Raw genomic sequence first — 72,089 nt, forward strand, 5'->3', positions numbered from 1 at the left:
TGTTGAGAGTTACTTGTTATTTTCTATATGCCTTTAGGACATTTTTTTCGATATCGAAGAATCCTCTTTTCTTTCTCGCGGATACTGTAACCGTTAATATCCCTTGACGTTGGGGGAAATGCTTGTGACCGACAACATTAGTTATCCCGGAGCATTCACAGTTCGAATAGTGTTTCGTGTATCGAGGAAATGGAAGATCATCTTGCAGCAATTATTGGACTGCATGTATTCGACAAGCCTTGCAAGTTGTTTGTTGATTGTTGGTTGATGGCAGAACAAGAAGATATGTTTTATCGTAGTCTATGGACTCTCATGGGTTATGGAATCCATGAAGCAAAATATGTTTACCGATCTTTAATCTAAACCAGTGACACAAATAACTTCGTGGTAAATCCAGAAGCAAATATATATGTGTGGATGTTAGTATTGGGCCCGTACTATCATAAGCACATGATATATATTTGGGGCTGGAGGAACCACGAAGAAACCCGAGGACCTGGTGATCAATACTCAGAGTTAGAATGGATGTATGTTTGGTCGAGCTTTTTGTGTTGTCGTTCTCTTTTGTGCTCGTTTTGATGTACCTTAGAGTCTGTTAACTCCGACGTTAGATAGTAATGTGGTTGTAGGAAATCTAGCCTCAGTGTAGTAAGATGTTTGACATGTGTGAAATCTTTGTAGATGACCACATTTTTCTCTAACATTGTCTTCTTTTTGGAAATTAGTTGTTCGGTGTTGTTCTCAGTGTGGTTTGGTTTTCCGCCAACTGGACTGAAATTCCCTGAGTTGAAGAATATACGCGTATTTTTCTTGTCGAGAGAGGGTATTTCTTGCGAGAAAATTCTATTGTGTATTCTATCTCCTACAATTCTTATGATGATGGCACTCAATTCCTAGCACGGTGATGTGAGGTCTTCTTGACTCGTGCGATTGAGAGTTCAAGGAAGATGATAAGTCTCTTTGATACGGAGCTTGCAAATGAATGTAGCGATGTTTTTCATTGATGAGGTGTTGAGTGTATAAACACCACGTTAGTTAGAGATCTCTTTTGACCATACTCTTTGTATGGCTCCTAAGCCAAAGTATCTTTTAAATTGGTTCATTCGGTAATGAAGGAAATGGTGACGTAGATTCATGATTTGTTTGAGTGTGAATTATTCGACCAAATTCCTCATTTTATGGAGTGCTAGTCCAACTCGTTAAACAAAAGACGATGTACGCGGTTGGGAATCAATTGTCTAAGATTGTACGCGATCATGATGAAGGCAAATAGGAATCTACATCCTACTTTGGTTAGGGAGTGAGAAGGTGCACCGAGGGGAAGTGATTGTGTATGCTCCCCAGTGGACAAAGAGTGATACTGAAAGACTCTCCTTGGTTGAGAATTATTCATTTTGGAAATCGCAGCAAGTTAAGAGCCGAGTGACTTGATGATAGATGAGATGGTAGATACATGGTTAGAGAAAGACCAAGCAGCAAGGGATGAAATGAGTCAAGCTCATTAAGTTCTAATGGGAGGACAAGTGTAGGTCAGAAGTGACCTAGGTGGTTGAAGAAGACATGAAGGTTTGCCACCCTAAGTTGTTTGTACCAGTGACATAAAGATCCCGAGGACGGAATCATTTTAAGGAGGGTTGAATTGTAACGACCCAAATTTACTGCTGTCAGTGATGTCAACTCCTGTTAGACAAATATTTGCTTTCAGAGGATTATTTCGATTTTAAGGTTATAAAAATAAAATAAATTAAATAAAAACGACGTATAAATCTAATTAGTTAATTTATGGGAATATTTAGGGTGAAATAATTTAATTAGGTGATTATAACTCATGGAAGGATGTAAATCAAGTTGAGGGGGTTTAAGTGTCATAAAAAGAAACTTGTATTGTCAACTTTACTAGGGTTAGGGTTGAAAGGTGCTAAAAATCGAAATTTTAGGGGTTGGGAGGTGAAAATCGGACATAACCCCCCAAGGGATCGAATCGATTTTGGTCCCTCATCCGTTTCCCTCTCGTGCGAATTAAGAAGCGATCCCACACCTTCGGTTCCGAATTGGCGTCGACAGAGAGCGAACAAAAAAACAAACAATCCCGATTCTTGGCCATTCGTCCCAGCAAGCGTCGACTGGAAGAGGGAAGAAAAGAACAAGGGCAGAGGAAAGGAGCGGACGTCTTCAAGCAGGCCTCCATTTTGCTGTGGGACGTCGATCAACGTAGCAGGGGCTGTGGCTCCGATTTTCTTGTTTCAAACCAATGAATTGATCACTCATCTTGGTAATTCCTTGAATCTCTTTTCCAATATGTTCACATCTCAATTGGGTTGTAATTGATTTCGATTTTGGGGTTGAATTGCTCCTCAATTGACTAAAATTCTCTTCTTGTACATAATTTCAATCATAGTGTACTGTATGATTGATTTTCAATCACTGTGATGTTATCTTTGATTGATTTTTGCTAATGTTCCCTCATATACTGGAATTGGTATTCATGAATTGATTTCAAACTTGGAGACTAATTGAATTGCTTTGGGGTGAAACTTGTCCTTATTTATTTCAAGTTTTGAGGCTTATTTCCTGCATAGAGTTCATGTTTTGAACACTCTTTAAGATCCTCAAAACAGCCCCTAGAAGTTTTGATATGTAGGTAATTATGTTGTTGTTTGGACAAACCAAGATTGTCAAAAGACTAGCTTGGAAGTCCTCAAAATTCTTGGTGGTATTGTTTGTATTTTTTTTGGTCACCATGACTTGGAGGCTGAAACAACAAACTTGAAAACCACATAATGCGTGTCTAAAGTTCACTCAAAGTTCAACCCTACATGTATCTTGATTTGAACTAAAAGAAGTCTTTTTTATTGGTGTATGTAGATTTTTGGTGTTGATGCATTAGGGCATCTTACTTTCAATCATCTTTTAGTCAATTCTTTGGTCTTTTCATAAACCACTTAAATCATGTCTTAATATCTTCATTCAAGCTTTTGGTGTGATAAATCATGTGGCTTTAATCCTTTGTCCAAGGTCTTGAATCATATGGTGATTTTTGGCAATTATTGGAAATCTGCACAGCAACTTTTCCCCATCTTGCAAGGGTTGTAGCTGCTAATCTGAGCAGAATTGGCCGAGGCCCCTCTCTGGATAAAATATAGGAAATCGAGTGTAGTTATTAGGGAAAATTTGGACCCCATTTTGATGATTGTTTGGACCCCATTTATGACCAAAACACTGAACAATGGTCAAGCTGTGAAACTTAATATATATATATATATATATATATATATATATATATATATATATATATATATATATATATGTAACCCATTAAGAAAGTAAAGGTGTTAATGACACTTGGACCCCATTTTGATGATTGTTTGGTATGTGTAGTTATTAGGGAAAATTTGACAACATCAAGAAGGATCAAGACTTGAAATAAAAAAGGAGAACTCACTTCAAATACAAGGTGAGTCGACAATTTTTGTTGACTTTAGTGCATAAGTGAAAACCACATCTCATAGGTGGATTGTTGATGCAAATTAGGAATCATGCTAGGTTTATAGATGCTTGTGATAATTGTTGAAAATATGTTGGTTGCATCTTATGTGTGGTTATTCCTTGGTATCAGTTGCTATGGTGATATTCATGTTATGTGAACGCTATAAATTGCATGTGGATATGATGTTTCATGAATTGGTAGTTATAAGCTAATGTATGGTGACATCTTAATGAACTCCATTACATGATAATTACTCCTTTAAGTTGTATGAGTAACATGATTATTATGGTGGATGCATGCTTTTGCGGGGTATTACGGTGACATGGGTAGAACCTTGCAATTCTAATAGGTTGAAAAAGCTTAAGCCATAACGGTGATTAGTTACACGAACTTTTCTAGATAGTCGTGTGACATGTGGTTCGTGTGCACCTCGGTGTACGGGAACTGGAGTGGTGTTGGCTTTATGGTGTGGCCGGATCAAACATCACGTGGGAATCGGGAGGTGTATCGGTTGAATTGACACCGTTTGTATCAATCCTGAACGACACCGTAAAGTACTTGTACTTTGCAGGTCGGAGTAGCGAAAGTGGATGTCTTGGGGTTGGTGTATTTGGGTGGAAGTCATGAGCCACTTAGAGCACTAAACTGGCTGAGCACACGAGTGGTGAACGGGGTTAAGTTGTTGGGTAGAGACTCCCTAAGGAACCCCAAAGTAGTTAATCGGTTGAATTATAAATTACATATAATAAACGGTGAATTAAATTATATGTGATAATCGGTTGAGTTAAGTTGAAAACTATATGATTGAAATAAATTATGATATCATGTTATTTGTTTTTCTTGACTATGTTATTATCATGAGTTGCATGAATGACCCTTACGAGAATTGTGTGTTTTCTTTTTGGTTGTGTACAACTTGTCGGCTCACGAAGCGGTTGCTGACACTTGTTTCTTTGTTGAATGTCTTTCGATTGTTACAGGTAGCTTAGGAGCATGGCTTGGTGAGGTTGGGTTCCTTTTGGGTAGTTAGTTTTAATGAAGATGCCACTGGAGCACGTATGGTTTTTATTTTCCTTTGACTCCTTTTGTTTACATTTTAAATGGTTTGGAATTATGTTTCAATTTTTGAATTAACGTTGTGGTTTTGAAATTGAATTAAAAACTAATTCTTCCTCTAACGTATTCTGTTAAAGAAATGTTTTAAAAAGAAAAAAATATTATGGTGAAAATCACGACGTTACAAAATAAGAATACACTACTTTAGATGTTGAATTCAAATATGATTGGATGAATGGGATCATTGAAAAACTATGTTGATTTCTGCCATTCAAGGATCACATAGAAATCTTTGTGACTTCAAGAGTATACTTAATCTAGCTATCAGACTCTATGTCATGAAAGAACACCAAGCATATTCTCCAATACATTTAACTATACCTAGAGTAAAGTTAAGTATGGAGATGATAGTATTCACAAAATTCACACAAATTAAATTTTGACAGATCCATTAATAAAGTCTTTCATTTGAGCTAAGTATGAATGATCACACTTCAGCTATAAGACTTTATTATTCTAGAAATGGGTTTTTGATTTGGATTTGGTATTTGGATATTGGAACATTTAGTTATCACATTAATACTTGTTGTGTTCTATATTAACATATTTAATCCATAAATAACATTATTATTCTAAAAGTTCATAGTCGGTTATAATTGTTGGATTAGGTGTCTAAGCCCATAACTATAATTGGTATGTACTTGACCCGATAGTAGCATGGTCCTTTTGGGTTGCCTTCACCATATCAATTAGATAGGATGAGTTTTGGAGAAAGAGGTTAATTAATGGTTTATTAATATATTATAAGAATAATATATTAATTGAGAAATCATAATATTTAATTAGTATTGATCAGAAATTAATTTGGAACTAAGTTAGTGATCAAAAGAGACTTATTAAAAGAACGGGGACTGATTATCTAAATCAGTAATAGTTGTAGTTTGGGTTAATGGATCCTATTAGTATAGGGGGACGAAAATCTATGGGAAGCCCATAGAGTTTTCGTCCAAGGCATACCATATGGGGGTCCATGTGTTGCTTAGGTCCTAAGCAAGGAAATTAGGGTTTCCAGTTGAAAACCCTAGCAACCTCAACTATAAAAGGAACCCCTCAGCCTCATGAAACCGGCCACTGCTTCCTTAGAAGAAACCCTAGCCGATTTCTGCCTCTCCTTCTCCACATTCTTTGCTTGTGGTTTTTGTGATTCCATTAGAGGTGCAACGCTTGAGGCACTAAGCTCTTGAAGGTCAATATCAAGGAAATGATTGGTTGTTACTACTAGTTAACAAGAAATGTATTCTTCTAACCCTAGTTTATTTGTTAAACCTGAAAATTGTATGCTAGTTTAGGGTTCTTGCTTTCTATGATTGATTTGCATGTATAACTTGAGAAAAACCTATATCCAAAGCAATTAGGGTTGCATGTGCTCCATAGGAATGTTGTAATGCTCAAAACCCATCAATAATTTTGGGAGCAATTATGAATTAAGACTATAATGAATTGGATTGGTTGACTCTCACTAGATGAAAGTAGGCAAGTGGTTGTAACCAAGTTTCATAGGTACTTGTCAGAGAACTAGTATTGAACTGACCCGCATCAAGATCATCTCATGGATCGCTATCGTGAATGATACTTGATTAAAAGGTACTATCTTTGTATCCTTAACACCTGAGATACATAGTGGGACTTAAGTGTAGGGAGTACTATGCTTTGAAATGGTCAAATGTTGTTCCTTAACCGGGCAATTATAAAAGCCTTTTTCAGGTATGGTGTGAACTATGCCAGAGGCTTATGTAGTCAAGATGGTATTTGTTCCTCTTATGTGTTGAGAGTTAGACATCTAAGGCGCCTTACCAAAAGTTGAACAACTAATGAGATTGATCGCGATCCGAATCTCATGTTCAACATGATGTCTGTAGCAAATGGATAATTGATAAACTTACCTTATACACAAATTATAGCTTTGAGCTTTTTGGAAATTGGGCGTTGATAGAATGGCACAAACAGTCGTATGGTCTTAGGGGCAGTGAAATGTTGCTAGACGTTCACCACTGTCTATATTAGTCTAATATGAGTCTTGCGCAAGTGGGAGATTGAAAGATGTAGTATGCTCAAGAGTGATATTAAAGTGATATTGTTAAATAACATATGATACTAATGGGTCACACTAACAACAACTTGATACAATTGATTATTTATTAGAAATTGATTTTTATAAATATTCAATAAAACTCTTATAATTAAATTGGAAATTATTTATTTCATGGAAATAATAAATTCCATTAGCAAGTAACTTAATATATATCATATGGTATGATTTATAAGTCATGTACAAACTTTTGGACTAGTTGAATCCTTTTGTCTTTTTCCTAAAAGACAATGTTTATATTTTATGAAAGAGTTTATAAAAGTTTGACTTTCTTTCTTCTTCTTTATGCAATTTTCGAGTTATGCATAAAAAGAAGAAGTGTATGACTTGTATAATCATGCTTTAAAGGCATGGGAGACATGCTTATGACAATGGGGACAAGTTTGCTTAAAGTGCTAAGGACTAATGGTTAATACCTTCACTTCTTGCATATAAATATGAGACTTGCATTTGGCTAGAAGGCTTATCCCTCACTTCTTGAAAGTGACCGAAATCTCTCTTATCTCTCTCACTCTTCTCTACCATAAGTGTTAGAAGGTTAGAAGTTACTTGTATTAACTCTCTTGAAGTTTATACTTTGGTTATGAACTTCAAGCTTAAGGGTTTAAGAGTTTTGGACTAGCATCTACATCAAGTTGAGTCATTGTTGGTGTCTCAAAGGTTCCACATTCTTCATCAACTTCCAAGCCTCCCAAGATGACCCAAATAATTACAAAGGTTGTTATTTCTTCACCTCTTCTTTGGTTGGTGTTTTAATCTTTCTATAACTTGGAAGAAGATCCTTGGTGGGTATAAAGTGTTTATGTTATTTCAAAATTTAAAGTCTTCCGTTGCCATATTTTTCTAGTTTATGAAACTATTTTTGAACTAAAACCCAACACTCGTCGAGTCCATGCAGTGTCCAAAAGATTCGGGAAAACCCTAACCAAATCGTCGAGTTGGCTATGCAACTCGTCGAGTTCTTTCAGCCCTTTTCTCATTCAGACGCTTTTAAGCGAAACCAAGGCTCCAAACTGTAGATCTAGCCTCATAGGGTGTACTTACCACGTAAAGGTGCCAACTTTACGTGCATGCAACGCCTCAAGAGCCTAAAACACCCAAAACTAGTCTTAGGAAGAGGTTTAGGGCATGGAGAGGGGCCAAAGCTTGATAATTCGAGAATTTTATGTCCATGAGGGCCGAGAGGAGTCCAGATCTGAACTTCTCACTTCAAAACCTGCTCAATACCAGAAATGCCTTAAAAATAAGCTAGAAATGACCCTAAACTCTTAAATGGAGAGATCTAACAAGAAAATGATCAAGGTAACGACTTTTTACCTCCAAATGAATGCCAAAACGAAGTAGATGCTGGATCTACAAGCTCCTTCTCGTTCCAAGCTTCTCAATCTTCAAGTCTCTTCAAGAAATGCACCAAACACACACTCTTTAGCTTCACACACACTCAAAATATAAGGTTAGCTCGATTAGGGTTTCTTTCTGGATGTGAAGGTGGTAAGGGAGGCTGGAGGGAGGACTTAAGTTCCTTTAAATAGGGTGAAAACCCTAAAAATTAGAGTTTTCAAGCACAGCCTCAACTCGTCGAGTTGGGTCCTCCAACTCGTTGAGTAGGTCCTAAAGATCACGCGGCTTGATCAGTTTCTACATGACGAGTTGGGGCAGCCAACTCATCGAGTAGGTCTCAAAATATGAATATAAAGCTTTAAATTTTGTGCCTGGGAGTCGGAATGTTACAATTCTCCCCCACTTGAACTAGACTTCATCCTCGAAGTTTGTTGCGGGGAATAACTCCGGATAATGCTCATGCATCTCTGCCTCCGGCTCCCAAGTCGACTCGGATCCCTTCTGATGCTACCACTGTACCTACACTAAAGGTATCTCCTTGTTTCGTAGGACCTTCACTTTCCTCTACAGAACGGCCACTGGCCTCTCCACGTAATCCAGGCGTTCATCGACCTAAATAGCATCTAATGTCACCACCGCATCCTCGTCTAATACTCACTTCCACAACTGTGAAACATGCAAAGTGCTGTGAATCTGATTGAGCTCCTCCGGAAGGTCTAGTCTATAAGCCACCTTGCCAACCCTGGAAAAAATTCTGAATGGCCCGATGTATCGGGGACCCAATTTCCCCTTCTTCCTGAAGCGTATCACACCCTTCCAGGGTGAGACCTTCAGTAGTACCATGTCATCGACCTGAAACTCCAATTCAGATCGGCGTCGGTCGGCGTAACTCTTCTGCCGACTTTGAGTAGTCTGCAACCGTTGTCTGATTTGTTGTATCATCTCAGTAGTCTGCAGGACTACCTTGGTCCGACCCATCACCATATGACCAACCTCGCCCCAACATACTGGGGTACGACATCTCTGTCCATACAACATCTCATAAGGTGGAGCACCAATGCTAGAGTGAAATATGTTGTTGTAGGAAAACTCTGCAAGTGGTAGGTAGGAGTCCCAATTCCCACCGAAGTCAATAACGCAAGCCCGTAACTTATACTCGAGGGTCTGAATGGTCTTCTCGCTCTGGCCGTCTGTCTGCGGATGATAAGTTGTACTGAAATGCAACCGCGTGCCCAGTTCCTCGTGGAACTTCGGCCAGAAACGGGAGGTAAACCGAACATCATGGTCTGAAACTATAGAGACCGAAACCCCATGGTGAGCAACGATCTCGCAGATATACACATCGGCCAGCTTCTCGACTGATGAGCTCTCCCGAATGGGCAGAAAATGGGCATTCTTGGTCAATCGATCCACGATGACCCAAATAGCGTCGAAACCCTTTTCCGTTCTCGACAATTTGGTGATGAAGTCCATCGTGATCTGCTCCCATTTCCACATGGGAATCTCTAGAGGTTTCATCTTGCCATGCGGCCTCTAATGCTCGGCCTTGACCATCCTGCAGGTCAAGCGCCTCTCGACGTACCAGGCGATCTCTCTCTTCATGCACGACCACCAGTAACTCAAACTCAGATCTCGGTACATCTTGGTGGCCCCCGGGTGAATAGAGAAGCGAGACTTATGAGCCTCCTCTAGTACAATATGTATGACCCCACCAGACATTGGAACCTATACCCGACCACAACGAGTCAAGAACCCTCGACTGTCCTGCACAAATCGGGTGATCTCGCCTCTAATCCTCTCAAGCTTCCAGTTCTCCTGTCATACACCCTCAGCCTGAGCTTCCGTGATGAAGCTCACAAGTGGAGAATCCACTAATATCCTCTTACATGTCACTGAAATAGAAGATCCAGCCGACTTGCAGCTCAGGGCGTCCGCCACAACGTTCGTTGTACCCGGATGGTAAAGGATCTCGCAGTCATAATCCTTGACTATGTTCAGCCACCTGCGTCGTCTCATGTTCAGGTTCGGCTGCTACATGATATGTCTCAAACTCTTGTGGTCCGTGTATATGGTACAGCGGACCCCGTAGAGATAATGTCTCCAAATCTTGAGAGCGAATGTCACCGCTCCCAACTCCAGATCGTGTGTGGGGTATCTCGTCTTATGCGGCTTCAACTGCCGTGACGCATAGGCTATCACTCGTCCTCTCTGCATGAGGACCGCTCCCAGTCCTGTGATGTATCCATCACAAAACACTACAAAATCCTCAACTCCCTTCGGGAGAGTCAAGAGTGGAGCTTCACAAAGTCGCTGTCTGAGGGTCTCAAATGCCCTCAGCTACTCAGGGCCCCACCGAAAATCCACACCTTTCCTCTTCAGACGAGTGAGGGGTACTGCAATCTTGCAGAAATCCTGTATGAGTCTCTGGTAGTACCCTGCCAATCCCAAGAAACTCGTGCTATCTTTCGGAACCTCCCACTGAATAATCGCCTCGATCTTGGCCGGATCGACCAAAATCCCCTCCTGGTTAACGAGATGTCCAAGGAATTGAACCTCTCGCAACCAAAACTCACATTTCGTGAACTTGGCATAAAGTCGTTCTCGCCTCAAAACTCCCAGTAGCTCGCGGAGATGCTCCTCATGCTGCTCTCTAGTCTTGGAATACACCAATATGTCATATATGAACACAATGACTGAGCGATCGAGCATAGGTCTGCATAACCGATTCATCAGGTCCATAAATACTGCCGGTGCGTTGGTGAGCCCAAACGGCATCACCACAAACTCGTAATGTCTATAACGAGTCCGGAACGCGGTCTTCTCCACGTCCTCCTCCCTAACCCTAACGTGATGGTATCCGGACCTCAGGTCTATCTTGGAGAACCAAGATGCTCCTTGAAAGAAGCTAGACAAATGATTTTGTCTTCTTATATACATAAACTAGTTGGTTACCTTTATAGTTAAAGAAGCTAGACAATACCTTCATTCCTATTCAGATTCTTAAGAGACCATTTTTTCCTATTAGCTCGGATATTTGTGACACATTAGTCAAAATTTGTGTGAAAACTATTACTGTTCAGAGCTCATCTAAGAATATTGACTATCCTCGGAAAGAATCCTCTTTTGTGTTTATTACTACCTCGGATGGCACAATATTTAAACAAAACAATTTCCAAAATCCAATATGTCTACGAATACAATGAACAAAGGAAAAGATACTTGGAACACCTTAGTTTATAAACCTTCACAAGAATCAAATAAAAAATTTGAATGGAAAGTAACAAGGAATGCAAACTTAACTAAACCATCTCGGAACACAGTTCTTCCTAAACCATCTCGGGAAATTGTTCCTCCAAGGAAATCGGTGTCCAAGTAACCAATAGTTGAATATGGCTTTTGGATCAATGAAAAGACTTTGACATTTTGTATATTCCCAAAAGAATCTTAGAAGAAGCCTTCTAAGATACCAGTTTTTCATAAATCCCAAGCCAAGTCCAAAGCCCATGTTAAAGTCCCTAAATCTAACTTGGTGCCTAAAAAGTACAAAACTCACTGATCTCGCAGGCTTTTTGTGCATTGGAACAAGATACAATATTGTATATTGATAGTTCTTGTTCCATGAACATGACTGGTTGTTCGGGGCAGTAGACTTCGAGGATGAAGTCTGATCCAAGTTGGGGAGAATTGTAACACCCGATGGTTCCAAGGTATTATTTATTTATCTTATAATTTATTTAATTATCTAAATCATGTAAGTCATGTTGGGCTTAGAGGATTGGGCCTCTATATGTGGGCTAAGTTGTGGTCGTATGATGGGCGTAATACTGGTGTACATGGAGCGTAGAAGGATCCCAAGGAAACACGGAGCCATGAACGTACGAGCAACGTACAAGGTTGTATGTGCAGCGTACGTGGTAAAACTCAAAACCCTAATTTCTAGGGTTCAAGCCCTATATCATGTCATTAAGTCCCGTGTGTTAGCCTCCTTATCAACCTCTATTGTCAATAAACCGTAAAATCGAACCCTTTATCATCTTCGTGTGTTCTAGACCTTGTGGAGTGCATTTTTGGTAGTTTGGTGCCTTAGAAGGAAGAAGAAGAAGTTGGTGAAGGAGAGTTGTTGGAGTTGAGCTTGAAGATCCAGATTATCTTCATCATTTGGCACTTATTTGAGGTATAAAGCTCATAACATGCTTTGTTAATGCTTATATCTCCTTTGTTTGAATTTTTGGACCTTTTTGGTCCCATTGATGAGATCTTATGAGTTCATATCATTTCTGAACCTTAAAGTTGCCACTCTTGGTGTTATTTTTGTCTTTGAGTCATAAAGTTGCCATTTTTGAGGCTTAGATCCATCCATGCATGAGTTAGGGCCATTCTCATGAAAGTAGAATGTTATGTTTTGAGTTTGGAATCATGTGGGGCATGAAAAGTCACCAAGTCAGTGACTTTATGGGTCTAGACATTGATTAGGACTCAGATCTGTGGTTTGGACCTTTGGGCTAAGCATTAAGTGCTTAATGGAAAATTTTGGCTTAATAGAGGAGTACGTTGGGCGTACAAGCGTGTATGCGCAGCGTACAACTGAGTACGCCCTGCGTACTCAGTCAGAATGGGCTTCGCACATTTGGGCCTTGGTTTGGGCCATTTCATGGACATAGTTTCCTTGGGCCTTAGTTCGCCATCTGAAAGCATGCTTTTGGACTAAGGAAATTATTGGGCTTCAGGGTAAGGCCCATTGGAGGGGGTTGGGCCCAATTTGGAAAATCGGGCCATAAGTGGGCCTTGGAAGAATAGTTAGTGTTGGGCCTTTTTATATTGTGGATTTGGGCCTTAGTCATGGATCAAATTAGGCCAGGGGTAAAACGGTTATTTTACCCCAAATATGGAGTATTGGATATTGATTGGGTGTTATTTTATACTGATAGCTCGGGGAGTCGTCAAGACAGCAGCTAGGGATTTATTTCTATGAGTTTCAGCATTTGAGGTGAGTTTCCTCAGTGGGTTTAGCGGGTCTAAGGCACCAATGCCAGCCCTTATTGATTATGTTAGGATGCTAGGAGTCTGCTTGACCCTGACATGTGTTATGTGCTGCTATGCGTACTGGGCGGGGCTCGATGCCACGCAAGGCCTGAGGACTGGAACATATGATATTGTTTATGGCCTCCATATGTGTTAGTATGATTACGTGATATTGATTGTATGTGTATAGCGGTCGATGCCTAGTGACAGGCGAGGCATGAGAACAACAGATCTGTATACCGAGCGGGGCCTGATGTTGGGCGAGGCCCGAAGTCGGGCGGGGACTCAGTATGTTATTTATTATGTATGGTATGGGGTAGTGTTTGGAATTCACTAAGCTTTGTGCTTACGGTTTCCAGTTTATGTTTCAGCTACTTCTGGTTGCAAAGGGAAGGGCTCGGGTTGACTGCATTACACACACCATTGGGATTCCGCATATGATATTTTACTCTGATTTTATGACATTTGATACATTGGTTTTGTTTGAGATGTATGGATGATATTTGGAAATACTATTTTAGCTATTTTAAAAATGAAATTTTTAGGACCATATTTTGGGATGCTATAAGTTGGTATCAGAGCCTTGGTTTGAGGGATTCAGACACACTCTCGGGTGTGTCTAAACTCAAACTGAGGATTTGGTAGGATTTTTCAAAAGAAAAATGTTTTATAAAAAGGATTTCTAAAAAGAGATAACGGGTGTGGTGCATGCAATCGACCGAGCTCAAGTAAGTTTTCCCAAATGACCTATATATGTTTTAATCTGTTAATCTTTGAACTGCATGCTAGTTAGGACTAAGGATCTGCTCAGTTTTTGCATGATACAATGGTAGGAGAGATGCCTTTGTATGCTTGCTGTATGAGCTCGTAGACTTGCATGCCAGTACTGATCAGTCAGTGGTAGGATGGCCTGATTAGGTTATGCTTTGTTCTGATACTTGATGCTCGAATGTTGCTTGCTTTGTGCTTTTAGGATTTCTAACTAGCTTCTTGTCATATATGTTGGTGGTAGCGTAGGTACATTCAAGTGTATTTGGCAGTCATGACATTTTGTTATGAACGTGTTCGTATCCTGGGTCATGGAGGGCCAAAAGTACCCTCTTCGGAGGATCTTTTGAGTAATTTCCCTTGACCCTTCATGTGCCCCACAGATGCCCGAATGTATGTCACTTATGACACCCTTTGCTTCTTTATTTATGATACATTTTAGCCATGGGGTGGAGTAACCTTTCCGATATAGTCGATCCTCATACATAGTATAATTTGGGGTGTTTATTCGTATTTTACGGGTATCCTTTTCCTCCACTGGTAATATTCCTTTCTTTAGGAAAAGGATGTACGATGTCATCCATGACTCTTCTTCTTCCGTTAACGTCATCACTTACATATCCGATTCGTCAATGCTCTTTTTTGGCAATACTTCAACTAGAACATTTTTCAACAGGTGGTTGAATACTACCAAAGCTAACTTGCTCAAGGCGTCTGCTTCTTTGTTTTTTGACCTTAGGATTTGTGTAATTTCAAATTTTCGAAACTTTTTTATCCACGCCTGTGATTGAGCCAAACACTTCTGGATGTATGCTTCATTTGCTTCATACTCGCCTTTAATTTGATTAACCACTAGAATTGATTCACTAAACACTTTTAAGCTCGAGATGTTTATGCTTCTTGCCAATCTCAACTCCACAAGTAAGGCTTCATACTCCACTTCATTATTCCAGCATTTGAACTGAAATCTTAGTGTGTACGTTGATTTATCTCCTTTTCGGCTAGTAAGGATGATGCCTGCTCCCGAACCATCTCTACTTAATGCTTCGTCGGTGTAAAGTGCCCATTCGTCCCTGTTGAATTGAGTCTGTACAGGTGAATGAATAACATTACCGTTGGGGGGTATTGTTATGTGTTTAGGACCTTCTGGCATTTCTGTTAAGAAATCTTCTAGAGCTTGACCTTTAATGCTGATCCTAGGCTTATACGTTATGTCGTGCTCTCCTAATTCAATTGCTCAAGATGGCATGCACTTGAAAATATCTCCGCAACCTTCGTGTTGCGTATACTAGGGATAAAATTAGTTTTTCTACTATCGAGTAATTCCTTTCGACTCCTTGCAATACGCTGCTAATGAAGTATACCGACCTTTGTTTTTTATCTCTTTCTGCCACCAATACTGCACTGATCACTTTTTGACTTGTCGATACGTATACTGTTAGTGTTTCTCCCACCATGGGACTTACCAGGGTTGGCAGACGTTGGAGGCATTATTTTAACCTTCAAAAGGCTTCTTCATCCTCGTTCTTCCATATAATATTTTTCTTTCCAGTGTGCGCCTTTAATGTTTGGAAGAAAAGAAATGTCTATTCTGCCGATTTAGCTAGGAAATGCCCCAGCATCGCTAGTTTGCCGTTTAGGCTTTGTACATCTTTTACCGTTCGAGGTGTTTCCATCTTTAGGAGGCTTTCAACCTTCTCTGGGATTGCCTCTATCCGTAATTCGGTTACGACATGACCCAAGAACTTGCCCTTTTAAGCTCCAAATACACACTTTTTTGGGTTGAGTTTCATGTTAGTTTGTCGCAGTCGCTTCTGGGTTTCCTCCACATCTGCCAGAAAGCTATTGTTATCTCTGCTTTTGATCACCATGTTGTCTACGTATACCTCGGCATTCATCCCTATTTGTTGTTTAAACACCTTATCCACTAACCTCTGGTATGTTGCTCCTGCATTCCGCACTCTGAAAGGCATTTTTGTATAATAAAAATTTTATGTTTTGTCTTCATCAGCCATAGCCATTTTTACCTGGTTGTAGCCTTTGTATGCATCTAAGAAGGGTTTCCATTTGAACCCTCCCAGCGAGTCAATTTTCTGCTCGATCTCTGGTAGGGGAAGCTATCCTTTGGGCATGCTTTGTTAAGATCAGTGAAATCGACGAACTTCCGCATTGTGTCATCCACCTTCTTTACTAACACAGGGTTGGCAATCCACTTTGGGAACTGTGTAGCTCTCATAACTCCAGCTTCCACTAGAGCTTTGACCTCTTTATTGATGACTTCGTTCCTTTCTTTAGCCATGATGCGTTTGTTCTGCTTGATGGGAATGTATGAAGTGTTGATGTTTAAACGATGCTTTATCAGTAATCTAGGTATCACTGTCATGTCTGAAGTCTTCCATGCAAATGCATCTGCGTATTTCTTCAGGATATCAATCAAACCTTTCCGCAGGGCTTCAGGTAGTTCAGTACCTATTTTGGACCTTCTAATCTTTGTATTTTTCATTGACAATCACCTCCTCGTTGTTCACTGAAGCACTCCTTTCTTCATTCATTGGTTCCACCGGGTCAGGTTGCACAACATGACTACGCTCGGGGTATCAGATGTTAGGCTTTGGACTATTGCATCTCCTTCTTCTATAGGGAACTTCGACAGGCCGTGGACTGTGGATGGGACCGCTTGTAATTTCCACAGTCCAGTTCTTCCTAACAACATGTTGTAAGGAGACGGCGCCTTTATGACGATAAACTCCATTAAGATAGTTTTACAGATGTTCCCACTGTAGTTTTCTAGCGTAAAAGGTAGCGAGATCTTCCGTTCGGGCCATACGGATTGAACAACAAATCCCACTACTTTCGATGTTGTTGGTCTGAGATATTTCTGAATATTTTTAGGTTCAACGTTCTTCCTATTGCTACTTTGATTATTAGGGGTTCGGTTCCCTGATGGTCAAAGGGTATCGGGTCGTGGTGATTAACTTCAATACTGGTTATCTTCTGTTTCTTCATTGGTTTAATCTCTCTTCCCCCTCCACCTTGTATCATGACAATTTCGATGTCATTCGTCGGTGCCTCCCATTTTTTCCCGCTTCGTTCTCCTATTTTTAATGATTGATTTTTCTCCTTCTCTCTTTTGAGACTTTCACAATCTTCTGTGGCGTGAGCCAACTTTGTGAAAGTCACTCAAGTGTATCAATTGACCGGGATCGTATCCCGAGCCAACGGTCAGATGATAAAGTCAGTAAAGACTTCGATAGATAATTGTAACGATAGTTATCGAATTGGTTTAGAGTATGTAAATGGTGTTGTATGCGTACCTCATCGGATTGTGCTTGATTACCTATTTATCGTTGAAGGTAAGAAAGTATCGACCTTCTCTTACCCCGAACTGTATGATCGTCTTGTCGCATTTATGACCGTATACCCGAAGGTACATGTTGTTATACTTGTATATTGAAGGCCAGGTGTTCTTAGTTGGTTTGAGAACCCATCAATCATACTTCCATATACAGGCTGTATGTTTAGAGTTCCCATGTACTATTGATATTGTTGCGACGTCATATTGTACTTCAATCGTTGGTTTGCTTTCTTCATGGTACTTATGTGGGTTTGGTATATATAAACCAGTTCGGTATATGTATTGGTTCGGTATTATATACATGTTCGGTATATATATTGGTTCGGTATATTTGCTGGTTCGGTACGTTTGCTGGTTCAGTATGTTTGGAGGTATACATATCCTCTTTATGCTATACCCTATTATGCATATTTGCTCACTGAGTTTTTTTCGTCCACATTTGCCCTTCCAACTTGTCTAATTGTACACATTCAGTCCTTATAACCAACTACTTCAGGTTAACCGAAAGAAATGACTTAATAAGGTAATATATTTTTCACTTTATACATATTTAGTCCATAATTTTTTTTTGCACATTTAGTTCTTAATATTTTATGGTTGCAAAATAAGTCATTGAATGTGTACAAAACCAACAAGAACTTATTTTCCAACAAAAAAATATTAAGGACTAAATGTGCAAAAAAGTATCAAGGACTAAATGTGCAAAAAGTGAAAAATACTTTACCCTATTAAGTGTTTTTTTTTTCGGTTTATCTGGAGTAATCGATATAAAGACTGAATGTATACGGTTAAACGAGTTGAAAAGCAAATGTGAATTAAAAAAAATCGAGTGACCAGAAGTGTACAAATAAAAAAATATTTTATCATTTTAAGTTATTATCGGTTAATAATAATTAATAATCAATCTAGTTATGGTCTTCGTCGTATCTTCATAATTAAAACGTACCAACCTAAAACAATCCGTGATAAAAGAGGAAAAAAAATTATTAACGGCCAGTTTGGAAGTGGGTCCTTTCACAAGAAAAAATTGCCTAGTAACAGGAAGTAACATCTACCTCTTAATATATCAACTATTTATCAAATTATGTGCCAAGTTCATTGTTACATTTTTATTGTGGGCACATAAGGGTATTTTGACTATAAGTTATTTTTATAGTTAATCTTTTGGACCAAGTGGGTAAGGATGATACACATGATCCATTAAAATAAAGGTATATGTGTGTTCACATAAATCATGAATATACCTCACCAGGTTGGACCGTTTCCCCATGCAAAATTTTAAATTGTCGCCAAAAGGCTAGTAACAAGTCTCCATTCCCTATAAATAAACCATGGATTGTTGCCATTCCTCATTGTCAAAAATACTAACATCCAACTCTTCTCTTCTGTCATGAATATGAGAAAATATTATCACCTCCTTAACCTCAGGAGATCTAAAGGTCTCCTTATCTCAAATAGCAAGTGGGTTCACCAAACTAGTCCCATTGAATCTCACGACTTCCGCTGCCACCCTAAAACACCATCACCATCACCACCAACACCATCGCCTCCCTCATCCTATTCTCATCTATACAGAAACACATACAGTCAAAATGCTATGGTTTCCCGCCATCTTTTACATGCAACGCACTCAAATCTCACTGCTAACCATTACCATACTCAATTCTCTAAGCTCCACACGTCAGAACTACGCTATCATGAGGATGCCTACCTCCAAGACTATCAAGTGACCGTGAAAGATAGAGAGGTTATTTCAGCAGCTGTCACGCTGGAAAGCAAACACTGGCTCCCTTTGTCGAACCTTGACTTGCTTCTACCACCGATTGAAGCCGGGCTTTTTTTCTGTTACAAGAAAAAGAACAACACTGACATGTCCTCGGAAACTGTGGTGAAGACCATTAAGTCTTCGCTGGCTGGGGTACTATCGACATTTTACCCTCTGGCCGGAGAGATTGTGCAGAACAGCCAAGGAGAGCCAGAGGTTCTATGCAACAACTATGGGGTGGAATTCGTTCATGCCCATGCAGACATCGACCTGAAAGACTTGGATTTCGCTCACCCTGATGAGTCTGTGAAGGGGAAGTTGGTCCCCAAGATAAATCGTGGTGTGGTTGCAATTCAGGTAAATTTAACTATCTTTCAGGCCTCCTTGGGATTTAACGATATGAAATTAGTTAGGGTGATCACAACATAACATAATTCATTCGGTTCCAAACATTTATGTTTCGACTTATTAAGGAATATACAGCGTGAAGGAACATGCGAAACTGTTTTTTGGCAGTTAATTTACTAAGTTTGGTAAAGCATACACACGTTGACTTGGACAACTAAAAGCCGGATCTACTCTCGAATATATAATAAATTAATTGTTTTCGAAGGACAGACTATCTAAAAGTTGAGGCTATTGCATTCGAATTTGACCAACTCATTTTTAATGTTTAATTCCCAAAAAATTTACCAATTATATCCTATACCATTATAGTGTTATATATATTGAAGGGAAAACTCTTCTACATAGATATTGTTTTTTTATAAATATTTTTGGAATTAAAATTTTGAAGGTTATATTAAAAAAATACATTTTTTACTGAGTTGAGCATTGTCGGTGGTCACTATTTTTTTTACGAATGGACGTCAAAACAATTTTAAGAAATACTGAATACGATATGTACTATTTATATAAAACGTGTTCTTATTATTATAATGATTATATGTATGAAAACGATTAAGACTTTAATTAATTTCAATTTTAAGTATCATTATTTTCAAAACGAATTCCTTTACGTCTCTACTAAGAAACAATATTTTAAAATCATAGTTTAGTGCCCCAACTCCAAACAGAATCTTAGAATATGTATTTTGGAAATTATAAATCATAAATTTCCATTTTTGAAAATATGTTTTCCAAAAGGACAATCGAATGGAAGTCCTTATATTTACATATTTTCTATATATCTGCACCCAGAACGCATCCTCATGAGAAAAATGTCATACTATAACAATAATTAAGATATCATAACTTTACACAAATCATCGCATATTAATACTATCTGAACATGCATCCAAAAATATATTCAAACAAAAATTGGCATGAATACAAGGGAAACAATAACTAGCTTCATTTTCATTGATTCAGGTGACAGAGTTGAATTGTGGATCAATAATAATATCAGGTGCGTTTCATCATCAAGTGGCCGATGCTTACTCAATAAATATGTTCTTAGTTGCATGGGCTCAGTATGCGCGATTGGAAACAATCTCCAGCATCCCATCATTTCGACCTTCAGTGTTGAATCCACGTCGTCCACCCTGTTATACCACCTCCATTGATAATATATACATCCCCGCATCATCCCTCCCTCCACCATCCTCCTTTGAAGAGCCTCTTCTTGGTCGCATGTACTATATTCATGCTAAATCAATTCAACAACTTCAACAAGAAGCGAGCACGAAGGAAACCAAAATAAGCAAACTCCTTTCTTTCACGTCATTTGTGTGGAAATTATTAGCACATGGAGGAGATAAAGCTATCGATACAACTTCTAGAATGGGCATTGTCGTTAATGGGCGTCGCTTTCTGGCTGAAAGTGATGAGAAAAATACATCTTTGTTAGAAAACCACTTCGGAAATGTACTATCCATACCATATGGTATGGCCACCAATGATGATCTCAAGGCGATGCCCCTTCATGAAGTGGCAGCAGGGGTTCATAAGTTTGTCTCTAAGGCAACCAACGAAGAACATTTTAGAGAATTGATTGATTGGGTAGAGATGCATCGACCAAATCCAGCAGTTGCAAGGATATATTTTGGGCTAAAAAAGTCTGAAGGTGAGGCTGTCGTTGTGTCGGCTGGACAAGCTTTACCAATCAAAGATATGGATTTTGGGTGGGGAAAGCCAGATTTTGGTTCGTATCATTTCCCATGGGGTAGCCGAACAGGATACATAACAACAATGCCAAGTGCAAAAAAGAACGGCGATTGGGTGGTTTACATGCATCTAAAAGAAAAGGACTTCAACTTGATTGATCATATGGCGCCTCATGTGTTTAAACCTTTAACATACTCTCATTTTAGTTCTTAATTGATGTATTTATTTTGGAAATTTTAATTCCCTCTTAACGAAAGTGGCTGAGGGAAAAAGAAAATGTAATTTTATTATCATATATACATATTTACAACAATTTGTGAAATTGGCGTTCTGACTTCCAACAACAAAATTGATGTTTTTGCAACGATGCAGAAATGGGACTGTGACCCCCACACCAAAACTAAATATTATGGAATAATACAATGTCGTCTCTTTAGAATTTCAATATTAACCCTTTAACATGGTAAATGGATTATAACTTTTTTAAATACCTTTAAATAACTTTTGTATCTAAATAACATATAGTTTACTAAATAATCAAAACTGATTAATATCATGTTAAACATTTTTCAAATGACTATAATCAAATCTTAAAAATTAATTAATATAGTGATACTACAAAGTTTGCAGAAAAGACACAAAAACCAATTTTAATGTTTGAAGGAAACAACTTTGGTTTGAACAAATATTAGGTTGTAAAAAATGAAAATGTCCTCGCGACATAAAGAATAAATGACAATAATAAAATAAGACATTCACAATGCATTGAATTTCATAAAGTTTAATAGATTGACACGTCATTTTTTTACATTTTATATAACTCTATCAATTCTCTTATATAATGCATTGAACTCTATAAATTTCAATCTAAAATTACAAAAGTTAATTTATAGTATATATTTAAGAATGAAAAATTTCATTTTTCCCATTGAAGAGTTCTATGACCATTGAATTCCAATTTCATTGAATATCAAGGTGACTATGATAGAGTTTAATCCATTGAATAAAAAATAAACTTGCACCTCATTCAACTTTCATTAAACTCATCATTGTGGATGCTCTAATTATAAGAGGTTTTTACACACGCCTATATATATATATATATATATATATATATATATATATATATATATATATATATATATATATATGTATATATATACTATCATGTGGTTGTAAAAAGGATTTTGGACCATTGGATGAAAATAAGTAATTGATTTGATTTAAGATGTGTGATATTAAAATGAGAGGGCATATATAATAGAATAACCACTACAAGAAATGATGTCCATTTCGGCGACGCTATTAACGGCGACAAGGACTTTCAGCGACGACTCAAGCTTCAGCCGCTGCTAAAAGTCCTTGTCGCCGCTAATAACGTCGTCGTTAATGCCTTGCAGACCTAATCCACGTTAATCGATTCGGTTAAACCCCAACCGTCCGATCGACTATCTAATCAATGGTTGTGGCTCCTTTTCACACAAACTCAATACCAACGACAAAATGTCGTTGCTAAATGTCAAAAACGTCGCAGCTAATGGCCGGAAAAAAGAGACCGCATAAATTCCCTCCATTGTTGTCGCCGCTATTCGTGATTGTCACCGGTAATAATTTCGAGTCTCCAGTAAAGGTCGACCCAATTATACCCCTTTTCTCGTCTCAGTTTCTTTCCTGCTTATTGCTCCTTCCTCGATTCGTTTCCTCGAGCTTCAACCGTCGGCGATCGACGAACGAATTTCGTTTCTTTCTTCCTTTGCCTTAAACCACCGGTCGGCCACCTCAACCACTTGTTACCACCGGATTCCGGTGACGAGAGTTGGTTGTACCAACGACATTAGAGCTTCACCGGCGACGGTTTGTATCCTCTTCATCATTTCTCTATCTCTTTTTCTTATAACCTCAATTTCCAACTTATATTCGAGATTAATTGCTGAAAAATGATGATTTTTAGTTTTTGGAGCTTCACTATCGTCTTTTTCTATCACCGACGAATGTTGTTAATTTTCCGACCACCAATGTTGATTTCCAGCCACCATAGGTTCCTTTCTCCATTAATTTCCAGCTTATATGCAAAAAATAAGTATTCGTGTCTATTATATGAAATTAGCCACATGTCATTATATGTGGTATATATCTATGTGTATTTGCATAGTATATGTATGTGAATGTATGTATACTGTTTATTTTTATGTATGAAAACATGAATATGGAATATTGTATATGTGTATAGTGTATGTATGAAATGTGGATTGTATGTAATGTGTATATTACAATGATATAGTGGAAAAAGAACAAATAAACTAGGATGATATTATTGATAATGATATTTAAAGTGTATGTGTATTTAAATGTAATATGGATTGTATGTGTGAATAATGTGTATTTGTATGAAAGAAAACATGACATTATGTATGTATATTTGAATTTATATGCAATGTGCATTTTTTGTAGGATGTTAGTATTGAAAATGCTATTATTGAGAATGTTATTATTGTAGAATGTTATTGTTGAAAAAAAAAACAAACAAAGTAGGATGCTATTATTGAGAATGGTATTTTTTGTATAAAATGAAACAATATGGATTGTTAAAAATAAATAAATAAAGTAGGATGTTATTAGTGAAAAAAACAAATAAAGTAGGATGCTATTATTGAGAATTGTAGCATCCTAAAAATTTTGAGATAAAAATTTCATTTTTAATTCAATCAAAACACTAATTATCTTTTATTCAAACATTCAAAAGTATTTCATAATAAAACAGTCATCATAGTACAATCCCAAAATCATCACAATGCAAAAACATGGGTGGATGCGTTGCGATCATGTCGGGCCATTCCCTTTCAAATCGAAATGGGCCTAGCCGTGCAAAACCAATAGGCCTAGCCTGATCATAAAAATGCAAAAGTCACAAGGACGTTTAGCGCCCTGTATAACATACAATGGGCCTAGCCCAACATAAAAATGGGCCTAGCCCAACATACAAATGGGCCTAGCCCAACATACAAATGGGCCTAGCCCGATCATACGATGAGCCTAGCCCAACATACCATGCAAGAGTCACAAAGACATCTAGCATAACATATCCTAGTGGGTCGGCATTGGTGCCTTCGACCCACGAGTATAGTGAGGAGGCTCAGCTCAATCCGTTGATAATCAAATAACTGCTCGTGTCGCTGAACCCGATAACCTCGCACCAACTAACAATAAATACAATCTTAATTAATAATTGTCCCGATAACCCAAAATCTGAGGCCCACTCCATAATCCAACTTCCTAAAGGGTAAAAGACCATTTTACTCTTTTCTTACTTGGCCCAAAACGAAGGCCCAATCCATTTGCTCAAAAAGCCCAAATCCCTAAATGGCATCCCAAGGCCCAATGTGGCTCATCTTCCTTACTGGGCCCAAAAACCATCATGGATCTAATTCCAATAAAGCCCTTAGTTTATCCATGGCCCAAAGTCATATAAGTCCAATGGCCCAACAAGGCCCAAACCTTAAAAGGCCCAAATTGGCATACTGGGAGTACGCCCCGCATACCAAAAGGATACGCCTCGCGTACACACCCCCGAAGCACAAGGCACAAGACACTGATGCGGAAACCACACATTATGCTAAGCGTACTCCAATGTACGCCCTAAGGAGATGTCTTAAGATGTAAAGTCGGCAACTTTACTCCTTTGACCACACTAATGTAGGCTAGGATTTCGTTTCTATGGTTTAAAGGGATGGTGGCTGAAGATAATAGGGTTTGGTGTTGAGTTACGGAGCTTAAATAAGGTCCAAGACCCTAAATTAGGGTTTTGGTCTGACTGGAGTACGTCATGCGTAACTATGGTATGCCCAGCATACTCTAAGGAACACCCGCGTATTCCCTGCCTAGTACGCCCAGCGTACGCCCATGTACGCCCATGTACGCCCCACGTACTAGGTTCAACCCTAAAACTGCCAAACTTCTGAAGGCCATAACCTCTTCGTTCTAAGTCCATTTTCGACAATCCTTATATCCACGGAAAGGTAACGAGAAGCTCTAGACTTCTATCAACTCATCATTGCCTTAAAACTTCCCGAACTAAAATCGAATATTCATAAAATGTCCGAAAATGCCAATTTACAGTTATACCCTTGGGCTTCAAATAAGAAATCGGACTCCCGTATAATCTAATTTACATTACCCACACCCAAATGGGTCTAAGTCTCTCTTTCCCAAAGGCTCTAAGCCTTGTGACATCTGATCCTCGGGTCACGATCCCGCATTTGGAACGATTCGGAACAGGGTGTTACAAGAATACTATTTTTTATAAAAAAAAATAATGTGGATTATAAAAGAAAAAAACAAATAATGTTGGATTATTATTGTAGGATGCTATAATTGAAAAAAAATAAAGTAGGATGCTATTATTGAGAATGCTATTTTTTGTTAAAAAAACAATGTGGATTGTTAAGAAAAAAGTAGGATGCTATTGTTAGCAATGAAAACATAAAGTAAAGCACTACAGTAGAAAACAACAACATAATATAATTATCTAAAATGAAATGTTATAATTGAAAAAAACAAATATAAAATGTTATAAATATAAAAAATATAAAAAAAAGTACAGTGCTCAAATAGAAAAAAAGGTAATATTTAAAGTACAATGTTGTTATAGAAAACTTTAAACAAAATCAAATACCATAAATAAGAAAAATATACAAAAGTAAGATGTTATAAATAATAATAAAAAAATCTTCCAAATTCTATTCGTTTGCTTGTCTTCTTTGTAATTATCACGAGCCTAGAAATAGCTGCCTGAAATTGATTTAGCAATTAATTTCAGGTTGTCCCCGTTTTGTGACTTTTTTTGAGTACTTTATCTCATCTACGATGTGAACATGTATTACATGATTGTTTGTTTAAGACATATTCAGTTGTCATTATCTCTTTGTTGTTCGGGTATACATGCGTGTGTGTGTGTGTGTATATATATATATATATATATATATATATATATATATATATATATATGATTTTTTTTCATAAACATACAATCATGTAATGCACATTCACATATGAGAGTATTCAAAAGGTGGGATTAGAAGCCTACCCTTGTGAATACTCTATATGTTTCCAAATTGTTGTCGCCGTTTCAAGGGATACTTTTTGAGTCATCTACTTTATGAATAATCTATCTGATTTTTGTTTTCCGTAGAGTAAACTCTAAACCCAAAATTATGTTTCAGCAACATCATGTCCGTCACACCCCAACCGACGGCAGAAACACTGGACGGTGAGACGACATCATGGATCACAATAATAAGCATACATTGAACATATAAGAGTACGATAATATAATAAATACTTATATTCATTGAAAGAGTATATTACAATATCCCCTAGTCTAGGGTACCAGAAAATGAAAGGTACAAAACAAGCCTTAACAGATAGGCAACAAAGGAAATACTGAAATATAAAAGACGACTGCAATCCCATGATTATCCTTGTAGTATGTCTTCTAATAGTCTAACGTCCTGAGAATACATGCACTTTGAAAGAGTGTCAACTAAAAATTTGGTGAGTTCATAGGTTTGTAATAGTTGAATCAAAACATACTTTTTCCCTAAAGTATACTATATTAGAGTCAGTAAGTACCTTTCGAGACCGAAAAGCATTATTTTTCATATATATAGCTTAGTATCATATATATATAAATGTATCTATATTATCCTGACTTCTATAACTATGTTCCTGATAAAAAGATACTCCTTATAGGCATTTCAAGTTTCCTATATTCATTTATATGTTATAGGTATTTCAAGTTTCCTATACGTATTCCATTCACAATGAGTGCCATAATTGAGCTATTTTAGATTAATATGCCTCTCCCAATGCTTCATCGGGGCATCAAATAGTAGAAAAGACAATTATCACCCAGTATGACTCGAACGTCAAGGTTCTAGCAAGCAACCGTAGGTAGGGGTGTCAACCCGTATAAATCTATGCATAATTCTCCTACTCTTGCAATTAACCGTTATATGCCAGAGGTCTTTATAAGTATTGTGATACTTAGGTTTATGAATAGAAGGCTCACATGAATTTATAGTAAATTAATAACCTTAACTTTAATATCAAGTTTTTGGTTATTATTCTCGTAACAATACATAATATGACAAATATTCCTTAATTCAAGGTTCCACAGTGTGACTACTGCATTGAGTGTTCAAATAGATTTATTTACAATACAAACCTACTATATCATTTGTTCAACAAATTCCCGATAGAGATTTACTAACATTTCTATAATCCGAATAGAAATAAACAGTTATTGCATGTATTCCTCCAGAAAACGATAAAAGACTTTAAATGGGGTCGTGACACTCACTTGTCAAGTTAGTAGTTGAGAAACCAAAGAGTTTATGAAAATCCAAAAAATAGCAATTTCGTCCTCCGATGAATAGTAATCTTGACCGGTAAGTAGTAATCATGACCATGTCACCGACGACGGCAACAAATGGTGATTGGCGGTGGCTGTCGACGACACAAGCTTGATCGGTGGTGGCTGGTCGGCAGCAGGTGGTTTCAGGGATGCTTGTTGGTAGTTGCATCGAAGAAAAGGGGCGGAAGTCGGTCACTCCGGCGTTCCATTATTTTCTGGCGAGGCAGAAGAGGGCGGCGCATGGCGGCCGGTAGCTGTTTGTCGGTGATAGGAACTGAGAGAGAGAGAGAGAGTGTGTGTGTGTGTGTGTGTGAGAGATAGTAAGAGAGAGGCGGTGGTAGTGAGATATATATATATATATATATATATATATATATATACATATATATATATATATATATATATATATATATATATATATATATATATATATATAGAGAGAGAGAGAGAGAGAGAGAGAGGAGGAGGAGGAGGAGGAAGAGTGAATTGATGAGAAAATCAGGGAGCCGCACCCTCCTATTTATACTTTTTCGTTAACTAAATAAAATACTATACGTTTTTCTAAGAAAAACAGTTTGATTTCTGTTGGCTGAGAAATAGCATAGCTATCCTTAATAAGTGTTTGGAAGTGTTTTTCGGATGTTTTCTGTTTACAGTCGTGAACTTTCACTTCGTGAATATGATAATTTCCTAAACTGAGTGAGACTCATGGGAAAATCCACCTGGAATAAAAATTCATTTCCTAAGACGTCTCATTTTTCATTTGAAGTCGGGTTTTGATACCTATCAAACGGTGAGCAATTACTCGGTTGTTTATATCCTTAAAACAGTCATATCTTTTGCATACAAACTCCGTTTTCGATGTTCTCTATGTCCAAATTTCTCTATTTTCAAGGACTAGGTTATGAGCCAATTGATACCCTATAATAATGTCTAATACATATATTTCATCCGATCATATGCATGAACTTATTCCGTATCTATACTAAAACTATTCGTTTATCAGGGATTCATATCAATCCAAGATTAGATTCATAAATTAGATGCATTTCAAAGTATAATGCCCTATAAACAACAAAACCATGACTTGTTACATCTTAGGTCTATTACAACAGTGATTAGGTTAACACTATTCGTTTAACGATGACCTGATTTCTACAGTTGTCACATTCTCCTCTTGTTAAGGGAATTTCTTCTTGAAATATTAACTTTTACTGCTTTCTATCATAGCATTAATAAAAAGTTGAGGGTACTTTATCTTCATTTGATCTTTCCTATCCTCAAGTTCCATCGTACCTTTACTAATGGGCTACGACTCTATTTTAATCATTTGACTTATCGATCCATGATTTCTACACATTCATCCACAAAATGGAGTTTACAGTCGACCTAGTTTTCATCGAGAGGAATGGTAAGTGTGTCATCGGACAAGCACTTCTTAAGATTTGATACATGAAATGTGTCATGTACATTCTTGAGTTCCTGAGGTAACTTGAGTCTATACGCTACAAGACCAAATCTAGTTAGAATTTCAAAGGGTCTTATATATCGTGGATTTAGCTTGCCTCGCTTTCCAAGCCTTATCACTTCCTTCAAAGTAGATACCTTTAACATTACCTGATCTCCTACCTAAAATTCCAAAGGCTTGCGGCGATGGTTTGTGTACCTTTTCTGACGGTCACGAGCGACCTTTATTCTATCCCGAATCTTGAAGATCTTTTCAGTTATCTTATGTATGATCTCAGGACCTATAAGTAGTGAGTCTCCCGCATACTTCTTTGCTAGCTGGGTATCTCCAACCTTTGCCTAACATATTGGCGATCGACACTTGCATCCATAAAGCGCTTTAAATGGTGCAACTTTGATGCTGGTGTGATAATTGTTATTGTAAAAAAAACTCAACTAATGGTAGGTGAGTATCCCATGCATTTCCATAGTCTATCACACAAGCTCGGAGCATGTCTTCTAAAGTCTGTATGGTCCTTACACTCTGACCATCAGTTTGTGGATGAATAGCCGTGCTCATATCCAAATGTGTTCCTAAGGATTTCGGTAATGATTTCTAGAATCGCGAGGTGAATGTAATGTCCATATCGTAGATAATAGATATGGGTACACCATGCAACTTTACATTCTCATTAAGATAAGTTCTTTTCAACTTCTCCATTTTATCCGTCTCCTTGATCAGTAGGAAGTAAGCAGATTTGGTTAATATGTCATAATTGCTTGAAGTTTTGGTTAACTTCGTTATGAAATCCAAAAGATATTTGTTCCCATTTCCACTTGTGACAACCCAGGAGATACACCCCCAACCAAATTTGATAGTCCACGACAAAAGACGATAATACAATCTTGTAAACGGCAAAAATTTCAACCATCACCCTTATTCACCTCAAACCATAGGCTCAAAAATAATTGTGCAAAAAGTCATGTCACTTTGCGAGCATGCTAACATATTTAGATTCTACACGCTACTGTAATTCCAAAAATGTAGAGTTTACAAGAATCTGACACAGTATAAGCGAGATACGACATTTATAGTAAATAAATGTCTGTCGGACTTAAAAAGTTACAACGACAAAAACTACAAAGAGATTGGTCGACTTTTGGGAAGAGTCGCCAACTGGAAAAACGTAGTACTACTTAAAATACGAATTATGGAGCACAGAGCGCTTAAAACACGACTCATATGAGGAATATATGATTTTTTGACAATAATAAAAACTAGTCGAAAAACGAAAGTCAAAAGCAGCAAAAACGACCAAAAAGAAAGTTGTAGAAAATTATGAGATCAACAAGGATATATATATAAGTCGTAGAAAACAGAATTTGTATATGAGAGTTACGAATTATCAAAGTTTAATATTCCCTTCACGCGCACTCGTGCACAATTTGTCGCACGCACTGACACATGATTTCATCAAGATACAGGATGACATGGCACACTGAGGAGAGGACATGTGGCAACATCATACGGTTCATGCGCATTTGCGTGGCGTGCAGCTCAAAACCCCTATAAATAGCAAGTCTCGGTTGATCCTTTCTCACACCTCAACACCTCTCTCTGTCTCTGTCTATCTCTCTCGATCTTTTTCTCTCTTAAAAATTTGTGTCAATGACTCCCGAGCATCTCTATAGTGTCGGACTTGTGGATCTTCCACCTGACATCAATCGTTTCATAACTCACAGGTGAGTTTTACGGTCCCATTTTCCAACTCTTTACGGGGGGATTACATGTCTAAAATACAACTTTACATACTTATCACTAATTATAGTTAGATAATTATACCCATAGCATTAAGATGATATTTTTTCCCGGTAGTTACTCTGTCGAAACACTTTAGCTAATATTATGCCTAGTGGTTATGCTGAACCACAATAATATATAAGATCATACCTAGTTGTCACACTAGCCAGTTGCCAGCAAACGCTGAAACTCGTTATTATAACCACCTTTGGATAAGCTTAGTACCTAGTGTTACTCTGGCCAAACTCTTGGCTACGCAAAACACACTAAACATATATATATATATATATATATATATATATATATATATATATATATATATATATATATATATATATATATATATATATATGATGAATAATATATATAATAAGTATATCGTATAATATACAACGTGAATAACAACGCGACCGACCAGTGAAGGCGCCCATGACAAGATTTAGATGAGACACAATTCATCAACACGCTGATAGATTTTCAGTTACCGTCCGACCTATAATCGTTAATTCTTAAGTGAGCGAGAGAGATATGTATAGATCTATACGAGATTGACAATCACACATGTGGTTGCTAGCTACAACCTGGCGGTAAGTCGAAGCAAGTGTAACTTTCTAAACACAGCGACATCCGATGAAGCGTCGTTGTATTTTCGGTATCACAATCATAGCTCGATTATAGGAACTCATCATAATGTTTTCAAACTAACAATAGTTATCATAAACTACTAATAATAATTAATTAATTAGTGATAGTACACACAAACTTGGGGAAGCGAGTTTAGGTCAAACTAAAACTAAGTTATCATAAACTACCAATACTATATGTAGTGATAGTTCACACAAACTTGAGGAAACGAGTTCGAATACAGTATCCATTATTCTTGAGGAATGACTTAAGAAGCAGTGCCTACAACACGACAAAAAGAAATATTAGGGGAATAATATCAAAACCTTAACCTTGAGGTAAGGCAAGAAGTAAAATATACATCTTCTATCCAAATCAGGATTCAGATCTAGTCAAGAAACTATCTTAATCCTACTACCTAAACATTAGAAATTACGCTAACACACCGACATAGTTGGAGACTGTAGTGGGTGCTAACTTAAGAACATAAACAAAGTAGTTTCACACTTACCAAACCTGTGAACTCACCAACATTATGTTGACCCTCTTAAAATCACATGTATTCCTAGGTCAACCCATAGAGATAAAATACTAACCACATAGTACAAACAATTATTAGGCTATCAAAGGAGATGGAAACTCAGCATGAAGGCCTCTTCCATAAAGTTAACAATTTCGAAAGTTATATCGCTCTTTGTTTCCACCACCAGGCCGAGGCTGTGACACCACTCGGGTATTTATAGCTGTTGGAGCAACCCCAAGGGTTTCTGATATTCAACCTTGACTTTAGCACAAGTCATGCATTTTCTTACATAGGTATCAATTTCTGCTTTCATATTGGGCCACCAATATAATCTTTTCAGATCTAGATACATCTTGTCTTAACCGAGATTGATAGAGTATCTCAATCTGTAGGACTCATCCATGAATAATTTCCATAGATCACCAAACTTTAGCATCCAAATCTGGTTCATAAAGTATCAGGTCCCATCATCCCTAAGCTCTAACTGCTGACCCATATCCCATAAGAATTCGTTTGCAACATTCTCTTCTCTTAGAGCTTTGAGTTGTGTATTTCAAATTTGTATGGTAATGTTTGACTGAATCGTCATTGTTTGAGCTCGAACCCTTCTGGTTTTGGTTCTTTCCTTTCGTCTCAAAGCACTGGTACCGCATTTTCCTTTCCAGGATGATAACGAATTTCACATTCATAGTAATTCAGCAACTCTATCCATCTTCATTGTCTCCTGTTGAGTTCCTTCTGGTCAAAGATGTGTTGAAGACTCTTGTGATCTGTGAATATGGTGCACTTTGTATCGTAAAGGTAATTCCACCATATCTTTAGTTCAAAGAGTACCACTCCCAACTCAAGATCGTGAGTGGTGCATTTATTCTTATTCAATTTAAACTGCCTAGAAGCATAAACAATGGCTTTGTTCCTTTTCATAAACACACATCCTAATCCTTCATGTGAAGCATCACATTACACAACAAAATCCTCTATTCCTTCTGGGATGGAAAGGATCGATGCACTTCAAAGCATTAGCTTTAGTTTTTGAAAGCAAATTCTTATTTGGCTTCCCAGTCAAATTTCGTATCTTTCTGGGTAAATTATGTGAAAGGCTTGGCTATTTTGGAGAAATTTTCTATGAATCTCCGATAATAAACTGTGAGCCCTAAGAATTGACAAACCTCAGTTGGAGTCTTTGGTGCTTCCTAATCCTTAATTTCCTCTATCTTAGAGGGATCTATGTAAAAATTCCTTTGGTATTGACCACATGCCCTAGGAAATGTACTTCTCTAATCTAGAATTCGCACTTAGAGAATTTGGCATACAACTTTTCCTTTCGTAGCAGTTCTAAGATCCACTGTAAGTGTTGACCATGTTCTTCCTTGGTTTTTGAGTATATTACTATATCATCGATGAATACTATCACAAATTTATCCAAGTAAGATTTGCAAACACGGTTCATAAGATCCATGAATACCGTTGGTGCATTGGTTAACCCAAAGGGCATAACCAGGAAGTCGTAATGACCATAGCGAGTTCTAAATGTAGTTTTTGGAATATCTTCCTCAAGCACTCGGAATTGATGGTATCCTGATCTTAGATCAATCTTGGAATAATGGTTGGATCCTTGGAGTTGATCGGACAAATTATCAATCCTTGGGAGTGGATATCGATCCTTGATGGATAGTTTGTTCAACTCCCTAAAATTGATACACATCCTGAATGATCAATCCTTCTTCTTGATGAATAATACTGGTGCTCTCCAGGGTGAGAAGCTTGGTCTAATAAATCGTTTATCATGAAGCTCCTGAAGTTGACTGGATAGTTCTTGCATCTTAGATGGCACCAATCTATAAGGAGATTTTGCCAGTGGTGTTGCTCCAGGAATCAACTCAGTGCATAACTCTACTTGTCTCACCGGAGGTAATCCAGGTAAGTCCTCTGGGAAAACATCTATAAAATCACATACATGTGGTATGTTTTTGATATCCTTAGTCTTACTACACTTATCTATATATAACATGGGCGGCAAAGGCATAACATTTCTTGCACAGACATTTCCATGCCTTAATAGACGATAGGATCTTAAGAGTTTTCCCTGACTTGTCTCCATAGATGATTAGGGTTTCACCATTGGGTAAGGGTATTCATAGAACTTTCTTATCACATAATATCTCAATTTTTTGGAGGGATAACCATTCCATCCTGATAATTATATCAAAGCTTCCAATTGTTATTGGCATTAGTTAACAAGGAAGGCATGGTTATTTAGAGTTAGTATACAATTATCTAATATTTCTTGGGTACTTTCATGTTGACATTAGCCATTTCTACCACAAAAGTTTCATGAAGACTGCTGGACTTATGACTTAAGAATTCTCTAAACTTAGGGGTTAAAAAGCTCTTATCAGCAACGAAATCGAAAAGTATTGATGCACATACGTTATTAATAGGAAACATACCCGTCACCACATTTGGATCATTGATTGCATCCCTAGTGCCTATCGCAAATGCCCTTCCTCTACCATTTCCTCCTTGGTCCCTTAATTTTGGACATTCTCGTTTGAAATGGCTTATATCTCCACATTCATAGCAACCATAATTTCCACCAGCATTGTTTCCAGGTTTGATTACCGAAGTCAGATTCCTATAGTACTTAGCAGTGTGACCTTTCTGGTTTCAATCGTTGTAGTGTATCTCTTGACATGCACACATATGGTGAAAATAGTATTTATTAAACTGTGGTACATTTCCAGTGTATTGCATTTTGTGGATTGGGTGTCGGTGAACGATCTAGTATGCTCAAGAACCATATTAAAGTGATATTGCTAATTAATATATGATACTAATGGGTCACACTAACGACAACTTGATATAATTGATTATTTATTAGAATTTTATTTTAATAAATATTCAATAAATTCTTATAATTAAATTGGAAATTAGTTATTTCTAGGAAATAATAATTTTCATTAGCAAGTAACATTACATAATTCATATGGTATGAATTAATAAGTCATGCACAACATTTTGGACTAGATAAATTCTTTTGTCTTTTACGAAAAGGTTAAGTTTATATTTTATAAACTTGGTTTATAAAATAAAAAAAATTTGTCCTCTTTTGACTTCTTAATTTCGAAATTGAGGAAGAAGAAAGAGAGGTATGGTTTGTAGCTTATTTTAATCTAGGGAACATACTTTAGAAGTATGGAATTAAAGTATTACAAAAAGAAGATATTCCTTTTGATTATTTAAATAAAAGTATGGCTTTCATGATTGTTTAATAAAAGAAATGAAATCATGGCTCGTCTTACAAGCATGAGAGACATGTTTGTCTAAAGTGCAAAATGGTTAAGGACTTATAGACTTTTTCTTCATGCTATAAATACTAGCTTCATGCGACTTTCATTCTTGCCCTTCTTTTGGACACAAAATCGTAATTTGGAGAGAGTATGCATACTCTCTCCATTTTGTTCATCCTCTTGAAGATATTACTTGCTTTTATACTCTTTTGAAGTTCATACTTTGGTTATGAACTTCAAGCTTAAGAATTAAGAGTTTTCTTTCAAGGCTAGCATCTTAAATCAAGTTGACAAGTTGTTGGTGTCTCAAAGGTTCCACATTCTCCATAAACTTCCAAGTCTCCCCTTGAGGATTCAAAGTCTACAAAGCTTGTTAAACACTTCTTCCTCTTCGTTTCTTGTTTTCTTTCCAAACTTTGCAAGAAGATCCTTGGCGGGTATAAACTTGGTTTAGGTCTATTCAAATTTTAAAGTCTTCCGTTGCTAAATATTATTTTTTTGAAACTTATTTTTGAATAAAAACCCAAAAATTGGTATCAGATCCACCTTGCATAAAAACAAGTTCATACATATTTTCTATGACAACTTTATAATTGTTATTTTATGTGACAAAAGTTTTCATGCATCTTTTGTCATTTTGAAGTTGTCTTACAAAAACAAAGGTTGTTTAATGTGTAAGTTGATATGTATAATGTGCATAAAATAGCCAATGACCATTGTGTTTGTTGTCTTGTGTTGGTTGTTTTATAAAAATGGTTGTAATAATTTATTTATTCATATGGTATGTAATAAATTAAATAGATTATTTTTCTTGGTTTATTTTTGTATATAATAGATTAGTTGTTAGAAATAATTTATTTGTATAAAAATGTAACAAGAAATGAAGTTGGAGCCATTTTTTGAAGACCAAAGAGCAATTTTCGAGTTTAACAACATGCTGAAAGTTAGTGACAGTTTCTAAAAAGTGTAACTAATGCTATTTACAAAGGGTTGTTAGACTTTTAGTGACAGTTTCTGAAATATTACTTTCAAGAAGCCTTTCCAATCTTTTGTAAGCAAATGGTGTTTACTCAAGTGGGAGCTTCTACAACAACATTACAAGAAGACCTTGCATTTTTTGTGTTGGCTCACAAAAAATGTCATTAGTTGGTTATTTTTATGCACATATAATTTTATGCATGTTTGTGTTGTTTATTTTATGCAATTATTATGCATGGTTGATAAATTAGTTTTTCAGATGCTAAAATAATTTTGGACAAAATAAACATCACATGGAGTTTGGTTTTCAAAATTTATAATGTGGACACAAGATGTAACAAGTTATAGTTTTAAAAATAAAAAATTTTGGTTTTATAAAAACGTTAATAACGTCAAATTTTGAAATACTCAAATATAAGTTTAAAATGGTGATTTTTGAAACTTATACAAACTCCAAATATATAAGTAATAAAAGGAAGTTTTATTAAAGATATAAAAAGGTTCAAATGCATTCAAACTTAATACAGGTTATTAAAATTGAATCGCGTCGAATTATATAAAAACTAGCTTTTTATATAGAACCTTTAAAAGTGATTTTCTTCTGAAAATTGGTACCATGGTTTATTATATGCATGTAATAACCATGATATCATACGTTTTTAAAACTAGAATTATAAAACATATAAAAAGACCCTTATTACAAACCTCAAATCTATGCAATCTGTTTTGAAGAGCGCTCGCACATCTCTTGTATGCACTAGTGGGATAAAAGATACCTAAACGCTTAGTGTTATCTTTAGATGGTCGGGTGTATTCATGATATCTATAACCAAGTTATAGGCCGATTACACATGCTTTTCAAATTGGATGCTTTGATCGGAAATCTTTTGTGATAAAGGATACCTAATCAAGAGAGTTTTGAGGCATAGATGGGATCAAACATGTCTAATTAAATTTTTTATTAGCGTTCTCATAAGTCTAGGAATTATATAGTAAGATATAATTGATAACCGATATCTACCGGGTTGAATTCAAATGGATGGCATAAAGAATACCTAACCATTTATTTGTTCTGGAACTTGGATCCTAGACTTTGATAGTTAATATTTATGGAAACTAAAAGGGTATTAATTATTAAAGAGTTTAAATATTGAAAATACTAAATGAATTTTGTTAAAATTTTGTAGTTAAATAATCCATTCTCATTACCATGAAATTGCAATTTTCTTTAATGACTTAATGAAACAATAACATTCACCAGATACAACTTCAATAAATGGCTTCATGTCTTAAGAGACAATCTTGTGAGAGATATGAAATTATATACACTTAAGGGTCAATGTCCTAAACTATTTGCTTTAAGCAATAAGCCTGACCATGATACCTAGTAAAGGCATCACTGTGATGCTAAAGATGTTTCTAACATCAAACTAGGAATCGTTCAAGGCCAAAAAGGAATCACCTTGTGTGATCTAGGAGGCCCATGTTTTATGGACTGAACACCTTTAGAGCACAAGAAATCCAATAAGACCCACATAGATGGATCTTGTTTCTTTTGTGAAGAAACTGGACACTGGAAGAGGATGTGCTCCTCTTATCTGGAAAGAAAGTATGGAGGAGACTAGTACTTCAAGTATCTACTAGATAGAACTCATACTTTTTATATAACACTTAGTTACTTGGTACTTAAATTTAAATCTAATATTTGTAAATGGATTGCAGATATTTACTATTAGGGCGTGTCAAACCCAACAAATAATAGGGGTAAAACAGACTCCAAATACACTGCTTTAATGCACAAAAAGTGAATATGGACATATGTTGGTATGATATCCATTTTGAGAGCAAAAAGCATAAGGAATAGGTGTGGGTTGCACACTTTGGTCATTTCCAATCATCATAACTATCTGGGCTAGCTCAGAAAGTTGGTCTTTAATGAAAAGAGTGTTCATTTCCGAGCCACACTCTTTGTTTTTTTTTTGTGTTTTTTTTATAGAGATGTACCTGCTCACAAAAATCTTGATATAGACAATTAGTAACACCGTGTCCCCGGCAACGGAGCCAATTTGTTAGGGGAGTCAGACCCAACAAATAAAGGGGTACGATATACTCCAAAAGAATCCGACTATATTGCACTAAAAGGTAGTACAAGGCAAGCAGGGTCGATCCACAGAGACACGGGATAATTAGACTATACCTCTTTACGCAAGGTACTATGGTCACCAACAGTAAAGAGGGGGGTTTAGAATGAAATAATTAAAACAAACAATTAAAAACACAAGTAATCAACTAAAAGAGTAAATTAAATTCAGAAATGGTAAGGACTCCAACCTCATGTATGACAACTTAGCAATGTGATTCCAAGATAACATGATATTTGCTCAATTCTATCTAAGTTGGTACTTGAAAGTGTTAACAAGCTCTAACACCTCACATTCACCACATTAATTAACCAAAACAAGCTCTTTGATTAACCCTAACCTTATTAACCTAATATAAACACGCTCTTAGAATTAGATTGAAAGATTGCATTAAACTTTATGTGAATGTTCCCAACAACACCCAACACTCCTCACAAGCTCAGGAGCGTAAGAGTGTGTGAATAAGATTTACACTAAATTCATTCAATGGAAACCAGTTTAGTGCTTGTTACTTGTTCAATTTCACAAAAAAATTACGGATTTTGTAAAAGAGATAACTTGAATGACCTAACCCTAATTTAAATGGCCAATAAAAATCACAATTAGAATCAAACATTCGATTAAATCAAAATCAAATTCACTAGATAGAAATTAAAAGCAAACATCAAGTCATATGATTGAAATCACAACTAAGAAGTCAAGACATGAAGTTGGAGAAACTAGGGTTCTAGCCACACATGGCTAGAACAAGATCACAAGAATAAAATATGGAAATAATGTGCAATTACAACTTACAAATAAGAGAAATAATGTTTCCAAATGATAAATGATCAAATCCTTGCAAAAACCTTCGAAATCCCCTCTCAAAATGTGCTCTGATATGTTGTGTCTATGTAAAAATGACCCTCAACCTGTAATATGAAAGATAGGAAAAACTGCCAAAAGTTGGTTTTTGGGTCGAACACGGCCCATGTTAAAATAGGCTAAACTGACACGGCCCGTGTTCAGCAGCCAACACGGCCCGTGTTGATTTGCACTAAACTGACATGGCCCGTGTTCAGCATGGTCAACAGCTCCTATTTTGGTCAACACGACCCGTGTTGATTTGCAGTGTAAATCCAACACGGCCCGTGTACCCCTCTGACTCCGAATCCAAACTTGATTTTTCCAACTTTTTCGTTCTTCGCCCGATCATCACGAAATCTTCACCAATGCTTCCCAGCACCTCCCAAAGCGCATTCCAAGCTCCGGTTTACCTGAAAAAGACATGAAAGTGTGCAAATAAGGTTGTTCTAGAGACTAACATGAATATGATGAAATGCAAGAAAAAGGAAGAACAATTATGCTAAATAGATGCATGAAATGGGACTAAAAGGTGTGCAAAAAGGTGCACAAATTGGACCTAACATTTACAGAAGAGTAACCAGCTGAGCACAATCAAGTTGGAACTACACTCTCGGGGTTTAGTTTTGTTAATTATGCTAGGAACATAATGCACTTGTATTATGAAACAATGTTTCTTCTGGAACAATGTATGTTTTAGTTTAGCTTGCCTAAATATATGTCTCAGTTTAATTTATGAATGATTGACTATTACTTAAATCATTTTTCATAATGATCACCTTCATATTCGGAAATGATTAAAATTCTTTTTATGAGACTAGACCTCTTAATAAGAATTATAAAGTAAATTTCAATGTCTTATAAATAACAAGTTCTATATGCAAAAGACTTAAACTTGTTTTAAATCAAAATCATCTTTGACATTTTTATCTCTATTATATAAGTGACATTCACATATACCAACTTCAAGAAAGGGATCCTTGAAGGCAAATAATGTAGTTTACTTGACATATGTAAATCCTATATATATATATATATATATATATATATATATATATATATATATAAGATTCGTAATGATATTTTTACTAAGTAGTAGAGAAAATAAATTATTAAAGGATTACACGATATGGTGTATGACTTCCTTCTAATGAATGTATAAGATTTTGCACAAGATAACAAATCAAATTTATTAATAACTATAGTAGTTTCAATTATATTTTACATGGTAAAGCATAATTGTGAAATATTTGTTGAAGGTTTCAAATATAAAGTTGAAATACAAACTGATAAGAACTATCTACAACCTTAATGATAACAAAGGATGAATTAAATCTTACTTGGTATGATTTACTTTCTAATCGGTAGAAATGTCCTCCTTTTATTTCCTTGGGATAACTCCTGGAACACTATCAATTATACCTTGTGTACAAACTCCAACTAACTAGTAGATATAACATTTTCTTCATAAGATTTTGTATGGAATGGATCCATCCCTATCTTACGTAAATATTTTATGGATTTAAAGCCTATGTTGGACTAAATCTTTTAAAACCAAAATCTACTAAATACATATTTTTATATAATACCCTAAATGTGGCTTAGATTATTATAAGCAAGCCCAACAAGAATAAGTTTTCTTATTCCTATGATAGCTGAGTTAGCAGAAAGCAAGCTTCTAATAACAAAGCGAGTGGAAGGTACATGGAACTTGAAGCAGCTCAAGAACCATAACCCGATGTAGTTGTCGTTGGCACTAGCTTTACAAGGAATTTTTAAACTTGAATAATAGCTATTCATAAACACAAAATTGTTCGCATTAGTGGTAGAAATCATCTATGACTTGAGAAATGTGGAATCTCTCATTGATGTGCTTTTATTGATGGTTTCTGCTAATCCATCAAATACCAAGATCCTATGTCAGATCTCGAATCTGATAAATGACGTAGAGTCATGAACATGATATGTAATCCATATATGATAATCAAGTATGGTCCTGACTGAACTTTCTCTATATAGCAAGTCTAGAAGGAGTAAGTGATTCTTCTAGAAAGAATATATTACATGGATAACCATACACATTTAGAGCAAGACTTGTTATAAAAGGATTTTCTCATACTCATGTCATTGACTATGGTCCTTATCACACTCATGACATTGACTATGATCAAACCTTTTTCATTAGTAGCTATGATTAGATCAATAAGGATATTGCTTACTATAAATTCATATTCTCAATATGAGATATAACAAACAGATTTCAAGAAAGACCACTTTTCTTAATAGACATCTACTAGAAGATTTCTGCATAGATTAGCCTGGAGGTTTTCTTAATCCATGTTATCCTAAAAAAATGTGTAAAGCTTGAGATCCACTTGTGGATATAAATCAAACATCTCAATGTTGAAATCATCATTTTAATGTAAAACCACAAGGTATGATTTTATATCAAAATGAATAAAACATGTGTGTTTACTAAGAACTAGTGGGAGCTTAGTGACATTCCTAAACTTGTATGAATGATGCATACTTAATCATAAGAAATTACGTTTTGACCATGCCAAGTTTTTTTTCACCTTGACTCGAAATGTGTTTCTAAAATAAAAGACTTAGGAAGGACAAGATACATTCTTGGAATGTAAATCTATAGAGATAGATAAAATGAATGGTAAAAGTTTTATATACTTATGCATATATTGATAATTTCTTGAAAGAGATCAAGATAGAAGATTCCTTTGGAGGAACCTTAGCATTGTCACATGTCACTAAGTTTGAGCCAACCTCAAAAGGACCTAACTTATAGGTTTGGACTACCTGAAATGATTTATATTCGATTTTCACGGAAAATGAATCCATCATTTATGCCATATTATGCATAAGACCTGGTACATGATCATATTATGAGAGCATCATAATATACCAACTGAATACATGGTTAAGTCACCGGATGACTATAGGAACATTCTATGATTACTTTAGAAGAACTAAGAGAATGTATACGAGACAACTAGTTTTAAAAAATCTATATGTAAAGAGCTACATAAGATTCTAATTTCTAAACAAATATATAATTATGAATTATAATTGGATTATGACTTGATTGTGAAATGAAAAGTGAGTTTAGTTGGAATGAGGTCTAAGCAAAACAAAATGACACAATCTACTACAAAATAAGAGTACACTACTTTAGAGGTTTAAATCTAATATGATTGGATGATTGAGTTCATTGAAAAGCTAGGTTGATCTATGTTATTCAAGGATCACATATAAATCTTTTTGACTTAGAAAGTATACTTAATCGAGCTAATAGACTCCATGTCATGAAAGAACACAAATCATATACTCCAAGATATTTAGCTATACCTAGAGTAAAGTCAAATATGGAGATGATAGTATTCGCAGAATTCACACAAATTAAGTTTAGCCAAACCCATTAATAAAGTTCTTCTTTTGAGGTAAGTATGAATGGTCAAACTTCAACCGTAAGACTTTATTATTCTAGAAATGGGATTTTGATTTGGATTTAGTATTTGGATATTATAACTTTGTGACAACAACTATTATATAATGTTTTGATATACTGGGATATGATCATAACATCAATACTTGTTGCATTTTATATTAACATGTTTACACCATGAACAATCTTATTATTCTAAAAGTTCATAGTCGTTATTATTGTGGGATCAATTATGAAGTAATACTAATATGAATTGGATTGGTTGACTTTCACCGGATGAAGGTAGGAAATGGGTTGTAACCAAGTTTCATAGGTACTTTTCAGAGAACTAGTATAGAACTGACCCGCATCAAAATCATCTCATGGATCGCTATCATGGATTATACTTGATTAAAAGGTATTATCTTTGTATCCTTAACACCTGAGATACAAAGTGGGACTTAAGTTTAGGGAGTATTGTGCTTAGATATGGTTAAACGTTGGTCCTTAACCGAGCAGTTATAAAAGTCATTTTCAGGTATGGTATGAACTATGCAAGAGGCTTATGTAGTCAAGATGAGATTTGTTCCTCTTCTGTGTTGAGATTTAAACATCTAAGGTACCTTACCAAAAGTTGAACACCATTTGAAATTGTTTGCAATATGTATCTCATGTTCAACATGATGTTTGTGACAAAGGGATAACTGATAAACTTACATTATACACCAATTGTAGCTTGGAGATTTTTGGGAATTGGGCATTGATAGAATGACACAAATTCGTATGTTGATGGAGGCAGTAAAATGCTCCTAGACGTTCACCCCTGTCTCTATTAGGCTAATATGAATCTTGCGCAAGTGGGAGATTGAAAGATCTAGTATGCTCAAGAATCATATTAAAGTGATATTGGTAATTAACATATGATACTAATTGGTCACAATAACAACAACTTGATGTGACAACCGTCAAATTAAGGTCAAAGTCAACAAGTCAAGGTCAACAAGTCAAACCGGTCAAACTTAATTAGTACTTGTATGATAAAAGTTATTCTATATATAAAAATGTGCATTTGTATGTCAAGAATTCAAGTGTCTTGAAAAATCTATGTGTTAACAATGTAAAAAACCTAAAAAGGGAGTTAAACGCATCAAAACACGACTAAGGACCCTTGCGGGGACTTAAAACAATCATAAACGAAGCATAACGGGGTTCACGAGCCTTGCATTATGAGATTATACGATAATAATAACTAAGGTTACACCTCTCCCAAATCTCTCCAAGTATGTGAAATCTCTCCCAAATCTCTCCAAGTATGTGAAATGTCTCCCAAATCTCTCCAAGTATGTGAAATTTCTCCCAAATCTCTCCAAGTATGCGAAATCTCTCCCAAATCTCTCCAAGTATGTAAAATCTCTCCCAAAATCTCTCTCAAACTTTTTATAGTCATCCGGGTCATCCCGACCCTTAACTTGGTCAAAAATCACGTAAAACGGAAAGATTTCTCGAAAAATAGCCATATAGGACCGAAACCCTTCTTAGGAACCGAACCCTCTTAGAGGGAACCTCTTAGAACCGAACTACCCTCTTAGAGCCGAAGCTTCTTAAAGGACCGAAGTCACCTTCGGGTTCGGCCTATTTCGCATGAGAGCCTCCTCAGGACCGAACTTTCAAGAAGTGAACATGCACATCTCGGACCGAAGCTCAGCAGACCGAACCGAGACCCTTCGGTCCCTCCCCCTCGCAGCTTCGGTCCCTTCTCCTCGTCTCGGTTCCTTCTTTCCCTTCTCTCGGTTCTCACTCTCTTAGAGCCGAACCTCGCAGGTTCGGTCCATATTGCCCGATTTTCGACTACTTTCGCTTCCTAAGCCCGTTTTTGACAGGATTTTTTCACCAAATTCATATTTTTATCATTTTTAACCCCCAGAACTCTTATTTTAATTATTTTTCAAGGATTTATTAATTAAAACTCATTAAGGAAAGTATTCTACATCACAAGTGGGTCAAGTGTGCCCACTTGCCTTCCATGTGTCATCTCCTCATTTGCCACCTTATCCACATCACACAAACCAAGGCACATATCACTTCAAACTCACAAGTTGCTCCAGCAACCTTCTATATAAAGAAATCCCTGGAGGATTTCTTGATTTACTTGCTCATTTCAAACATACACACACTTCCCATACCACCTCAAGAAAGCTTCTTTCTCTCTACTTCCCACCACCTTGTGCAAGTGTTCTTGAGTTGCTACTGCAGTTTTTGGTAAGTATTCCATCTAAACTCAAGTTTTATTCCATAATTTCATAACACACTTGGATCATTGACTCATATCTTAACACCAAAAATCGTTCTTAGGATCATCCAAGTCTTCACGTGTTCATCAAGTACTCTTGACATGATATTCCTTAACTTCAACCTTCCACTCTTCAAGTCATCATTCAAGGTGAATTCATACCCCTACATTTTCAAGTTTTCTTTAGTTTTCAGGGGGGGAATACAAGTTAAAACACCAAAATATACTTAAAACTTAACTTGACAGCTTACAACAGAAAAGTTGTGACCTGTTCACGAACTGTTTTACCCAACTTAAACTTAATATCTTTCAAAACTGTTTAATATGCAAATAGTTCAGGTTCATACCTTTAAAATGACTACTTTCACATCTACATACGATTTTTCTACGATATATGGTGATATTTACAAAACTGCCGATCATTTCAGAAACGAATTCAGACCAGTCTGTGAATATGAACACTTTCACATAAGTTAGAGACTTCTAAAAATCATAATAAAAATTATGAATAAGCTAGACACATTTTCTAAACTCTCAGAGGTTACGGATTTAGTTTTTGACTTCGTATGATTTTTGTATGATGTTTTCAAAACAGTGCAACAAGGGTAAAAACTAGTTACATAGCTTACCATATTAACAACACTTTGTAGTATGTTGAGCAAAGTGCATAACAATAAGTTTCTAAATGTTTGGATGCATTCTTGTTAGTTTACCATCATAAACAGAAATTAGTCATTCATGTTAAGGTTTTTTCCTCCATTCATTTCGAACACATATAATAAACTACATTTAGTATAGTTTATGAATGTTCGATAAAAGCATACTACATGGAAAAGGTTTTACTCTCAAAACAAATGAGTTTTTCATATACTTCATGATAAACTATAATAGTGATAGTTTATGGATTTCATATCACTAATTATTTTCATAAAAGGTGATTTCACTTCCACCACGGAAGATGTTTTATACTAAAACTATATGTAAACTAGTTAACATAAATTGTAAGACATTCTCCTTCGGGGTACTCTTAAGTACCACAGAAAAGTCCTGTAGTTATAATCAGAATCTCTTGTAGGGAGAGCGTGATAGTTGTGTATAGATCTATATTAGGTCTGACAAACCCGCACCTGAGCTGCTTGCAACAGCCAGACCGGCAGGTCTGAGGTGACAAGTGTCATATCATTCCGACGCCTGAAGAACGTCGAGTACGAGGTCCTCGAGTTATAGTATGGTTATAACAACTCACATAGGGAGTTAACAATCTTTCAAGTTTACAGGGAAAATTCTACTTTAAAAAGGGGTTTTATCTATTTAAAACTACTTGAACATTAACTGTACAAAGCACACACTCACATTCTCGGTCTTGGGATTTAAGGCTACATAACTTTTTATAAGGAAAATATTGGATTTTCTTTGGAAACGCATTACGATTATAAACATCATAAGTACAAAACACACACTCATATTCTCGGTCTTGGGACTTAAGGCTACATAACTTTTATAAGGAAAAATAAGGGATTTTTCTTGAAATATACATGACAAAGTACCAGATTTATTACTAAATGGCTTTCATGATATTAAAACTACGTTTCATCTAGAATTGTTAGACTTCAGCTATAATTTGCTAAGTGTGCATGTTAGAGTTATATATGAATTTAGTCGCAATCGACCTAGAATTGGTGGGCCCGCCTTACTTCCTGTTCCTTGTTTGGTTGTGGACCTAGGGCAGACCCATTATATTCGACAGTTTATTTAACTTAAATTTTATATAACTTATATCTACTGGGTGATTATAGAAGGAATCTACAGGTCCTTCTAGGGTACATTATTGCATAACATAGGAGAGTTCATTTCGCGTTTAATAAAGAAAATATTGAATTTTCTGAAATCATACTCTATCGCTTTTTACAAGGAAAATGGCTTCGTTCTCAAATAAAATTCTTATGAACTCACCAACTTAATTGTTGACACTTTTTCAAACTACTTGTATTCTCAGGAATTCAGTGAAACAGGAAATCAATAGCTTTTGAGGATGGGATGTTAAAACGTCAAACATTTCATTTTTGTCATCATAAGTGTAATTGATTGGAAACATGTAAACACATACTATGGTATAACTTTTTTTTTCAATTATATTTATGATGGTTGTATTTACTTTGAGCACTATTATACTCGTTGTTGTGATACTATACATGATGTCCTCCACCCCCGGACGTTTCCACCATCCTTGGTTTGAGGGTGTGACAGATTGGTATCAGAGCATTGTTTATAGTGAACTAAGTATATCGAACCACATAAGATATACAAACTATAAATGTATTGGGACTAAAGTCTCTGATTAAACATTTTCAAATAACTATACTTTTAGAAATAAATAGTTTCTTGTTAAAAGTATGAGTGCATGCATACTAGTATAGTATCATATCTAGGACAATACAAAAGTTGAAAATAGAGGAGTTGTGCAATGTGAATATGCCCTGGGATATGCAATTAAGTCTGGGAGGAATATAGCCTGATCAACTATATTCGTCCGAGAAGTGACTAGTATGGGGGATATTCATAGTGGACAACAAGTCTATCAACATACCAACACCCATACCAGAAAATCGTTAAGAACCAAACATAACAGTTAAAATAATATAGGAGTATTTTGTGGTACTATAACTTATATGAAAACTAAACAGATTCTTGCTAGTAGGTCTACAATCACTAAGTGGATACGCTAAAGTTATATATAACTTAGATATGTAACTGGTATGCACCATGTCATTATAGAAGTAGCTAAGGAGGATCAAACCCGCTATAAGTATTTCTAGGAATATAATTATTATATGCCTCTTATCTCACCCCTATTCGCGCACGGACATCATGACAAGATCTTACTTACCAGGAGGCCCCTACTTTTCGAACCCGGAGAGTTAGTAGGTGATGAGGAAAAGAGTCGGAGGTGGAGCCAGAGGCCGACAACTCTCCTTACATAGCCAGGGCTCTCGCGAACCGTCTCGACTACATCGAACCTGTGCCCCGTTGGGCAGCATTGATCGAGGGGTGGAGTCGCCATCAGCAACAGCAATCGCCATTTGGGGATGTATTGTCGTGAGCAGAGTTCATTTTACTCACAAGACCTTGTAGATTAGGTCTATGAGTATGCGTTGGTACTACTCCCCTCCATGTGTAGGCTCGACCCTGCGAGTTAGTAATTACACTAGTCGAAAGATTATTTGCGGTCTAAACTTTTGCTTGCAATGATGTGGTGTAGACCTGCATCAGGCTCAAAACCTTTCTCTAAAAACTAAATGTACTAGAATCATACAAATAAAAGGGGCATGCGTATTATTTCATTGGGAGCAATACTACTAAGAATTCATAAGTTTATCATATATAGACTCTCGTTATGAATTGTTTTCGGAACACCATAAAAACGGGAACACGATACACTCAGGACTAAGATAAAATAACTCCCGACGTATAAACCCTTATTCAATACTCATTATCATCTCGCCCTTTTAAACCTCATGGTTGAAAGGAGCCTTTCCGTAGACCTATAAGGATGCGGTCATACCAGCACTAATGCATGTTGGGGTGCAAAGTTCTTCATGTATGAATTTGTAATGGTTTGACTCGTGTAGACCCACTTGCATGTGGTGCATTAGCCTTTAGATACATGTGTTAGTGAGAGTGAGAGAGAGACATGTAAACACCTCTATAAATAGTGGGTTCATACCACATGTAGAGGTGTGCTTGAGAGATGTAAAAGTGAGTGTGTGAGTGTGTGTTATTTATGTAGATGTAGATCTATGTCCCTTTTTATAACACAATACATATTCAATACATCTCTTGAACACCCAAATCACCATGTTCATTGTGCAAACTTTAATTCCGCATGCCAAACCATGTTCTTTGTCACTACAATTGGTATCAGAGCGGGTCTTCAAGATCAATGTGATATTTGAAGAACGATTCTCGGTTTGGCAAAATCTGTCACAATTGGAGCATTTATGGTGAGTCTCTCTCTATGATCTCTCGTAATCATTAAATCGTGCGTTGCATTTTTGAATTTTGATCGATTTGAATCATTGGATCAAATTCTTTTTGAAAAACCCCATTGTTGATCCAATTATTTTTTTAATGATCAATCATATTTGTTTCGTGCCTAATTGTTGTTGATCAAACTCATATTTTCTTTGATTCAGCCCAATTTGAATTACATTTCCCAAATCAATTTAAATTCAAGAATTACTATTCATGAAACCCAAACAAAAGATCGATACTGTTCATATCGTATCATTGAGCCCAAAAACCCGAAATTACTATTCAGTGTTGTTTTAAGCCCAACAAGTGAGATATAATTGATCTTAATTCATTTGTGAGCCCAAAAATCATTTACATCGTTCCAGATCTTGTTTCACGCATCAATTACTTGTACCATTGAATCATCGGATATCTTAATCTTCTTCTGTTCTTGGTGATTTTGATCTGAGTTTGTCTCCAGTGAATGTGTATATCGATTAAAAATCAAATCGCATGTTTCTTTGTTAATCAACTGAAGCATCGATTCAAAGTCAATTAGATTGAATCGGATATCTTAATTCGCATATTTCGTATCCAGTGAATGTGTATATCGATTTCAATGGTCGCATGAAAGTCGAAATTGAGTTTTGATGTTGAAATCGACGTGTGTGATCTTGCAAGAAGCTTTTCATCGATTTTTCAAAAGTTTGAAGAGTTGATTTTGTTTTGATTTTACTTCTTGAAAATTGATATACGACGAACGAACTAAGATTCACGAACTCAGTTGTTCGTTATTTGGAAGATGGAACATTGGGATACGAATCATGGTTTGTATGTCGATTTCTGTGTTTCAAAGGCTATGAAATCGAAGGTTTGAACGATTGAAGATTAATTTTGGGAGTCGATGGTTGAAGCTTTGGTTTACAGTCGAATGTTTGTTGATGTGTAAAGACGATTGTCGATTTTGGGTTAGAACAAATGATCGATTGGGTTGGAATTTGAATGGTTGGACTGGTAATTTGGATAATTTGGTGTTGGTTATTGAAATCGGTGTAATTCCTTGGGTTTCATATGCGAAGAATTGAAATGGGTGATGTTGATTAACGAAGACTGTATTTTGGGTTTGATATTCGAATGATCAAAGGGTGATCGGGATTTGAAAGAAGGTGTATTTGGGTCGATTAAAGAAACTGGATTTGTTTTGGGGATGAACGAACCTTGAGCTGTGAATGAATGATCAAAGAAATCTGGATTTCGCATGATTGGAGTCGATGATCTGTAAAAGCAAATTGTTAATTTTGGATTTAAGGGGTTGATTTAGTGCCTGTATGTGTGCTCATTCGTGTCTAAAGGAAATCGATTTTGGGGTCCCTGTAATGAAAAGAACGAAGAACTAGAGTCGACGATAGATTGACGAACAGTTGGTGTTTGAGAAAGAATGAAGAACTGTATGAACTGGGTTGAAAGAACGAACTGGAAAAGTCGATTCAGAGGGACGATTAAGAGGTTACTGTACATTCAGAGTCTTCGTATGCTTCGCATTCGTGTGTTTAGGAAAAAATTTGGGAAGATGATTTTCATACGAAGAGGAGAGAGAAGGAAAATCTTCGTATGTTTGGGTGAAATTTTTTTGTGTGTTTGGTTCCTGAGATTTTCGTACGAAGCGTTCATAAGAAACGTACGAAGCGATCATGTGAATTGATGAAAAAGAAAGACAAATTTTCGAAAATGGTCCTTAAAAATTCGCATGTTTGTCACCTGAAAATTTCGTATGTTGGGTTGCAAAAGTTCGTATGTTGGGAAGCAAAACCAAAAGTTTCACATGTAGTCCCTCAAGATTTGACTGTTTAACAAAGGGAAAAAGCAAGGCTTCGAATGTTTGTTCAAGTCTTCGAATATTTTGATCAAAAAGTAAAATTTTCGAATTCAGCCCTTAAACTTTCGAACATTTGGCAATCTCCACAAATAATTGAAGTTTCGAATGTTTGACACTTTTCACCCAAATTCGAAAATTTTTGAAGTTTCAAATGTTTGACACTTTTCACCCAAATTCAAAAATTTTTGAAGTTTCGAATGTTTGACACTTTTCACCCAAATTCGAATATTTTCTGAAATTTCGAATATTTTGGGATTCTTCGTATGTTTGGTGCAAATGGCAAAATTTTCGAAAATAGTCCCTGAGGCTTCGAATGTTTGGCGGTTCATACACAAATTCGAAAAAGGACTGTTTTTGCTGAAAATTGAAGAAAATACATTTCAGGCCCCTACAGTTTGTGCAAGTTGACGCTTTCTACCCAACTTTGGAAAAGGGGGAGAGTTTTGCATATTTTGTTGTTTTGGGCGCACCGGGTCACTGCAGAATTTTGAAATTGACAATTTCTACCCATTTTTGAGAAATTTTGTCAAAGGCGATCCGTGAACGAAGCTAAAAATTCAATATTTTTTGGATTTTCCGGATTGAAGCACATAGTTTATGCCACATGTTAAGGGGAGTTTTGACACGAAAAATTCCGAATAGAGCACGTTCTTTTTCCTTGGGAGTTTTATAATCAATTTTCGATTATAAAAAGGGGGAGAAGTTTTATATGGAAATTCGAACTTGAATTTTTCGTATTACGCGGATTTGAAGACCGAAGTGATCTTGATTTTTGAAGCTTACGAGATGATGCCATTGGAAGTTCGAAATGATTTATTTTTGAAATGAGTTTGGTATTATTGAAGATTTTTTGGGATGTGTTTTTAGCGCAACTTTTGGGTGATTATTTGGAGTTAATCATTCGTTGCTACTCAGTTTGTATGGTTTCACATCCTAGAGCCCAAATTGAAGAATCATGGAAGAATTGAAGATTGAAGTTCGTTTCGACATGTGTCACGCTTGAGGCTCGAACCGCGTAGTTGCTCGACTTTGGAAGATTTGAAGTGGGTCATCCATTCCTAACTTTGAGGGGGAGAATGTTGGGGTGCAAAGTTCTTCATGTATGAATTTGTAATGGTTTGACTCATGCAGACCCACTTGCATGTGGTGCATTAGCCTTTAGATACATGTGTTAGGGAGAGTGAGAGAGAGACATGTAAACACCTCTATAAATAGTGGGTTCATACTACATGTAGAGGTGTGCTTGAGAGATGTAAAAGTGAGTGTGTGAGTGTGTGTTATTTATGTAGATGTAGATCTATGTCCCTTTTTGTAACACAATACATATTCAATACATCTCTTGAACACCCAAATCACCATGTTCATTGTGCAAACTTTAATTCCGCATGCCAAACCATGTTCTTTGTCACTACAATGCACCGGATCCCATCAAAACTCCTCAGCTAGGTGTGTTTGGACAAACATAATCCTAAGATGGGTAAAACTTAATGCCCATACGAAACCTACTTCTACCCACTACCATAACACCGTCTCCGGAACGTTAGCAGAAACATCAAGAATAGTTCAGTAAAGTGCAAAATTTATATATTTGTATATAAATGATAAGGGTATAACTAGAATCATCCCCACTCACGAAATCGTTTATCCCCATGCAACAGAGTTATGTCTTCACAAGGAGGTAACCAGCCGACAAGCAATGCAGCAATCCTACAGATAGAGTCTGCTACTTTTCAAGTTGCGATCACGGTAGCCGTGACAGCCGTCATGGCGCAACTAAATGCTAACAACGCCCACAGAGGTGAAGGCGGTGATGGCAATTCTAACCATAGTAACAGTCAAGAACACCAGCGGGTGTCTACCCACGAAGACGCCTCAGACCACAAGCCTAAGAGCAAGAAGCGAAAGTTTTGGAACAAAAAGAAGCACAATCTATCTCAAAAACACGCTAAAAGACAACAACCCGTGGCTGCCCCTGTAATTACAACATCAGTCCCGACTCATGCCTCGACACTAGCCACAACGTCTGTCACTCAAGCACTGGTCAGACAATATAAGGGAACACTTCCGAAGTGTATCAAGTGTAGCTACCATCACAATGGGATTTGACGGGTGCCGCGTTGTAAAGACCGCAACAAGGACGGACATACTGCTCGTTTCTACAGGAACCAGACCCAAAAATTCGCTTCAATCACCTGTACCAGTGTATGTCCAGTATGCCACCTATGCGGTAAAATGGGACACTTCAAGAGTGACTGTCCAACTGAGAGAAATGACAGGGGAACAGGAGGAGTGTGGTAAACAAGCTAGAATGAGCAACAAGGAACCTTATTAGGACTTTTGTAATGATTCCAACAACAAAAACGTTTAAGTACCATATGTTTGTAATGAATTTGGTATGTTTGCTAAAATTACCGTATATCAAAAAGTAGTTAAAATACTCTCTCGTTCAATCAAATCAAAGACACTTATATATGATCTTAGGATCATTAACAGTAAGCTGGGATAACTTGGTATATACATCATGGTTAATTATAATTAAAATACTACAGACTTAAAGCGAATAATTCCGTCCTGACCCCTATTCCATGTCTAGTAGTGGGATTAGGGTAGAGCCACTCACTCGACGGGTTCATCAATACCAATTTACATACGACTTACATATACTGATCGATCATAGAGTGATCGGTCGGGGATCATGATATAAGGAATCACTACTAGTATTCAGAACACACTTACTACCAATGTTGGCTGTTGTGGTATGAATCATTTGCAATAACAATAACATCGATCAAAACGGAACACACTAACAAGAATCACATGATACTCTATATCCCTAACGAATAATTCGTACGAATGCAACTTAACACATGTATTACTAAAAAGATCTGTTGTCTTCATTCGACGTCGATTGCTATAGTCCTCACTTTCCCGATTAAACGGCTACGAAAAGACCCTTCCCCTACCCTACTGAATATCGAGAACCTCCGTCTCTTATAAACGCAAATCCGACACGGACCTCCGGGTCATCTCTCGCTGCGAAACCCCAAAACACTCACCAGAAGAGTATTATACCTTCTGAAACCTTTCCACAAGTATTTCCAGAAAACCCTTCGAGGATATCACACGTTTAACAGGACAAGATCAAGCACAGAAGCTTGGGACGAATACGGTTAGTCTATCACTACTAAGTGTATACGCGAGGATAACATATAATTAAGATTCTATGGACATTGGATGTGTGTTTCTGCCCTATTTCATGTTCCTTGTCTGGTTATGGACTTGGGGCAGAGTCACCCATCCAACTGTCTTACCAATCCTAATACGACCTATGTACGCAAGTTAATGATAGATGGACCAGGTACGAGTCCTACCATGAACTTCGGGAAAAGGCTAGCCAGGAGTACGAATGAACGTTCTACCATCCGAATAAATCTAGTCTCATAAACCGAACCCATATGCTCCCTACCGATCTAATCAAATGAGAAAACACTAAAGCAGACCCTATGCAGCGCTCCGAGGGGAAGTTATTACTTATGACTTAGTATAAATTCGAGAAAGGCTGAAAGCATCTCGAAACCGACGAAGGAACTACACAGATAAGCGACACAAACCCTCGGAATTGCGGGTTGGTGACCGAGTTCTGCTAAAGGCCTCACCATTGAGAAGAATGATACGTTTCGGTAAACATGGGAAACCAAATCCAAGGTACATCGGGCCATTCGAAATCCTTGCTAGGATTGGCCCAGTAGCATACAAACTCCGACTGCCCCAAGAACCTAATAATGTACATCCAACCATCCACGCGTCAAATTTAAAGAAATATATGTCTGACGAGACTCTTGTGATACCTCCCGACGAAATCAAAGACGCATCCCTGTTGTGAAGGTCTGTTGGATCGTGAAACAAGGACCCGAGTTCACCTAGGAACGCGAGGACCAAATGAAACAAAGGTACCCACATCTATTCCCCAACCCTTGAAGTCCCACTCAAATGCAAATTTCGGGATGAAATTCCTTCTAACGGGGGGATAATGTGACAACCGTCACATTCAAGTCAAAGTCAACAAGTCAAGGTCAACAAGTCAAACCGGTCAAACTTAATTAGTACTTGTATGCTAAAAGTTATTCTATGTATAAAAATGTGCATTTGTATGTCAAGAATTCAAGTGTCTTGAAAAATCTATGTGTTAACAATGTAAAAACCTTAAAAAGGGAGTTAAACGCATCAAAACACGACTAAGGACCCTTGCGGGGACTTAAAACAATCATAAACGAAGCATAACGGGGTTCACGAACCTTGCATTACGAGATTATACGATAATAATAACTAAGGTTACACCTCTCCCAAATCTCTCCAAGTATGTGAAATCTCTCCCAAATCTCTCCAAGTATGTGAAATCTCTCCCAAATCTCTCCAAGTATGTGAAATCTCTCCCAAATCTCTCCAAGTATGTGAAATCTCTCTCAAATCTCTCCAAGTATGTAAAATCTCTCCCAAAATCTCTCTCAAACTTTTTATAGTCATCCGGGTCATCCCGACCCTTAACTTGGTCAAAAATCACGCAAAACCGGAAAGATTTCTCGAAAAATAGCCATATAGGACCGAAACCCTTCTCAGGAACCGAACCCTCTTAGAGGGAACCTCTTAGAACCGAGCTACCCTCTTAGAGCCAAAGCTTCTTAAAGGACCGAAGTCACCTTCGGGTTCGGCCTATTTCGCATGAGAGCCTCCTCAGGACCGAACTTTCAAGAAGTGAACATGCACATCTCGGACCGAAGTTTAGCAGACCGAACTGAGACCCTTCGGTCCCTCCCCCTTGCAGCTTTGGTCCCTTCTCCTCCTCTCGGATCCTTCTTTCCCTTCTCTCGGTTCTCACTCTCTTAGAGCTGAACCTCGCAGGTTCGGTCCATATTGCCCGGTTTTCGACTACTTTCGCTTCCTAAGCCCGTTTTTGACAGGATTTTTTCACCAAATTCATATTTTTATCATTTTTAACCCCCATAACTCTTATTTTAATTATTTTTCAAGGATTTATTAATTAAAACTCATTAAGGAAAGTATTCTACATCACAAGTGGGTCAAGTGTGCCCACTTGCCTTCCATGTGTCATCTCCTCATTTGCCACCTTATCCACATCACACAAACCAAGGCACATATCACTTCAAACTCACAAGTTGCTCCAGCAACCTTCTATATAAAGAAATCCCTGGAGGATTTCTTGATTTACTTGCTCATTTCAAACATACACACACTTCCCATACCACCTCAAGAAAGCTTCTTTCTCTCTACTTCCCACCACCTTGTGCAAGTGTTCTTGAGTTGCTACTGCAGTTTTTGGTAAGTATTCCATCTAAACTCAAGTTTTATTCCATAATTTCATAACACACTTGGATCATTGACTCATATCTTAACACCAAAAATCGTTCTTAGGATCATCCAAGTCTTCACGTGTTCATCAAGTGCTCTTGACTTGATATTCCTTAACTTCAACCTTCCACTCTTCAAGTCATCACTCAAGGTGAGTTCATACCCCTACATTTTCAAGTTTTCTTTAGTTTTCAGGGGGGAATACAAGTTAAAACACCAAAATATACTTAAAACTTAACTTGACAGCTTACAACAGAAAAGTTGTGACCTGTTCACGAACTGTTTTACCCAAATTAAACTTAATATCTTTCAAAACTGTTTAATATGCAAATAGTTCAGGTTCATACCTTTAAAATGACTACTTTCACATCTCCATACGATTTTTCTACGATATATGGTGATATTTACAAAACTGCCGATCATTTCAGAAACGAATTCGGACCAGTCTGTGAATATGAACACTTTCACATAAGTTAGAGACTTCTAAAAATCATAATAAAAATTATGAATAAACTACACACATTTTCTAAACTCTCAGAGGTTACGGATTTAGTTTTTGACTTCGTATGATTTTTGTATGATGTTTTCAAAACAGTGCAGCAAGGGTAAGAACTAGTTACATAGCTTACCATATTAACAACACTTTGTAGTATGTTGAGCAAAGTGCATAACAATAAGTTTCTAAATGTTTGGATGCATTCTTGTTAGTTTACCATCATAAAAAGAAATTAGTCATTCATGTTAAGGTTTTTTCCTCCATTCATTTCGAACACATATAATAAACTACATTTAGTATAGTTTATGAATGTTTGATAAAAGCATACTACATGGAAAAGCTTTTACTCTCAAAACAAATGAGTTTTTCATATACTTCATGATAAACTATAATAGTGATAGTTTATGGATTTCATATCAGTAGTTATTTTCATAAAAGGTGATTTCACTTCCACCACGGAAGATGTTTTATACTAAAACTATATGTAAACTAGTTAACATAAATTGTAAGACATTCTCCTTCGGGGTACTCTTAAGTACCACAGAAAAGTCCTGTAGTTATAATCAGAATCTCTTGTAGGGAGAGCGTGATAGTTGTGTATAGATCTATATTGGGTTTGACAAACCCGCACCTGAGCTGCTTGCAACAGCCAGACCGGCAGGTCTGAGGTGACAAGTGTCATATCATTCCGACGCCTGAAGAACGTCGAGTACGAGGTCCTCGAGTCATAGTATGGTTATAACAACTCACATAGGGAGTTAACAATCTTTCAAGTTTACAGGGAAAATTCTACTTTAAAAAGGGGTTTTATCTATTTAAAACTACTTGAACATTAACTGTACAAAGCACACACTCACATGCTCGGTCTTGGGATTTAAGGCTACATAACTTTTTATAAGGAAAATATTGGATTTTCTTTGGAAACGCATTACGATTATAAACATCATAAGTACAAAACACACACTCATATTCTCGGTCTTGGGACTTAAGGCTAAATAACTTTTATAAGGAAAAATAAGGGATTTTTCTTGAAATATACATGATAAAGTACCAGATTTATTACTAAATGGCTTTCATGATATTAAAACTACGTTTCATCTAGAATTGTTAGACTTCAGCTATAATTTGCTAAGTGTGCATGTTAGAGTTATATATGAATTTAGTCGCAATCGACCTAGAATTGGTGGGCCCGCCTTACTTCCTGTTCCTTGTTTGGTTGTGGACCTAGGGCAGACCCATTATATTCGACAGTTTATTTAACTTAAATTTTATATAACTTATATCCACTGGGTGATTATAGAAGGAATATACAGGTCCTTCTAGGGTACATTATTGCATAACATAGGAGAGTTCATTTCGCGTTTAATAAAGAAAATATTGACTTTTCTTAAATCATACTCTATCGCTTTTTAGAAGGAAAACGGCTTCGTTCTCAAATAAAACTCTTATGAACTCACCAACTTAACTGTTGACACTTTTTCAAACTACTTATATTCTCAGGAATTCAGTGAAACAGGAAATCAACAGCTTTTGAGGATGGGACGTTAAAACGTCAAACATTTCATTTTTGTCATCATAAGTGTAATTGATTGGAAACATGTAAACACATACTATGGTATAACTTTTTTTTTCAATTATATTTATGATGTTTGTATTTACTTTGAGCACTATTGTACTCGTTGTTGTGATACTATACATGAAGTCCTCCACCCCCGGACGTTTCCGCCATCCTTGGTTTGGGGTCTGACACTTGATATAATTGATTATATATTAGAAATTGATTTTAATAAATATTCAATAAACTCTTATAATTAAATTGGAAATTATTTATTTCTAGGAAATAATAATTTTCATTAGCAATTAACATTACATAATTCATATGGTATGAATTAATAAGTCATGCACAACATTTTGGACTAGATAAATTCCTTTGTCTTTTACCAAAAAGTTAAAGTTTATATTTTATAAACTTGGCTTATAAAATATAAAGTTTTTGTCATCTTTTGACTTCTTAATTTCGAAATTGAGGAAGAAGGAAGATAGGTATGGTTTGTAGATTATTTTAATCTAGGGAACATACTTTAGATGTATAGGATTAAAGTATTACAAAAAAAAAAGACATGCTTTTTGATTATTTAAATAAAAGCATGGCTTTCATGATTGTTTAATAAAAAGAAATGAAAGCATGGCTAGTCTTATAAGAATGGGAGATAGGTTTGTCTAAAGTGCTAAATGGTGAAGGACTTATTGAGTTTTTCTTCATGCTATAAGTACTAGCTTCATGAGACTTTCATTCTTGCTCTTCTTTTGGACACAAAACCGTGAGTTGGAGAGAGTATGCATACTCTCTCCATTTTGTTCATCCGCTTGAAGATATTACTTGATTTTATACTCTCTTGAAGTTCGTACTTTGGTTATGAACTTCAAGCTTAAGAGTTAAGAGTTTTCTTACAATACTAGCATCTTAAATCAAGTTGAGAACTTGTTGGTGTCTCAAAGGTTCCACATTCTCCATCAACTTCTAAGCCTCCCCTTGTGGATTCAAAATCTACAAAGGTTGGTAAACACTTCTTCCTCTTTGGTGCTTGTTTTCTTTCCAAACTTTGCAAGAAGATCCTTGGTGGGTATAAACTTCGTTTAGGTTTATTCTAATTTTAAAGTCTTCTGTTGCTAAATCGTATGTTTTTGAAACTAAATTTTGAATGAAAACCTAACTGTCGGTACAAGAACTGCGTTCACTTTCCTAATATTTTGCCTTTTCCTTGAGGATTGTGATCCTCCCGAGTTTCCATCAGACCTGCGCTTGTTATCTCCAACTGTGGGCGTGTCTGCCTTCTTCACTAGCGTGCCTTGATGAATACACTGGTTAGTAACGTTGAAAGCTAGATGCTTGGCACTATCAAAGGTAGTTGGCCTTGAAGATGTGACACGCCCTTTAATTTGATGAATTAAACCTCGAATATACCTCTTAATCTTTTTATCTTTAGGGGTTACAAATGTCTGGCACAAGATGGCTAGGTCATTAAATCGAGAGGTATAGGCAGTAGTTTCTTCACCATTCATGGTGAGATTCCAGAGTTGTTGTTCTAACTTCTGTATTTCTTCTTTGGGGTAATATTTTTCTATTAGCATTTGTTTCAGTTCACTATAGGGAAAAGAATATGTTACATCCATACCCCTAGTCTTTGAATGATCATTCCACCAAGACGGTGTTGTATCCATGAACGTGCAAGTGGAAAACTTCACCTTGCAGTCCTGGGCACAAGAGCTTATATAGAATAAAGATCCCATTCTTTCTATCCAGTAGGTCATTATTACTACCCCTTCATTTCCATATAAGAAGTGAGGTTTGTAGTTCATAAAGTCTTTGTAAGTACAAGACCTTTTGTTCCCTCTGTTGTCACCATGTGAACTGCTACCACCTCCTCCTCCATTTCCGCTGCTACCACCACCACCACCACCAGCATGACCTCCACCCAGTGTAGTAGTCCTTATAATCCCATGCCTTTTCATAGCTTCAGTGACTTGTTGAATGATTAGCTGTTGAACTACTGGCGAACTTAAAGTAAATGTTGGTTCCGGTTCTACTGGTGTAGTTGCTTCTTTGTCAGGTCTACCTCTAGTTCGTGGTATGGCCCTTGTTTGTGGTGTGGTCGTTGCTCTGGTTCCTGTATTTGCTCTTTTGACTCTGGTTCTAGGAAGCATGATTCAATCCTAATATATTCGATTAAGGAGAGTATAAGTCGTATGAATCATTGAATGAGTCATTATATAAATGTACTAACGAAGAAGTTGTTATAACAGCTTTTGTGAACTTGTCTAAAGTTTTTCAAAAAAAAAATCCTTAGTTTTATAATGGGAGAGATTACTCGAATATTTTCAAATACTTAGAGTTTTTTTTTATTTATTATCTCCTAAATCCCAGTATAATTACAGTGAGTAATATGCCCTATTCAATAAAATCCAAGTATAATGCCCTGAGTAATATGCCATACTTAATAAAATACAAGTATAATGCCATGAGTAATGTATGAAACTCAATAAAATCCATGTATAATGCCCTGAGTAATGTACAATACTCAATAAATCTCAAAATAAAACAACTTACAAGTGTGTAAATTTCAAATGGAAATGATTTTTCAAAACATATTATCATATATATTTGATTCGTTTTGAATTACATTTCATACTGACCTAACCAAAATACTTCCCAAAAATATGTGGGGGTTCAAGGATGGAAAAGTTTATAATTACAAATTTACAATTGACTATGCCCAAAAATAAGTTGACAAGGATGTATACACTTGTCTACGTTTCCAAAAATCCCTAACCCGCCACCCACGGGTAACAATAATCCTGACTAATCTACCATAGACAGACGCTAGTGGCCAAAAGATTAACAATGTAATCCAGTTGGGACTGTAGATCGATACTCCTCGGTGCTATCGTATTACCCTTGCCCTCAGCATGATCAATCGTAAGATCTACATCTTGTCTCCATTGCTGCATGTCTCTCATCTGAACTCCATGAATCACTAGTTCTTGATAAGCATCATCAATACGACGATAAGCAATTTTTTAGAGCAGCATAATCTGCCGAATATTCCTCCTTTGGACTCGCAAGTCTCTCAGTCAGAGTCGCTATGTTCTCTACCACACCACTTATCCCATCTCCAGAGACATCAACCTGTTTTCCCAAGCGTGCACCTCGTGTAGTAAGTATCAGTATCGTATTGCGAAATGGCAACATAAAGTAAGGTCGTACTTGCTCAGATGGTCCTCCTACCACATACTATGCAGTCTCCTGATCCTCCTCAATACCCAAAGTCGTGAGTTGACCAATCCATGGTCATGGCAATGAGGGATGTACCGAAAATCCTGGTGGTGGAGAAATCCTACGTATAAGAATGTTCCATAGAGGGGTCCTCCTCTGGTAAGTTCCTGACTCAGCCCTATACATCCTAATAGGATGAATACGTGGAATAGGTTCCTCGTCAGTAGCTTTACTATCCTTCTCAGTAGGCTCTTCCTCCTCATCCACGGTAGGCTCCTCCTCCTCATCCTTAGTAGGCTCCTCATCCTCTTTTTCCATTGGTTCCTCATCTGAAATTTAATGATTGAGTGATACTGGGATCTCCAGGAAGTAAGGATCCTCTGATTCAGGAGTGTGTGGAACCGTCTGATGCTCCTCTGGTGCAGGTATAACCATCCAAAATCCATAATTCGCCATTCTAGAATTAAGATCCTACATAAAAAATCACACGAGTAGATGTTTATGATTGTCAGTGTTTTATTAGAATCTTTTAAATCAATAAAATGTGAGTATTTAAAACAGTTTATCAAATCCCACATAATCTAAAATTATGTATTTTGTTATAAAAACTTCTTTCTTTGACGAAATCTCAAGCGTTTAGTTTAGAAAAATACAATATTCAAAGTTCAGTTGTTTATTAGTCGGGTCATAATAAAACTTAGGTGCGCAACTAGGTTTGGTTGTGGATCGACTTATGTATCAAACCAACTTTAGATCATGTATTAGACCTAACATCTTGATTTGTGTTCTCATCGAGGGACTGAGTGTTTATATAACTCTATATCTGATATCAGTGTATTTTAATTATTTGTTTTCGTACTTCAAGGCTAATTTGGTATTAGCCTAATCTGTATTATCATTAATATTTATACTTTTTGACTTTAGGTTTTTAAAGGTAAAACATTTTTCAACTCAGGTAGGTTAAACTCATGTTTAGAAATAAACCTTTCAAGAGTTTATGATTTGAAAGTCAAGTTTAACATTAAATCTTGCTTCAGTCAGGTAGTTAAGACTCAAGTTTAATAATAAACCCTTCTTGAGTATGAGAGTTGAGACTCAGGTTTAAGAATAAACCCTTCTTGAGTATGAGATTGAGACTCAGGTTTAAGAATAAACCCTTCTTGAGTATGAGATTGAGACTCAGGTTTAAGAATATACCCTTCTTGAGTTGGAAATCCCTAAGATATAGTTGTATTCTTCCGAGAAGATACTAGTTCACTATAGCTACTAGCTCTGATACCAATCTGTCACACCCCTAGCCGGCGGCAGAAATACCGAGCGGTGAGACGACATCATGGATCACAATAATAAGCATACATAGAACATACAACAATACAGTAGTATAATAAATACTTTTATTCATTGGAAGAGTAGATTACAATATCCCCTAGTCTAGGGTACCAGAAAATGAAAGGTACAAAACAAGTCTTAACAGGTAGGCAACAAAGGAAATATTGAAATATAAAAGACGATTGCAATCCCATGATCATCCGTGTAGTATGTATTCAAATAGTCTAACCTCCTAAGAATACATGCGTTTTGAAAGAGTGTCAACTAAAAAGTTGGTGAGTTTACAGGTTTGTAATAACTAAATCAAAACATACTTTTTCCATAAAGTATAGTTATATTTGGGTTGGTAATTACTTTTCGAGACCGAAAAGCATTATTTGGATATATAGATAGACTACTATCCTATATATAAATGTATCTTTATTATCCTGACTTCTATAACTAAGTTCTTTATGAAAAGACATTCTTTATATGCATTTCAAGTTCCCTATATTCCTTTATATGTTATAGGTATTGCAAGTTTTCTATACATATTTCGTTCACTGTGAGTGCCATAACTGAGCTATTTCAGACTGATATGCCTCTCCGGAACTTCATCAAGGCGTCAAATAGTACAAAAGACAATTACCACCTAGTGTGACTCGATCGTCAAAGTTGTAGCTAACAACCGTAGGTGGGGATGTCAACCTGTATAAATCTATACATAATTCTCCCGCTCTTTCAATTAACAGATATAAGCCAGAGGTCTTTCTAAGCATAATGATACTTAGGTTTATGAGTAGAAGGCTCACATGAATTTGAAGTAAACTAATAACCCTAACTATAATATCAAGTTTTTGGTTATTATTCTTGTCGCAATACGTAATACTACAAATATTATTTAATTCAAGGTTCCACAGTAAGACTTCTGCATTGGGTATTGAAACATATTTATTTACAGATTCCAGATTCCAGATACAGATTTAATAACAATTTTATAATCCTAATAGAAATAAATAGTTATTACATGTATCCCCGCCCCCCTCGAAAACGATAAAAGACTTTAAATGGGGCCGTGACACTAAATTGTGAGGTTAGTAGTCGAAAAACTGAAGAGTTTATGAAGATATGAAAAATAGCAGTTTCATCCTCTGGTGAATAGTAATATTGATCGGTGAATAGTAATCTTGACCGGCGATGAGTATTGACTTGACCGGAGCTTGGCTGGAATCTAGCCGGAAAATGACCAGAAAATATCATCGGAGGCGACATACGTCAGCCGGCTTTGGTTGTCGACTATGCAAGGCTGACCGGTGGTGGCTGGTCAGCAACACAGGTGGTCGGAGGGATGCCCGTCGACATCTGGATCAGAGAAAATGGGCGAAAGCCGGGCACTCCAGTGTTCTTCGGTTTTCCGACGAGGTGGAAGAGGGCGACACACGGTGGCTGGTGGAGGTTTGTCGGTGATTGGAACCAAGAGAGAGAGAGAGAGAGAGAGAGAGAGAGAGAGAGAGAGAGAGAGAGAGAGAAAGAGAGAGAGAAAAGTGAATTGGTGAGAAAATGAGGGAGCCCCTCCCTCCTATTTATACTTTTTCCAACTCCGATCCAAGGGCCGATAACGAAAGCATTCTGACGGTTCGAATCTATCCTACCTTTTTAAGCTTATCTGATCTAGGCGACAGGCTTTCGTGAAATTTTGAGTGGCGATGTTTCCATTAGCTAAATCAAATACTAGACGTTTTCCTAAGAAAAACGGTTTGATTTCTAGTCGTTGAGAAATAATATAGTTATCCTCACTAAATGTTTGAAAGTGTTTTTTGGCTGCTTTCCATTAAAGTATTGAACTTTCACTTTGTAAAAGAATCGATATGACATGTGATGAAAAAGTTAGCTTTTGAATCAAATACTAAATTCCAACTCCGATCCAAGGGCCGAGAACTAAAAATTATTCTATAGGTCGTACGAAAATTACTTAGGGAAGAAGGTGAACCTAGGCGTCCAACCCTATCCACAACAGCTCGGGGTATTTTCAGGCATAAAATGTTAGGAACTTCATACTTTACTAAACTGAGTGAGACTCGTGGGAAAATTGACCAGGATTAAAAATTCATTTCCTAAGATGTCTCGTTTTTCATTTGAAGTCGGGTTTTGATGCCTATCAGGCGGTGAGCTATTACCCAATTGTTCATATTCTTAAAACAACCATATCTTTTGCATACGAACTCCGTTTTCGATGTTCTTTATATCCAAATTTCCCTATTTTCAAGGACTAGGTGATGAGCCTATTGATACCCCATAATAGTGTCTAATACATATATCTCTTTCAGTCATATATATTAACCCATTCCTTATGTATACTGAAATTGTTCGTTTATTAGGGATTCATATTAATCCAAGACTGGATGGGTAAATTACATGTATTTCAAGGTATAATACTATTGGGTGACAAAAAAACAAGTTAAGCACTTCAGACAAATATCAAAACAAACTTCGGTGAACTTGCGGAAATAAAACTTCTGAAAATGTAAATCAAGTGAACACAATATTTAACGTGGTTCGGTCAAGGTGACCTACATCCACGGGCGAACGAGAGAGAGAGAGGATTTTATTAACTTGCATGAAAAATTACAATCACACAACAATTACACCTCACTTGAGCTCTCAAAACAAAACAATCTCTCTTGCTTACTAACTTCTCCAAAGGAGTGCTCTCAACCTCACAATGATTACTCTCTTGAAATTTATGCGCACTCATAATGATGGAGATATGAGTCTATTCATACTTGAGGAGTCATACCTAAATCCCTAATAAACCAAGCCCATTGGCCCATAGGCCCATGAATGGTGGCAACCAATCATATTCCACCATGTAGCATCTTTTGGAACATTATTCCCTGTCATACAACCCATGAGCATCAGCAACACACATGATGAACCACCTTGACAATAGTAGAGCATCATAATGCACAAGTGGTGCATCATGAACACTAATGGCCCAACATCCATCATGGTGGCACAACATGGTGTATATCATTAGCAATACCAACTTCTGAGCATCCTTGAACGATCTTGAGCATCATTGAGGACTTCATAGCATACTTGGCTCATCAAGGACCAAGATGGTCCATCTTGCGCCATCTTGGCGCAAAAGGAATATGGATGGCGCAATGAATATGGATGGCACAAGAGGCATCAATTGTGGCACAAGAGCATCTAGGTTGGAGCAACATCACCATCTTGGAGCAACAATAACATGCATGGCGCAAGAAGGCCATGCTTGGCACAACAACATACTCAATGGTGCAACAGGAGTACCCCATGGCACAAGAGGGATACCCCATGTGCAAGAGGGAGTATCTTGGCGCAAGAAGGAGTGCCTTTGGCACAACAACATCTTTTTTGGCCTAAGTCTTCAGCAGATGGCACAACAAGGTTCCCTTATTGCTCAATATCACTCCCAAGCGCTCCAAACCTCTTCCAGGTGATCCAAACCCCCTTCTGTATGATCTGTTCCTTTGGCACTTGATCCATTCCTTTCTCAGACTATCCATTACTTTCTCAGATGATCCATTCCTTTGTCACATTCTCCATGAACCTCAAGTGCTCCATTGAGTTCTATATGTTCCAAATGAACTCAAAATTCTTCATCCAATTGCTCCACTTGATTCTAAGTGCTCCATATTTGACAATACTTCATACCTCAACAATCTCCCACTTGAATGCTTGAACAACTTCATCTGTTATTCAAAGTATTCATCATTCTCTCGATCTCTCTCCCTCTCGACCCCAACCCCATCCATAAAATCTTTGAAGGGAAGCTGAAGCCATTCCTGGCTTCAATTTTTCAATGGTAAACACCTTAGTACGTTCATCTGTTGAGTTCTCCATACTAAGAACTTTCTTCAGCTTAGTAGCCCCTTGGTTCATTGTCATGAACTCTTTGGTCAGCCACATCTTAAGCTCATTTATCTTTTACGTGTTGGAACCGACAATCAACACGACATCAACATTTAATATGAGGATGATGTATGAGGAGCTTAAATTCTTCAAATAACAACCGTGATCAACCTCACGTCTTCTAAACCCACTCCTCCTCATGAAGCTATCAAAATTTAAGTACCACTACTTAGAAGTTTGTGTCATGCCATATAGGTTTTCTTTCTTCTTGAAGACCAACTTTTTCTTACCAGCTGTAAGAGCGCTTTCTGGATGTGCCTTCAAGATGTCTCCTTCCAAGTTATCATAAAAGAGATCAGTTGTATTCATATCTAGGTGCGCCAGATGGAGATTTTCAGAGGTAACTATATTCAACATATAAGTAATTGTAGTCATATTCGCAACTGAAGAATTGTCCTCTCCCTCATGTTGCATTCCCTTGACTGCCAATTTTCCATTGCATTTTTTACCACCATCTATCTCAACCTTAACTTGAAACATCCTCTTGTTCGGCAGTCCGCTTAACTTGTCATCCATAGCCTTCTCCCACTGTATCGAGTTTATCCTCAAGGCCTCTGGTTTTCACCCATTCTCACACATCAACATGTCATTGGTTGATGGAGGATACCTCATTGGAGTACTTTGCTTCGTGGTCCTTTGGATAGTATGTGGTTTGATCTTTGAAACACCTACAACTCCACCCTTATAACCATTATTGTAACATCCCAAAAATCATGACCAAAAATTTTGTTTTCAATTAAGTAACTTATAAAATTGTTCACTGAAAACATCATCGAATCATATCATTTCATAAAACCATAGTCACATGTCTCAAACCATATCATAAAATAGTAACAATGTCAGAGTACAATCCTATGAATCTCATAATGCGGAAATCCTCTGTGTGTGTGATGCGTTGCTACCGTGCCGGCTCCTTCCCCTTCGAAGAAGAGGTACCTGAAAAACAAAACTGAAACTGTAAGCACAAAGATTAGTGAGTTCCCCCATCATACCACATACCATACTATAAACATACTTCCAGGCATATCTGGGTGCCCGACCTACTCTGCTAGGTATACCGGGGTGCCTAACCTACCCCTGTCAGACACACCGGGGTGTCCGACCTACCCCTCCGGTTTATCTCAACCGGTTATGGGGATAATTTCACCCCCTACTACTACTACATAATGACATAACATAATCATACTGTCAGGCATACCGGGGTGCCCGACCTAACCCTTCGGTCCTTACAACCGTAACATGGGGACTATTCCCCCTACTACCACTATCACCTAACATCATATCATACTAGCATATAAAACATATCAGATAGTGGAAAATCCAGGTAATTATCACGAAGACAACTACGTGAAAAATAATCCCTACTAGTGGGTCGGCATTGTGGCCATAGACGCACTTCTATTGGAAGGTAACTCACCTCGATGTCGTGAAATGTCTGAACTGTCCTCGATGCTGGAATTATTCCTCTCAAACTCCTACACATAACAACCTTCCTTAATTACCATTTCATACTCTTAACCCTTTCAAGGGTCAACTCAGGTCAAAGTCAAAGTCAAGGTCAACACCCTGGTCAAAGTCAACATCTGGTTGACTCAACTCGCTGAGTTGGTCCACCAACTCGTCGAGTTCCATAATCCACAAAATACCGGAACTTCAATCCTACTCGTTGAGTCTTTCAAGAACTCGTCGGGTTCTCCTTTATATAGAATCGGGACCTTTTTTCTCTTGACTCGCCGAGCTACTTCATGAATTCGTCGAGTCGTTCTTCATACAAGTTGAAGTGTTTAGTCCTTGACTCGCCGAGTTCTTCCTTGAACTCGTCGATTTCTTCTTCATATAATTTGGAAAATTACCTTGAACTCGTCGAGTTCATCCTTGTACTCGTCGAGTTCTTTGATCTTCAAGTCCGTATTCACATCCATCTTGTTAAGTCCTCTTATAGACTCAACCAGATCGATCGAAAACAGAAAAGGTTGGGGAACCATGACCCGACTCGCCGAGTCCTATGAGAGACTCATCGAGTCCCCCAAAGTCCAAACCTATACAGCCGTTTTCAATTGGGCTCAACGCATCTAAAACACAAATCTGACCTCCTAGGGTCGATATTGCACGTAAAGTTACAAACTTTACGTGCTAAGAACACCATTTCCAAGTCCAAAATGAAGTCTAGACCAAAGGGAAGAGCTAAAGCATGATAATTTTGTGAACTTTATGGCTATAACGACTGAAAGGGATCTGGATCTGAAGTTACAACTTCAGATCACACTCCATACTCAAAAGGCTCACAAACTTGCTAAAAGATGGCCCTAAACTCAAACATGGAAAGATCTAGCAATAGAGAAGTCAAGGAAGCAACTTTATACCTTAAAGGGACTGGAAATGGAGCTTGAACTCTGGATCTACTGTTTCCTTGAACCTTCTAGATCCTTCTTCTTCTTCCTCTAGCTTCAAGATCACACAAACACTCTCAAAATGACACACACACACTCACAAAATGCTCAAAGGTTTCAAGTTAGGGCTTTCTGGACTAAGGGAAACGATGGAGGCTGGGAGGGAGGCCAGTTAAAGTGTTTAAATAGGGTGCAAACCCTAAAATTTAGGGTTTCATCCAGACAGGTCTACTCGTCGAGTCGGGGCTTCCGACTCGGCAAGTAGACTCTTCCACCCGCGTCCAATACTTCGCATCTACTCGACAAGTTGAGCCTCCAAGTCGTCGAGTTCCTACGTAAATATGCAAAACTTGTAATAAAAATACGTACCGGGAACCGGGCGTTACAATTATCAGTATAGATCCCAAGATTTCCAGGTTTATTAGAGCTCCTACTGCTTCTTAAACATCTGCCTATCCTTTGACCAGAGATAGGTTTTGCATGATTCAGGGATCCTCCCACTGAAGAATCTGAAGTTGGACTGTAAACATCAGAATGAACTGAACCTGACTTCCCAAACTTAGGTGGATTTTCTATCTTCGCAAAACTAACTTTCTTATGTTTTCCAAAAGAACATGGATTAGAAGCATCTGTCACATTGTTTGAATATGACATCCTCCCACTGGATACAGGCTTCCTCATTCCCTCCTCACTTATATGAACAATTTTTTTATGGCATAAAGTGGATGTTCCAACTCCTTCAATAGTGCTTGCTTCCTCTTCAGAAACCTCTACCATATATAGTGGTACCATGTTTCTGACCCTTAACAATGATCAAGTTTCCCTTCTTCACTTTCCACTTATGATCACCAAATGTAACATGATGACATTCATTATGAAGTTTTCCAACTGATATCTACATCCTCTTTAGATCTGGAATGAACTTGAAATTCTTCAAAGTCCAATCCGTACCCAGATTCGTCTTGAGAACGACATATCCGACACCCATGATATGCATACAATTTTTATCTTCTAGACTAACCTTCCCTTGGTAATGGCTGAAGTTCTGCATCACATCTTTGGAAGGACTAGCGTTAAATGACGCACCATAATCAATCACCCATGATTCTATTGAGTTGTCAACTAAACAAATTAGCGCGTCACCTTCAAAATCTTCTGCCATATTCATCTCCTTTTGGCCTTTGTCTGCCATTAGCATTGGGAAATGAATTTTGAAATAAATACTCACTCTGCAGTTCCAACAGGTCATGTCCCTCCTGTTGTTCTGTTCACCTCTCCTTCTCGACTTCAATCTTTCACTACCCCCACATCCTCTATTGCACCCCATTCCCTTATCTTCAGTACTTAAAGACTATTGGAAGATTCTCCAGCACTCTGTCTGCGTACATCCTCATCAAGGATTAAATCACGAATGCCTTCGAATGTTAGTTTAGCACCCCCAACTCAGCTGCTAACTGTTGTCACTGTACCAGACCAACTGTCAGGCAAAGATGATAATAGTAGCAATGCTATGACTTCATCTTCAAATTTAATATCAACTGACATCAAGCTTTATAGGACTGAATTAAATTCATTAACATGATCAGTCACTGAGCCACCCTCCTTCATCTTCAGATTTACCAATTGTCGAATCAAGTGAACCTTGTTTGCTGCTGAAGGTTTTTCATACTTGTTAGATAGTGCAGTGATCACATCATGAGTAGTCTTCACATTGAAAATGTTCTAAGCTACATTATTTGCCTAGGATAATCTCACAATAACAAGTTCCTTATGATCTAACAATTCCCAATCCTCTTGCATCATTTCTTCAAGTTTACTTTTGGACAATGGCTCATGTAAATTCTTCTGGTAGAGGTAGTCGTCGATTTGCATTTTCCATAAACCGAAATCGTGTCTATTGAATTTGTTGATCTTAATTATCCCGTATTCAACCATAGCTCTGATACTAGCTTGTTGGGTGACCACAGAACAAGTTAAACACTTCAGACAAATACCAAAACAAACTTCAGTGAACTTGCCAAAAATAACTTCTGAAAATGTAAATCAATTGAACAAAATATTTAATGTGGTTTGGTCAAGGTGACCTACATCCATGGGCGAATGAGAGAGAGAGAGAGAGAAAAGATTTTATTAACATCCAAGAACAATTACAATCACACAACGGTTACACTTCACTTGAGCTCTCAAAACAAAAGTATCTCTCTTGCTTACTAACTGCTCCAAAGGAGTGCTTTCAACCTCACAATTATTACTCTCTTGAAATTTCTGCACACTCATAATGATGGAGATATGAGTCTATTTATACTTGAGGAATCGTACCTAAAACCCTAATGGGCCAAGCCCATTAGCCCATAGGCCCATGAATGGTGACAACCAACCATATTCCACCATGCAGCATCTTCTAGAACATTCTTCCATGTCATACAACCCATGAGCATCAACAGCACACATGATGGACCACCTTGACCATAGTGTAGCATCATGATGCACATGTGGCGCATCATGAAGACTAATGGCCCAACATCAATCATGGTGGTACAACATGGTGTATATCTTGAGCAATACCAACTTATGAGCATCCTTGAACGATCTTGAGCATCATTTAGGACTTCATAGCATACTTGGCTCATCAAGGACCAAGATGGTCCATCTTGCGCCATCATGGCGCAACAGGAATATGGATTGCACAAGAGGAATCAAGTGTGGCACAAGAGCATCCAAGTTGGAGCAACATCACCATCTTGGCACAACAATAACATGCATGAAGCAACAAGGCCATGCTTGGTGCAACAACATACTCCATGGCGCAACAGGAGTAGCCTATGTCGCAAGAGGGCTACCCCAGAGGGAGTATCTTCGCGCAAGAAGGAGTGGCTTGGCGCAATAGTATCCTTCTTGGCCCAAGTCTTCAGCAGATGGCACAAAAAGGTCCCCTTGTTACTCCATATCACTCCCAAGTGCTCCAAACCTCTTCCAGGTGCTCCAAACCCCCTTCTCTACCATACACTCCTTTGGAACTTGATCCATTCCTTTGTTAGACGATCCATTCCTTTCTCAGATTATCCATTTCTTTG

General features: G+C 37.1%; 3 protein-coding genes across 3 annotated transcripts; 1 reads left to right on the plus strand and 2 right to left on the minus strand.

Annotated features, from left to right (window-relative positions):
- Nucleotides 1-14,436: 14,436 nt before the first annotated feature.
- Nucleotides 14,437-14,976, minus strand: LOC145127087 (uncharacterized). The gene has a single exon (XM_079062332.1). It carries the CDS (start codon nucleotides 14,974-14,976, stop codon nucleotides 14,437-14,439), a length of 540 nt encoding a protein of 179 aa, XP_078918458.1.
- Nucleotides 14,977-15,873: 897 nt separating this feature from the next.
- On the minus strand, nucleotides 15,874-16,326 carry LOC145127088 (uncharacterized). The gene has a single exon (XM_079062333.1). It carries the CDS (start codon nucleotides 16,324-16,326, stop codon nucleotides 15,874-15,876), a length of 453 nt encoding a protein of 150 aa, XP_078918459.1.
- Nucleotides 16,327-18,537: 2,211 nt separating this feature from the next.
- LOC145126174 (coniferyl alcohol acyltransferase-like) lies at nucleotides 18,538-21,371 on the plus strand. The gene is made up of 2 exons (XM_079061577.1): nucleotides 18,538-19,300; nucleotides 20,315-21,371. The coding sequence occupies exons 1-2, from the start codon at nucleotides 18,569-18,571 to the stop codon at nucleotides 21,260-21,262; spliced, it is 1,680 nt and encodes a 559-aa protein (XP_078917703.1). The 5' UTR covers nucleotides 18,538-18,568; the 3' UTR covers nucleotides 21,263-21,371.
- The last annotated feature ends 50,718 nt before the right edge of the window (nucleotides 21,372-72,089 follow it).

Source organism: Lactuca virosa, chromosome 7 (assembly GCF_052849685.1).
Source record: "Lactuca virosa cultivar CGN04683 chromosome 7, Lactuca_virosa_CGN04683_v6, whole genome shotgun sequence".
Lineage (NCBI taxonomy): Eukaryota > Viridiplantae > Streptophyta > Magnoliopsida > Asterales > Asteraceae > Lactuca > Lactuca virosa.

Excerpts from the sequence above, each read along its gene's own strand:
- LOC145126174 (XM_079061577.1), top strand. The coding sequence starts at position 18,569 with ATGAATATGAGAAAATATTATCACCTCCTTAACCTCAGGAGATCTAAA. Across the intron at positions 19,301-20,314 it reads GTGGTGTGGTTGCAATTCAG|GTGACAGAGTTGAATTGTGG; the intron begins GTAAATTTAACT and ends TCATTGATTCAG.
- LOC145127088 (XM_079062333.1), bottom strand. The coding sequence starts at position 16,326 with ATGAAAAATACAAAGATTAGAAGGTCCAAAATAGGTACTGAACTACCT.
- LOC145127087 (XM_079062332.1), bottom strand. The coding sequence starts at position 14,976 with ATGCCAGAAGGTCCTAAACACATAACAATACCCCCCAACGGTAATGTT.